This window comes from Convolutriloba macropyga, unplaced genomic scaffold (genome assembly GCF_964194025.1).
Source record: "Convolutriloba macropyga unplaced genomic scaffold, txConMacr16.3 SCAFFOLD_745, whole genome shotgun sequence".
Classification (NCBI taxonomy): Eukaryota; Metazoa; Xenacoelomorpha; order Acoela; family Convolutidae; genus Convolutriloba; species Convolutriloba macropyga.
In genome coordinates, this window is record NW_027449974.1 from 1 (window position 1) to 72,089 (window position 72,089).

A 72,089-nucleotide genomic window follows, 5' to 3' on the forward strand; every position below is an offset into this window, starting at 1 on the left:
CAAATTGTTTTCTTTCAATTGAGTCATAGTGGAAATCAAACGAGAAAAATTTTGTTTTGTCCAATATTATTGCACCCAATGTTGTCTGCTTGTTCCACAAAAATTTGTACCTCCGTATTATAACCACAAAAAATCGTTCTTGAACGCTTTTAAGCGTTTAGCGTTGGTTATTCTGTGTTCGCTCAAATTTTTTCCTCGGTGCAAATAAATGAAATCGACCGATGGTGTTTTGAGTTTTCACAACATTTAAAATTAGCAGAGTTGGACATGAACTTGAAAACCTGTAACCCAAAATTCTAGCTTCATGTTGGCGCATATTGTCACAGAGAAAATCTAAGGAGATAATCGTTTGTATTGGTTAAATTTGTGACACCGAAGAAGTTCTTCTTTTGTGGCATAGTGAGAAATATAGATTAAGTTTAATGTAATGAAACGTGTGGTTCTCATTGTTGTAAAAAGTCTCTAATGTGGGATGCACAGCCTTTTCCCGAACGTTTTCTGACGATACACTAATAAATTTTGAGCCGAGGTAGTATCTTTTTTGTAAAGAAATGCAGTCCGTGTTTTATTGTTTGTCTGGATTCTGTAAACTTGGTAATTATTGATTCGATTATGTAGATTGGCGTTCTGAGAACAAAATGGTTTCCCATAAAAAGTGATTCTTTCGTTTGTTCTGTGTTCGCTCAAATTTCTTCCTTGTTGCAAGCTAATGAAATCGAGTGATGTTTTTTTGAGTTTTCAGAACTTTTAAAATTAGCACATTTTGACATCACCTTTAACTTTAAACTAACCAAATTCTGGTCTATAATCAAACTTGGTCTACCTTGGTGTCATCATTAGCAGAATTGATTTTGATTGGTTTTTCATATTTTATATCAGTCAGGAGTGACATTAAGGTAACGCATGGGAGATCCTCGTAAACACAAAATTTGAATACAAAAGTTTCCAAAAAACCTATTTTATCCAATTTTTTTTTTCATTTTTTCCCGTGTCAACTTGTCTAATTTTACAGAAAAAGCAGGCAAAACAGTCTATGTTTGAAAACGTGCAGATGTTTCTCATCAACGAAAACAAAAGTTTTGGAAAACTTGGATATTATTTTTTTTTTCTAAGTTAAAAAAACAATATAGAAAAAATAGTACACCGTTAATGTTTTCAAATTATCTGGGCATCAAAAAGCTGTGCTGTTTTATTTATATCATGTTTGAACTTCAGAATGGTCAAAAAACAAAAAATTTTGATAGCTTTAAATGGAAATCAAGTAACCGATTACAAAAAATTATCAATTGTTAAACAAAAGAAATATATTTGATCGGATGTTTACTTCTGTCTCCTACGACTCTCTTGAACGACTCAGTTTGAACGATTTTTGGCTTGCGAAGAATCGTAAGAATTTAAGATGTTGGATTTCTTTAAGGTTAAGATATCCGGATCGCCTCGTCTGGGGTAATATGAATAATGTTAGTTGATAACGGGCAGAAATTTTAAAACAAGGCAAAATAGATACATTTTATGATGACAAGCTGACGTCTAATTCTGGTTGACTAAGGTCTTGATGGTTCTGATTTTTGCTGTTCTTTGTCTGATTGGGTTTGCCTAAAAACGCGCCAAAAACGAGAAACTTTTGAAAAAGAGCTAGATACGGATCATGGCTGATTTTGGCCCCGATGGGTGTGATCTTTAACGCGCACCATGTAGGTCTGATCCTCATCAACTAAGGCCCCAAAAAAATCTCTAATTTTTCATCCTCTTTGATTTGCACACTATATTATTTCCAGGCCAAATCATTAGCCCACTATCACATGTAAACATATCCAATTTGTTTCCGAATTGTCAAGTTGCAGCACGAGACGGCCGTGCATGTTACATTTTATTCTTCCAACCAATTTTTTTCGAAATCAATGCCTTATCAGTAGTAACATTTACAGACTGGAACATTGGAGGGGGTTGTCCTACCACGTAAGAGATAGGGTTGCACTGAGGACAACCCAAACTTTTACATTGGATAGGACAAACCAACCGTTTACATGGGATAGGACGACTCAAATTTTTGACGCAAGGACAGCTCCCTCCCAGTTTAAGCCAAGTTAATATCCAGATATTTCCCCCTCTATTTCCCGCTTTCTCCTTTTGAGGGATTTATTTATGTTTATGAAAGTGTGAAAATAAATAAAATATTTAGACTTATCTGAAAGACTGGATATAAATTGTGATCTTATTGTTAAACCAAACCACGCAATATGCTCAAATTCACTATTTAAAATACACCTTAACAACACAAACTTGGGTTGAGAAATTGAACCGTAATTTAACAAAAAATCTGTACAATCGGAAATTTACAACACACATTAAAAGCGTTGTTTCTGAAAACAGTATTGAACAAGTGTAGGTTAAACCTTTGAGAGAGCTTTTGAGTGATAACTGAGCCATTTTTAACAACATATTACAAAAAATACTAAGAAATGAAGAAGAAAAGTTCGAACATTCAATCTTTTCAGTTATTAGAGGGAGTATATAAACAAATGGGGATTTTTTGAGAGTGTGTTAAAAGCACTGAATAGTTTTAAATTGAAAAAAAAAATTAAAACTCAATTCTTAACAGCTCCAGACATAAAACTACGGCTGAAAATTCTAAATTTTTATTTGTCCCTTTTTACATGGTGGTATCATTTCTTCCTCCTCCGAATCGGTGATTTCACCTCTCTCGTCAGATTCGACAGCATCAAAATCTATGAATAGACAATTGGTTGGAGATTGATTGTCAATTATTGCATTCCAATTGACATTATCTTCACTATCCAAGTCCGGTTCGTTTAGTTTTCTTTCGATTCCGGGATCGGCTGGCTGCATTTTTTAGTTGAAGCAGGGAGTGTGCTGTCCGACTCGTTATCACGTTCCCATTTTTCCTCAACAGATCCTCAATTTGATCTTGAGTCAGTGCTGCCCACTCTGGATCAGTTTCAAGATCAGTGGATTCAATTGCGTCTGCATGACCGAACGGCAAAGTTTTTATTCTGCCCCAAGAATGAAACGGTTGTCATCTAAGGGACTAAGGAACAGCTTTTTGATTGAAACGGTCTGTAGAAAGTGACGGTCTGACAAAATTTTGTTCATTGCTGTTCGTAGTATGGATGACAGGAACAGATGGTCTCGGTATTACTGCTGGGTTAATTGTTCCCAAGCGGCCCCGGTACCACGTTTTACAGAGGTCGTTTTGGGAGTCTAAATACAAATAATTACGAGAAAGCGTAAAAATTTAAACAATTTTGCGTCAGAAATGTTTTCCAAGGAGATCGTTGCCGGTTCTTGCTTCTCTCAAAGTTTAGTGTGATAGTTGTGTGATAATGACCAACCAAAATCAAACCAAAGTTATAAAACAAAGTAAACCTGTTTGGCTTGTTGAAGATAAAGAATATAACTTTGGCTTCAGCGAACCAATTTCGCTGATGAATTTTCTAGCGATTTCTTACTTATATATATGAGAACCACGAGTTTGTTATTGTTGTTGAAAAACTAATGCTCCTTAGGGTAATTTAAAAAATCAGACAATGGAAAAATTTTTGGCTGTTGCAGCTAATTCCTTGTAGAAGTCGTCAGATCGAAATTTATATAACAGACTGTTTGTGTCAGAAAACAGCATGTGACAATCAAAATGCGGCTTTGTTATGGCATAGTGAAACCCATTCATTCGAAATTTATCTAAATCCGGAATTGTTGCGCCAACAATTGTTGAAATATCCCATTAGATTCTCTTTGGGTCGTAGGTGACTGCAGCCGAAATTTTGCCAAAAAATGGAAGGGTTCAAAGGTAAAACGTGATACGTTCTTGAGCACCTGATTTTCATTCTACGCTAAAGTGAATTTCATTCTCCGTCTTTTTTACACAGGTTTTACCATAGGCGCTGTTTGTCATAAGTTTGAACAATTTTTTTCCAAATTGGTTCCTCGAGGTCTGTTTCTTTTCTGCGTTTAGTTTGATTTATGACTCCATCCAGTTAGCTTTTGAAAAGTGGGGCACGCAAGGTTTTCTTTCAAATATCAGGCCAAGTTTCACATAAAGTTGAATATTCCGATAATGGTGGAGCTTGTAACGTTTTTTTTCCGAAATGGTTTGTAATAAATTGGGGACAGATGACCGCGTCATGTTTACATTGAACAATATTTCTCTTTGGTAAGTGATGAGCCACTCATCGGGTACCAATTTTTGTCATTTCTCCAGAAGCAAATCACGGTGGAGGTGTCGAATATTGTTTGGATACATTAAAATATCTTCAAGGTTGTAACATATTGGAGAATCGATTGGAGTTTTGAGTGCCTGCTCGAGTAAGACTTCCAGTTTGAAAATTGATACACGTAGACGATTTGGAGCTCCTGTGTTTCGTGAAATTCTCTGAGTCTAGAAAACACATCGCGGGGATTGTTAGTCTCAGCTTTCCTGTTTGTAGCTGGTTTAGTCAATTGTGTTCTAATGTCTCGGGAAGAGTCAGCTAAAATTGGTCCGTGCAGTTCTTGGTACCGTTTTGTGAAATAGTAGTTGAAACAATCTAATTAATCATGGTTGTGTATGTTGAGTAAGTAGCGTTGATTCCGAAGACAAAGAAGAAGCTCAATAAAAGATGAACCACGTATTGGCGGAAATTTAGCAAGTTTTAACTCAAGCCTTAAAATTATTGGAAGAATCCAACCCTTTTCATTAGATGCGAGCACGAACAAAACAGTCAGCATCTTTTCCTCCATGCTAAAAAGTGTTTCGTTAGACATTTGATGATGAACAAGTGTCAACTCAGAATTGGCGTAGACACCAATATCGGATGCTTCTCCGTCGTCACGCGCATCTTTATGAACTGTAGCTTCGAGCTGATTTAAAGTTTTGTGAACTTTTGTTCAATGTTTTCTATTCAAATATGTTTTTGGTTTCCTGTCTCTGAGCAGTCATCAAATCGAGAAGGCCCACGGTGTTGTTACTATCTACAATACGACACGACTGAAGACTCCTTCTAAAGGCCGACTCTATGAGGGCACTTCGTTGCTCGTGTTGTTGCATTTGTTGCTGTTGTTGTTGTTTTTGATCTCCCAGTTGATGCGCATTGTTGAACTTGACAGATACTTGAACTTCAAATGTATTACATGCTATTTTCTGATGTGTTCGTTGAACATGTTTTTATCGTTGAAAGCAAGAATATAATAATGACATTGCTTTGTTACTGCGGTATGAAAGTCATAGAGTTGACATTGAATTTCAGTTAATTTACTGCAAAAAACTGAACAAATTGAGCAACGTTATACGGTTATACTATTCTGGTAAGCATGAACACTGCATTCATGACGAGCACTGTTATTACTTTTGTTGCTGTAAAAAGTGTCGCAAAAGTTACACTTTTCTGACAAATTCAAGATAAAATTTGTCAAACGTTTTATATAAGCAGATTTTTTTTAATTTGGTGGGAATGAAACTTAATTTACCGTAGTGCTGCAAAGTTTGAAACTTTGCGCTCGCAGATTTGAATTTGAAAGTAGCTGATCAAATTGAAGTAAACTTGAAAGCGCGACAAAAGTCAAATTTCAACTAGAAAATGTTCATCACTCAATCTTAGGAGAGAAAGAATTTGAACCACCAAAAAACGGTTTAGAAAGCGGGCAGATTAGAGTGAATGTACCTTCAACTTCTATGATTTTAATTTACAATCAAAAATAAATTTAGGAAAAAGTTGAAATTTTTGAGCTTGACAGAGTTGTGGTCTAAGGTCTTTTGAAGCTTACAAGCTAGGGAGCTCATGAACACATTTACTCTACGGCTCTATATTGAGGTTTATAATACAAAAAAGGTCTCAAGTTGGTTAGGCATCAGTAAGACTATTTAATAAACATCAGTTTAAACTGCATCGAAAGCTGAGTTTTTTTTCGAAATGACTTTGACGTCTAAAGAAAGAGTTTTGCAAAGATATCAAGCGCTGACGAAAATGACTGAGATCCACAAGAGGCTTTCTATGATTCTATGACTTTATTATACAATCAAAAATAAATTTAGGAAAAAGTTGAAAATTTTGAACTAGACAGAGTTGTTGGTTCATGTCTCGGAAGCATGCATGCTAGGGAGCGCACGAACGCATTTTATCTACGGCTCTATATTGAGGTATGTAATACAAAAAAGGCTCAAATGGTTAGGCATCAACAAGACTATTAAAAAAACATCAGTTTAAACGGTTCGAAAGCTGAATTTTTTTTCAAATTACGGTGGCATCTAAAAAAAGCATTTTACATGGATTCCAAGTGTTGACGAACATGACTGAGATTCAAACGAGGCTCTCTTTGTTGATGGAATGTTCTTATATAAGAATTTTGTGTAAACAATTCAACGATAATTACTGTGTTTTTTCCATTTTTTAAGTTTTTTTTTGTTGAAAATGATTAAGGAGTTGAGACTTTTTCTTCAAGAACAAAATAATGACAAACCTAAGTCACTTCATCAGCTCTCTAACAGGTTCCCATTATAGGAAAGTTTCTGTTTAGTAAGGATAAAACTGCCTCCTCCATGTTACAAAATTGCGATTTTTAGTATTTGGGATTAAGAGGGTTAACTAAAACAACAAACAATAAATCGCAAAAAAACACTACGTTGCTGGAAATTTTTGGACCTCAGGACTCTGAAGTCTTTGATAGTGGCGAAATTTGTCCGTTGTATGAGCGTATCCCCGATCATTTTAGAAAATTGTTTCTTTCGGATCATTGCAGAAAGTTATTTTGTTATTTTTGCAAAAGTTATTGAAAAAAAAATTGTTTTCGATAGGAAATTTGCCCCTGTTACAGCGATCAAAAGCATGCTGCTCATTGATATCATCGCAAAATCACTTTCGTTTTCGCGGATCTTGAGTCTTGATTTCGCTGATTTGAATCCAAATGAAAATTTTTATTGATTTTAAGAAAAACGGGCAAGATATGAATGCAAAAATTACAAAGTTGATGTTTTCAGACTTGTGTTTAGTGAAAACAGTAAATGAGCAAACACTAGAACAATATCACCAGAGCATCAAGGCTGGTAAAACTTCATTGTTTAATGCAAAACACATCAGAAAGTCCATTTCAGTCGTTTACCATTTCTACTGGATTTTTGGTTTTCCTCTTATTTTTCGAAATTTCAACAGTTTCTTCAAATTAAGAGCTTTTTATTGCAAAATTAATCTCCCTGGGGCAAACGAATAAATGTATCTTTTGTTTTTTTGTTTATTTGTCGTTTTTTTCTTAATAAATAACATTTATCTGCAATCTATAAATTTTTTAAAAATTTTTTTTGTACAAAAAGCTGCAATATGAAATAGACAAGTCTGATAACTAAAAGCGGTGAAATTTGCTAGTTTGTTATATGAACTAGTCCACACAAGTACTTTTTCAACAAAGTGCGTTTATTGAAATTCATGTGGAACATGATTGAACTTGTTCAATTCCTTACGAAAGGCTTGAAGGTTTTCATTGTGCATTAATTGTCTATCAAATACACAAATTGGTTTGTCTACAAAGCCAATCATCACAATTGGACGAATGAAAAAAAATGTCAGGTACAGAATTGTTGAGCAATCTAAAGCACGCAGATGGGAATACAGTTTCAGTTCTTTTTTAAAATATCAAATATATATCCAACATGTTGTTTTCTGGTCTTCGTTTTTCGGGAGCCGCACAAACTTGCGGTGTCTCAGAGATTTCTGGCGTTTCAAAAAAGTCTGAAGTTGATTGCTGTGATATATGAATGTTTGTACCGGATAGAATGTTCATGTCGAAATCTTGGTTTGCGTTGCTCAGAATTTAAATAACAACAAAACGGTTGAAAAAGCAGGCAGTTTAGAGTGAATATATCTTCAACTTCTATGATTTCATTATACAATAAAAAAAAAACTTTAGGAAGAAGTTGAACAATTCGAACAGGACAAAGTTCTTGGTGCATTTCTCGGATGCATGCATGCTAAGGAGGCATGGACACATTTGCTCTACGGCTCTATATTGAGGTATGTGATACAAAGAAAAGCTCAAATTGATTAGGTATCAACAAGACTATTGAGAAAAACGTCAGTTGAAACTGCATCGGAAGTTGAGTTTTTTCGTATGACTTTGACATCTAGAGAAGGGATTTTACAAGGAGTCCAGTTGTTGACAAACCTTACTGAGATCCACATGAGGCTCTTTGTTGATGGCATGCCCTTTTATAGGACTTCCCATTACAGAAAGCTTTCTGTTCAGTAAGGGTAAAAATGCCTCCTTCAAGTTAAAAAAGCAATTTTTTAGTTTGTGGGGACTAAGAGCGATTAACTAAAATAACAACCATAAAAAGCAAAAAAATTACGCTGCAGGATAATTTTGAACCTTGGGCGTGTGAGATCTTTTATAGCGGAGAAAATTGTCTATCGTATGAGCGTATCCCCATTCATTTACGACAAATTTTTCTTTGCTTTCGGATCATCGCAAAAAAGTTGTTTTTGTTAAATTTGTTGAAAAAAAGCTCAATAGCATGCTACTCATTGCATTGACATCATCGCGGAATTATTCTTCTTTCCGCGAATCATGAATCTCAGCTGATTTGAATCAAAACGAAATTTTTGTTGTTTAAGAAAACCGGGCAAGACGTATATGTGAAAGATATAAAGTTGAAGGTTTTAAACTTGTGTTTAATGAAAGCAGTAAATGAGCAAACACTAGAACAATCTCATTAGAACATCAAGGCTTGCAAAAGCTCATTTCCAATAACACATCAGAAAGTCCATGTCAGTCGTTTACAATTTTTCCTCTTAATTTTTGGAACTTTAACAGTGTTTTCAAAATAATGCTGCTTTCAGAGGGCTCCGTTTTGCTGAGTAGAGCTGCAATAGCATTAATAAAGAACTTTGGAATTATACAATGCTGGTATACTGTCCAAACTTCGCCAACGTTTTTCTGTTGAATCAAAACAACAAAATTTTTGTACGAAAAATTTGTCTAATAAGGAAGCGTTTGTTCTAAAGAAATGGCTGATACAGAAAAAATTTTATCAGACATTTTAACAACAAAAATTGAACGAGCACAAACTGAAAAGTCTTAAGTAAAGATTGAAATTACGACTGTTAATCAAGAGAAACCGAACGAAATGAACACAATAATTTTAGTGCTAAAAAAACGTAACACACCTTACAGCTCATCTAGGATCCCAATTGTTTTTATTTTTTTTCTTCAGGTTTTGCGTTATAACGGGCCACCAACCAAGTTAAGCTATGATACACAATACGTTGGACTCTAGGTTATTGCTTATATAGGTTAACATCAGATTTGAGTTTTCTGTATAAAATTACTAACTATGATGCATGTTTCCAGTAAATTGGAATTCACTTGAACCTCAAGATGTGCTTTTCAGGACTTCAAAAAGCGTACCTAGCGACCCATCTGTTTCAAATTGTTGTATACAATCTTTAAAAACGGTCCGCACTTATGATTTCCTTCTATTAAAATTCTTTTTACACTTCCCCTCGGCTTTTTAATTACACTTGAGGTCACATCCGTTTTGTTTTATGTCACATTTAAGGAAAAGCGAAGAAAACCTTATCTAAGGTCACATCTGAAATTAATTATACAGTCCAATGCAACAGACAGAGTCAGCTGGATTTAACTGAACAAAATGACTACACTGATTTGAACCCTACTTGCCGCCGCCATTAGTTTGACTCCTTACACATAGCAAAACATTAGAATACTTGAAAGTGATAAAAAAATGCGCACTTTGCCTTTCACTTCCACTAAATATACATAAATTGTTGATTGCTCTTTTGATATTTCCAAAACCGATAAGCATTTGATTAAGGCAAAGCGGAATTATGTGATAGTACAGGAACATATGTATTTCTGAAACTGGTTAAAAAGGCAGCAGAAGATTAAGAGTGTGTTCACAGAATTTCGTTAACTGTGCAAGAATATGGGAGCTTGTTCAATTCGGCACAGAAGATACTTGAATCAGTAGTTCAACAAATGTCAGCAAAGGAGCGCTCAAGAAAATCACCACCAAATAAAAGGCCTCAACTCCAACACAAAAATGTCAGCAATAATGGTGGAAGCAAGGTACGAACGTTTGCAAAGGTATTTCAAACACTGTCAAACAATTTAAATTCAAAATTGTTGATCACAAGCCAATAGTCATAACGAGTTTGAATAATTATGCAGTTTGTCCTCATTTTGAGTTCAAGTTTTGCCAGCTAGCAACTAACAAACTTTTAGAAACAAATTTTAATTGATAGTTCAACTGAAATTGGGTCTACAAAGCAAAGCAAATCAATTGCCGTCCCCTCTCTTTCCCTAATTTCCAAACACCTTTTTTAAATTCTTACAAAATGGAAACGAGTGGAGATATATTTACAAAGCTCAATTTAGCCGTTGACTTCAATGACAAAACAGGAGAAGGAATGGACTCAGCAACGGTTCACAAGCGTCTTCCCATTTAATTTTCAGCCACAGCCAAGCCAAATGAGTTGACGACGATAAAACGACGGCGAAAAAACATCAACTACAGAAACTACACAGAAAACAATCCACAATGGTATCTCAACAGCAACTGGCGATCTCAACAGAAAACTCAAGCTAACCAATTTTGTACGGAAACTTAAAAACAAGATGAAACACTTTTAAGTGGTCTTCATTTTGGTGCCTTTTGTAAAGGTATGGGTATATTTGAAAGTGGTTGTGGGAAACTATTTATTGTGTGTTTGAAGAAAAAATTAATATTAAAAAAGGACATTTTACTCGCCACCTATTATAGTTAATCTTCATTTGAAGTGCAAAGTGAAGCAATTGAACTTCATTAATTTTTACAATTCGTCTTCCACTAAATATAACATGCTCAAAATAAATATCAGAAAATCCTGAGTTTTGACTCTGAATCGCTTGGTGTTCGAGAAATCAGCATCTTTGTGCATTATTGCTCTGAGAAAAGAGTCGGTTTTGTACGTCTCTATAAGCAACAATTGATTGTCCCAAGGGGTCGGCAAATACAATTTTTTGTTTCTAATTCAGTTTGAAAATCAATTCAGTTTTGCCACAATAAGATGGACCAGACACTGCCATGAAGAGTCCTTTGCTCGTTGAAATAGTTTTTTCACAAATATTGGTTTGGAAGGTCGTAGCAAAGTGCAAGAGAGGCGCAAGAACCAAAATATTGACCCCTCGTAATCCAATTAGGAAAGCACCATCTTGATAAGAGATACTGCAATAAGAAAAATTATAAGGAAAATTTGAGTAAAATAAACATCTTCTGATCGTGGAACTCTTGTTTTTCAAAATCTCAATGATTTCCTTTCTTGTTCGTTCTCATCAAAAACTATTTGGTTATGCCAACCCCCGAATCTAACTGATCCGCAGTTGACCTCATGGGATAACGGTTTCTCAAAAGTGAACTCGAACAAAATAATTATTTTTTGAAATCAAATAAAACATGAAAATTATTATTGATAGTCTATTAAAAAATCATAAGTTTTTATCCTATATTTGTGGGCAGATGTATGGCATGCTTTCATGCCCTACTCCATCCCGTAACACATAACTGAAAACACGCATCCTTGTTTTACAAGCTGCCTAAATCCATCAGGAAGATTTTTATCGTTCAGAGGCACTTGCACTGGAACTGATCTTTTGGGCATAGGTCACGGGGATAGATTCATGCTTTGCATTTTCTCTTTAATAGAAATGATACAGCTGAATATATTCTAATAGTGATCGATATTTTCGGAAGGGTTCTGTTTTGGTTGATATGCAAACAACTTGCTGTTTCCTCAATACTGTTTGTCCCCGACTGCAATTTTTTTTTCTCCTTGACTCGTGTAACAGTCAATTGACTCTCAGCTGTTAAGCAACAGTAAACGATCACATTTGAAGTCAACTTCAGTTGGGGTACAGACGGTGCTGTCTTTTCTAATCGACGGTTGTTCCTGGATCATTCAATAGTAGAAAAGTTGAGCCTTCTTCCTCGCACAATGTTTTTTTTCTGTTGCTCAGGGAAAGCTGTTGAAAGCAAGTCACAGATTGGGGTCTCCCGAAAGACAGTCAAAAAGTTCAATTTTGCGGCATAGCAACTTCTCAATGTTTGTAAATTTTTCTGAAGCAGTTTTTGCATCGCTTCAGTTTTCTCTGCCCATTTCGAATAAAAATCTGATTGAAGAAATGGAAGCACTACACTCTGTAGAATTGGTTGCAGATAGCTCTCTGGGTAATCTCCCAATCCAAACTATGAAAAGATTTTGAAACCCACTGATAAGATTTTTGTTCACTCAAAGTAAGAGAATTAAATGGGTGCGGAGGCGAGAATGAAATTATGCGGATGTAATTATTCGAAGTTATAGCTAGCTCTTTCACAGTAAAATCAGGTTTCTTTTTGCTTCCAAAGCCTTCAAAATAATCACTCTTACAGTCAATACTCTAATCGATTGAATAAATGATTTATGAAAGATTTTAAGTATATACAAAAAAGCAATGCCAGTCACATGACCCAGATATTCTTTTTTGACCGGACAGGGTAAAAATTATGAATAACTGGGTACATTCTCACACTAGTCATTAACGAAACCACAAGTGTCGTGAAGTATAGCTTGCAAACGCAAAATTCTAAAATTTTTGTGATAATTTTCTAACAAAGAATTGTCAATCACAATCAATCCACCATACGGCTTCAATTTCATTGCCATTTCCAAATCGAGGCCAGGATCCAAATACAAACAAGCTGCTAAAAGTTAAAAAAAATCTTCAGCCGTTTTGTGAATATTCTTTTTTTGTCATTGCTGTCATTGCGCACTACTCCAAAAATGGCAATTTCTACACAGTTACTCAATCCTCTTGATCCCTTTCAGTCAATTAAACAGTGCTAAGTTATAATTACCCCAAAAGAAGAAAACAGGAAATGGAGGGGAAAATGTCCGGATAATAATTTGGCTTAAACTGTGAGGGAGCTGTCCCTGCATGTAAAAGGTTGGGTTGTACTATCCAATCTCAGGAGAACCCTATCTCTTACGTGGGAGGACCCCACCCCCGATGTTCCAGTCTGTATATGTTACTACTCTTATTTTCTTGACTTTAATACACTTCCATTCCTGTGGATTGATAACCCACCCTCCCTTTCTTAGCGCGCTTTTAGTTTACTGCAGAAACAGAAATAATTTTTAGTCTTAGCACTGTATTAGTCTATGCGCATTTCGCATTGCTGTTTGTTGGAATTTTTTGCTGAATATTAACACACTAAACGCGGCAATGTGCCAAACAAGAATAATATCTGATCAGATAACTTTGTGCGCTCGAGCGATCAGATAACTTTGTGCGATCAGATCATTCACTAGATCCCAGCTCTGATCAGCTTCATGTGCGCTCGGCTCCGCCTCTTACCAGACCATCCTGCGAAGTCGCCAACAACCTGTAACTTTGCAGAACTCGAAGTTGTGCGCTCGAGCGATTCTAGTGATAAGTCCATTCGGTCCGGCGCCTCGACGTGGGTAACCAGGATTTAACTTTCGTCACAGCTGACACAAAATATTTGCAAAGTTCTCAATTAATGTGAATGTTTACGGTGAGATCTCAATTATACCAAAACGTCCGAATGTGTTGGTTTGTGAGGACGGACGAACAGAAATAGTGGTAGATACGGTTATTTAAGGTCAACGTATCCATAAGTTACTGTGACATTAAAAGTTTTAACTGGTTTGTACCTTCCCACGTCGAAGTTTAACTTTGTCATCGCCTGGTATATGAGGCAGACCCCTTTTTGAACAAACAGAGGCGGTATGATGCGTTCAAACATACACTTCTTCATAAGTCATTTTGAACGAGGACATCGACATGGGTTCCCAGCTTTGGGTTGCAATTATTTTCATCAATAAATTTTTGTAACATCCATCGAAATTTTAAATTCATTTGCATATTAGCGAATTTTAATAACTGATCAAAAACCAATCAAAAGATCCTTGTAAATACAAAAAACAAAACCCCGTCAATTTTTCGTGGTAATTTCATAACAGCCCAAGATTTAACCGATGAATCAATTATTGTAAAAACAATGTGATCAAATTAATAGACTGAAAAAAGAGCTCTACAAACACTACATTCATTGTGAAAGCTATGTTCCTACTATCCTGGTGCAGTATTGTTCTGACATTATAATTTGGATCGCCTGGTCAAGTTATAACAAACATCACAACATCTCTAACTCAATATAACTTCATTTTGAAATGCAATTCCCGCAATTGTAATTTTGTTATTTGTAAAATTTCCAGTGGATTTTTCAATTCATGTTAATTTAATTGTCACTTACAAATCAGTTTCTGTAAGTTTCTTTTGTCTTGGCTGAGATTTAATTGTAACTCACGCAGAGCAGAACAAAAGGGGTGATTTTTGTCAGCTTGACAAAAATTTGATCGAGATGTATTGACGGAATGCGTAGTTTGAACAAATGTACAATTTTTCATAACAAGTTATGATCAAAACGCGATCAAAGCTAGCGTAGAAGAAATTAAATAAGTCATAAATTTTGTGCTTTAAGCGAAAAGCTACAACATAATGCAATGAACGCTATGAGAAAAAAATGACTTTGTGAAAATATTCGCTGAGTTTACTATAAGCATTAGCTTCATTAGTTCAATAAAAATCATTTGGCACATAGATGAACTTATTCTTACAACTAACATTATATCTTTTTAAAGAAAAGCAAGATATTTATTTGAAGTGACAGAATTTTTTCACAGATTGAGTAATGTTTAACAACGCACCTGGACTTAGTGGATCGGAAAGATGGGTGACTAATTACAAAAATGACTACCCCTATAACGGTAAGAAGAACAGAGCAATTTTAACCCAAATTCTGATCACATTTTGAATTTCAAAATTTGAGAATAGTAAATTTCGAGGATAATGGTCCTAAAAATTTAAAAAGTATGGATGACCGTGTTGATGATAAAAATCAGGATGCCCAACATATATGTTTCTTGTCAAGGGCATCTAGGACGAGCCAGGCGTCGATGGAAAATTACAACCACAAAACTGAAAACACAAGTTTCAGTTAGCTGAAAAATATGTGAAAGAGTTTGCAATGGCACGTCTCCATGGACTTACGAATTGCTATTGATTTTTTTTCAAGGAAACTAATTCCCAAAGCTCCATTGGCAATGGAACTGAGTCGAAAATAACTTATTTCCACGGCCTGTTTTCCGCAGCAACAATCTTCATTAGCCTAAATATCCACTTATAGAAACTGTTTCTAATTACTTCAGACCTGATTTAGATACCACAGAATTTTGGAGCCATGATGTATTTGTTAAAAACTTATTTTACATATATTACTCCATGATTCCTCAATTAGTAGGTTTTAGTTCTGATATTTATTTCACTCTGGCCCTTAGTCCTGAAATCAATTTTATTTTGTTCACAAAAATAATTAACCCCTAATAGCCAAGATAGCTGATAGCAAAGGTTTAGATTTTTTTGCATAGTTGTACCAATGTTGCTAAGATGAACATCATGGATATGCCTACCAAGAAACCATAAAAACTCCGTAAATTTGAGTTTCAAGACTTCCTGCGCGTGTAAAACTTTTCATTAAATTCAGTGCATCCTATGCAGCCAGTCAAACAGTGTTGGTTGTTTTCAGATAGGTTTATTTTTTACAATCTATGGTCACCCATGGCACCATGGACGTCTATGTTCTTGGATATGGTTGCCAGGAAACCATAGATTTGATTTTTTCAAAAGGCATTTGAACACTTTTTGGTATATGCAACTGTCAAATTGGTAATTTAGTGCATTCTGAGCCCTGTTTCGAATATATGTAAGGTCAGGTGTATGGTTGCCAATCTTTGTAAGACGCCTTATATGGCCTGGATATGATTGCCAAGAATTATCTATGGTGTTCAACCCGGCAAGTGAAGTTCGCCGTTTTTCCACGTTATAAAGTTTGCGATGAGTGCTCTTTCTTTCTATATCTTTCAATTGCAAGTGACACAAACCTTGAATTCAGTTAAATCAATTCCCTAAAAAAGCTGCCTAAATTTTTCAATTTTTTGTATCTATTATCCTATATGGGCCTCAGAGATTTCAAAGTGAAGAAAGCGATTCAAATTCAAAGTAGTGGCAAAATATTCAAAACATTTGAATGAAAAACATAAGCCAAGAAACTGAAAAAGAACTATTTGCAAAGTTATTATGAAGTAACTTTCGTACGGTGCTCGTCTCCAACAACGGCCTGCAATGAAATGAATCATAGCAATGGAAGCTGGTATGATTCTTCTCATTGCAAACAATCTTCTCACATATTTATCTCATAGTAGATAATAATTCGCGTGTATTGATATATGTTTTTCATTTGCATTTTTCCCCAACAGATTGTAAAAAAACCAACCTTTTTAAATTAGTAAAACAAGAAAAAGAAAGAAAACGCACGATATGCGTTTTCAGAAATAACAAATGCTCAAGACGGAGAACATTGAAACGACGGTCTATTCTTCTTAGTATATTACATTTTAAATTATTCCGTCATAGCAGGTGTTGAAGTGCCCTTTATATTTTCTCAGCGTCCTTCTTTCCCACTTTGAAGACATTTCTCACAATATTTTTATAGTGTTGTTGCCTAACAAAGAGGGAAAACAAAAACAGAATGAACAGAAAGAACTGAGTATCTTCTATAAAAATCTGAAGATTTATTGACCAAGATATCAGCTTTCAAAATTTTGGACTATGAAATTATCAGAGGTAATTAGTAGTACCACTCAATTGCTTACTGATTGAGAAAAAACTTTTTAATTTTATACCAAGAGGGTCTAAGAATATAAATAATTTTGCTCTGAAATTGAAAACTAAAGACTATCAACAACAAAACTGACAAGGAAACAAGAATTTAAAGGGAATAAGTTTGCTTTGCGACATTTTTGTGTTGATAAATACTCAATTCAATTTGTCGACGAAAAAATTTCTTGCTTCCTTTTTTAATCAAACTTTTCTATATTTTTGAAACAAAGATTTCCATATTTTTGAAACTCAGCTATTGGATATGTTTATGTTTAGAGGCACAGCAATTCAGATGATATATATCGTCTTCCTCTGTAGCAGGAAACCTTCCATAAAAATTTCTTGTGTTTTTTTTACCTCAGTTATTTATGATCTCACTCGTCAATTGACTCTGAAAGAGCTATATCGTCAAATTACTTTCTAGTAAATTTAGACCTATTGCAAAAATGTCTTTCATTTGCCTAAAAGCGCACAAAACTTTTAGGAGAATATTAACGTAAAAACTTAAAGCATAGCCAAACTCTGTTATAATAAACCAAATAGCAGCGCTCAATGTTAGAGGATTAGAAAAAGTGGAAAAAAAATCTGCGCGAATAACAAATTTTAACAGAACAATCAAATTTGTATAAAAAATTTCAGCCTTCTCTATAAGATACACTATGCGTTTCAAAGCGGGGTATAAAAACACTACTTAAATTTAAGAAAAGAAATACTTATATAATTCTAAACTGATTGGCGAACGTAAAAATTCACACAAAGTAGATAAGAAAGGAATTTGCAAAAATGGTATATGTTGCAATAGAAATTTTCTACGTGGACAGCATTTGAAATAATACCGCGCAGTCAATATAATTTGTAATATAGGGTAACAGAGAAAAGTACTCTAATATCGCCAATTTTTTTATAATTTAACGAATTCACAAGTGCGCAGCGTTCAGCAGTAAAAAAGTGTTCAAAAAGTCAAGAAATTCCCGTTTTTAAAAAGCGTCATGAGTGTAAAGAAATTGGAGGTCAGTTTGCAGTTTGAAACAGGGCCTATTGCCCGAAAATGGTTAATATTTGTCGATGCACTAAGAAGTATCTGACACAAAGAAAAGAGCAAAAAATTAAAAACAATTTCACTTCGATTTTCAACCTATTTTTTTTCTGACAAATTTTATCGAGTAAGCAGAAGAAAAAGAGGACACTTCCATAGAATTTTGTTGGAGTAAATTTCTAGAGGCAAAGAGCCTCTAAGCGATCCAACATACATTAGTGTGGGATGGCATAAAATTTCAATAGGCCAGTTCGCTTATTATAAGCATTTCACTAATTATGAATTAAGACAACATTGACAGTGCACTAACAGAATAGAAAAAAGTGTTTTTAACTTTTCGTTACTCATTCCATTCATTGAAAACTTTTAAACAGTTCTTGCGAAGCGTTATAGTTTCAATTGACAGCTTTCGAAAATATGATTTTTTAATTAACCCTTGTTTTGTTATTCCGTTTTCTGCGAAGTTTTTTTTGATACTATAGGTATGTTAAATCCGCGTTGCGCTCATAAAAAAATCTGCTTACATACAATTTGAGAAATAATGTTGGGAGCTTTTTGCGTCGAAATGTTTTATCACACATATCACAGAAAAATTAACAAAATTTAAAAAATTTTGCAGGAATGTAACTAACTTTTGGTTTCATTATTGCTATCGGAAGAGGTAATCAGTGGCAGATTGTGTGAAAATTAGGATACTGAGTTGAAATAAATTGCCTCTCAGTAAAAAACAGCTTCTCATGGTAGAAGTGATAAGTATCTTTTAGGCCTTCAAAACCAATATATATAGTTCTCTTTTTTTCCTGAAAAAATTGAATAAAATTATGTAAAAATTTCTTAAAGTTACGAAAGTCAAAAAGGATTTAGAAACTAACTGGCTCCTTTTTACCTAAAAATAATGAGCATTGATTTTGTTACGGGCATTTATATTTAACGAAACGATTGCAAGATCCCGTTCTGCAATCTGTCAGCTAATTGTACGATAAAACATTTTGCAAGGACGAAATTAAGAAAAACCCACATTTTTGACTATTTGGCCGTCAGCATTTTTAGCCATATCTATTGTTCTCATTATGTCAATTTACTGTACTGCAGCTAATGAGTTCACCGAAATAGCAAAACGTGGGAAATCACAATGTAGCAGTTTTTGAAATATCTGGGATAGAATAGAAAAGAATAATAACATGTTCATTCCAGGGAAAAAGTGGAAAGTTTACGAGTCATTATCTCATCAATAGCTTTTCCGTTGAAATCATAACAAAAACTGATTATAGTGACAACTCTTTGGAACTATTCAACGCTTCAAAGGAGATAATTTATCAATCATTTTATGGAAGAAAAGAAGAGTTTCACTCCTTTTTCTGAATTTTATGTAATTAGTATGTCCGTTTTCTTTTTCAAAAATGTTGCATAAATTCTAGAGGCAAAGAGCTTCTAAACAACCCAACATATACTAGTTCGAGGTTCTGCAAGAAGTTAGAAATAGTCTGAAAAAATTCATCGGGGACAAATTTCTGATAATCCAATTCACAATTTATGAAATTGCATAAATTTCAGTGTTTTAATGTCAGTGCACAATCAAAGACGTTTGACTGTGCAAAAACAAAAAGAGAAAGATCCATGTTTTCAAATTTTCTTGACTTATTTCATTCATTCTTACAAACTTTCAAATATTTTTTCGAAGCGCTGTTTTTTCAATTGTCAGCTAGTAGAACAACATAGTAGAAGTGATCAGTATCTTTTAGGCCTTCAAAACTAAAATTTATGGTGCTGTTATTCATCCTGGAAACTTTGAATAATATGGATTGATTTCTTAAATTTAGGAAATTCGAAGACGATGTAGACAATTAGTGGGCTCTTTTTTTACTCAAAAAGTATCAGCATTGATGTTTTAAGTGCATTCAGATTTAGTCAATTGATTAGAAGATTCGGTTCTGCAATGTCAGTTAAATTTACTGTATAAACCCTTACTTTTCACATTTTTGTTTAAAATATCTGGAAAGGAATAGAGAAGAGAACTTCTGCGTTCATTTCAGAGAAAAATTGGAAATTGTACAAGTTTATATCTCAATAATAGTCTATTTCAGTTGAAATTATAACTAAAACTGATCGTAGTAACAACTCTTTTGTGCCATTCAGTGCCTCAAAAGAGATAAAATACCATGGATTTTGTAGAAAAATCACTGTATGTCCAACTAACCACTGTACTATTGCATTATGGTGTACTAATTTATGGTTGCGCAAACACAACAGAGCTTAATCATCCTAAAGGATCACAAAACCACATAATCAGGCCAATTTTTGGACTAAATAATTTTTATATTGTCTGCCAGATCAAAGAGAAATATACATTACTGACACCTATGGAATTGTATGTGTACAAATTGTTAAATTTGATGAGTAAGCGTTTGAGACCAAGTTTTGACTGGGGCTTCGGATAACAAACCTTCAGCGATGAAGAACTCCACGATATTCATTCTGATGATAAAATACAAAAAACCGTTAAGACCTTGAGGTTGACAACATGTCAACGAGAAATTCTCTCGTCTACCGAACAAGAAAATTTTTTAATAGTTTGCTTAATCTAGACAAAAACCTTTTAAGAGATTTTTTGTTGTAAGCGACTCTATTCTAGCAAATTATGAATTTTTGTAAATAGCATGTGAATTTTCTTTAAGTAAAAATAATGCATAACGGAAATCTTTTTTCTCCGAACACAAAATGTAATCATCTTGTGTAAGAAAATCGTCAATTCTAGCGCCTTACTTTCAATTTATCGATCTTAGGTTTCATTCTCAAAAATTGAAATAGTCCGAAAGTGATCATTCTTGCTCAAGTCTTTCCCCGAATGACTCGCAAATTTTAAAAGCGACATGGCAAGAGCATTGATACAGCTCTGATCCATACCTAAAATTAGACTCTATTAATTTAATCAGCGCTATATTCTGGCCAGTCCTTCCGGGCCATACTACATTTATGTCTACGTTTATGTCCCCAAAGCGTGCCATGTTTTGTTGCAGATGTGCGTTTTGTGTCGCCTCGGTATCAACATCGGCCGAAAGAGGGCCAAGTGACACCCTCTCCCAAACATACAGGCAGAAGACACTTTCCCAATAGTCAAGTCGCAAACACTTCTCTCAATTTCTCCACAGGTCTGTTCATATTTGGAAAACTTAACGACGTCAGTCTGTGACGTAAGCATTCAGTCTTTAACGTATATTAGCAAGTTTTTGCTGAATATGAGTTTTCGTATTCTGACAGACACTGGCAGACTTTTTTTCAGCGGAAATCTGACATAATTGTTCATCCAATTTGTGGAAAACAACTGACATTATGTAAGAATTGTGATCACAATCCAGCACATTAAGCGGGTATTTACTTAAAAACATATCCGCTGAGATAAATCTGTATGTTATCTAATTTTCAGATAAAGCCACGACATGGATTGAGGTTACACTTATCTTTTATTTGTTTTTGTTCGTTTTTTTGGAATCAACCGGCTTTTGATAAACTATTCTCAATTTAGAGGGAATGGTTGAATTAAATTCCCTAACAGTTACTCTGAACTTCATTTTTTTTCATAATAACAGGTGAGCAAATCCCAGCAGGTGTTAGTTTGAGTTCAGTACATCAAACTGATTCCCAAGTTGACAGCCAATCAGGATACGGCAGTGGAATCAATTCCCACTTCGCATCTCCTCTGACGTCACCACGGAAAATGTCCAGGCTAACAGCTCTAGTGCAGCCACCATGGGGAGTGCAGTTCAGAAATGTTAGATTTTTTTCATGTTTTCTCGAACGTTTAATCAAAAAGTTTTTCATGTTGTTTCTCATTTAGTGAACTTGCTTAATGTTGAACTAAACCCAAACTGCAGGGTTTACCCTCTCGTGGCTTTAGTACTAATTCGCAACTTTGTTTAATTTTAACTTCGCGAATTTTGTGTTCGCGAAATAAATTTTGCTTTTAAGAATAAATTTTGTTTTTTTTTCTGCAGAATAAAATGAAACCGCGTCCGGACAAAACAGTCCCAGACAAAACAGTTACAAATTGCAAAATATTGCCCGATGATACAGTCCTGGACAATATTTTGTTATTCGGGACTTTGTCCGGGACTGTTTTGTCTGGGACTGTTTTGTTTCTTGACGTAATCCAAAGTACCTAATGTCATAATATCCAATTTATTCCCTTTTATCATTTTGTTTAATCATGAGATTACAAAACAATTGTAGGTAATACAAGACTGATTTATCATACCTCAGCTGATAACTTGGTTGTGGTAGTTAGAGTGCAGCCTCACGGGCTGCTGAGCTATGGCCACGGTCCGGCAGGAACGGCAAAATGACCTAGTCTTACATTGAAATATTGGTATTTATATTTTATTACATTATGAATTACGTCAATTCAATAGGCAATATTTTGCTAAGTTGTTTTTTTATAAATTCACAAAAGGCTACGATATTGGAAACATTTTGGGTGTATAGGTACTGGGTATTTTTGTCTTGACACCGTATATACTTTAGTCACCTATACACATCTTTAAATTACTTGTAAACTCTTGTTTTAGTCATCAGTCAAAAAGTGTTCATCTAGATCTTAGCGAGCATTTTATTTATCAGTGCCAATTTTTGTTTTTCCCTTGCTCAAAATTAAAACTGCAATAACAATTGATTAAAACGGTTCTGATTTTGTGCCCCGGAAAAACAATGATGATATTTGTACTTTGGTTGTGGTATTTGGTTGTGGTAGTTATAAGGCAGCCTCATGGGTTGTTGAGCTAAGGCCGTGGTCCGCCATGAACAGCAAAATGACCTAGTCTTACATTGAAATATTGGTGATAATACTTTATTACATTATAAATTATGAAACTTCAATCGGCAATTTTTTGCTCAATTGTTTTCATATAAAATCACAAAAGGCTACGATATTGGAAACATTTTGGGTGTATAGGTAGTGGGTATTTTTGTCTTGACACCGTATAAATTTTACTCACTTATACATATCTAAAAGTTTTTGACAGTTATTTTGTATTAGTTATCCGTCAAAAAGTGTCCCTCTAGTTCCTAGCGAGCAATTTATCAACCAGTGCCAATTTTCGTATTTTTCCTCGCTCAACATTAAAATAGATTAGAATGATTCTATCTTTGTGCCCGGAAAATCAATTATGATATTTGTACTTTGGTTGTGGTAGTTATAGTGCAGCCTCACGGGTTGTTGAGCTAAGGCCATTGTCCACCATGAAAGGCAAAATGACCTAGAATTACATTGAAATATTGTTAATTATATTTTATTACATTATAAATTACGTCAATTCAATAGGCAATATTTTGCTAATATGATTTCTTATAAATTCACAAAAGGCTACCATTATGGAAACATTTTGGGTATATACGCTTTGGGTATTTTGTCTTGACACCCTATAAACTTTATTCATTTATGCCTATCTGTAAGTTACTTGACAGTTAGCTTGTTTAGTCATCAGTCAAAAAGTGTTCTTCTAGCTATTAGCGAGCATTTTGTTTAGCAGAGCCAATTTTTGTTTTTTTTTCCCTCGCTCAACATTAAAACTGAAATAACAATTGATTAAAACGGTTCTGATTTTGTGCCCTGGAAAAACAATTATGGTACTTGTACTTTGGTTGTGGTATTTGGTTGTGGTAGTTATAAGGCAGCCTCACGGGTTGTTGAGCTAAGGCCGTGGTCCGCCCTGAACAGCAAAGTGACCTACTCTTACATTGAAATATTGGTGATAATACTTTATTTCATTATAAATTATGACACTTCAATTGGCAATTTTTTGCTCAATTGTTTTCATATGAATTCACAAAAGGCTACAATATTGGAAGCATTTTGGTTATATAGGTAGTGGGTATTTTTGTCTTGACGCCGTATAAACTTTAGTCACCTATACACATCTTTAAATTTCTTGTAAATTCTTGTTTTAGTCATCAGTCAAAAAGTGTTCTTCTAGATCTTAGCGAGCATTTTATTTATCAGTGCCAATTTTTGTTTTTCCCTTGCTCAAAATTAAAACTGAAGTAACACTTGATTAGATTGGTTCTAATTTTGTGCCCCGAAAAAACAATTATGCTTAAAAAGATTTGGAAAGCCAATGAGAGATGACGCAGTAAAGCAAAGCCTTACTGAATTCCGAGTCAAGTCAACGAGTATACAACTGATATTAATCGTGCAGTGTAAATATTTACAAATTACATATTTTTGACACTCAACAAAAAAATTAAATAAATCGAAATTTTTTCGGAAATTTTAAAGAAGAACGCGTGAAGTTCATACGTTTTTATACGTCAAACCGACAACAGAAAGTCGATATCATTTCCCCAAATTCAATGTCAACCTATACATATTGTTAGTCCATTCCCATATGATGTCTGCTGAGTAGGTATAATGACTCAATACCGGGGCTTTTAAGACGCTCTCAATAGATTTTGTGGAATAGAATTTCTAATTGCATAAATTGTTTCTATTCTTTCGGCCATTTTTCGTAGGATATAAATTAACCTTTAAACCTTAAAAGCTGTCTATGTGAACCCATAAATATTTTTAAATAGTTATCTGTTCATTGAAGTCCTTTTTTGATCTTACCGAATTTAAAGCTATCCATTATATAAGAGCTAAACTACCCATAACATTCTGTTTGAATTATTAAAAAGTAAAAGTAAAACAAATCGATTATACAGGGTCACTCTATCGTGGGAAAAGGAAACAACAAATCCTCTTGTGTTTCTTTCGGTAGGTAGTTCCGATCACAATGTACCAGAGCAGTAGTCGCCCATCGTGTGCAGCAGTGGGCATGCTGGCAAGACTACTGGGACTGAGGATGAACTACGTAGAGGTCAACACCATCGCTGTAGGTCACACTTTAACCTCTGCTCAGGAAATTCTCGAACCACTTTAACTCTTAATCGGATCTAGCAGCTTAGTGGCTTCAAAATTTTCTCAACACACAGGCGCAAACAGGGAGTGTCTAATTGAAGCAAGGCCTAATTTCGTTCAATATGGCCTGGAAAATTGCCGTAATGAAGCGATTACAATGAGCCTGGTCAAATTTACAAATTTGGGTGGTCATGAAACCAGCTGTCGTGTGTTTTGCTGCGAAAATTTTTACGAATTTCTCTCTTTACATGACCAATTTTTCAGGGCGAGTAATTTTTGATAAAAATGAAGTTTTTTTTACCGAAATTAGTTCTTGTTCAAAATGAGATTTGTATCCCAAGGATGAAATTATGCCCGCGTTTTGAACTCTTTTTTGATCACCATTTCAACTCCAATTCGAGCGTTATGTTTCATTTACGAGAGACAGAACAGATAATAGTGAAACATTGCGCGGTGGATCTAGAAGAGGCTGCTGAAAATCTTGAATAGACTCTTTCCTCAATATTTCATCACTTCGCATTTTTTTCAGCGTTATATCAACAGTTTCTATCACTTTTTCTAGTACTAATGGATGCCTAAGTGTTCATTTAACTCGGTTACAGACCGTGCAACGTTTTTACGTAGCTCCAAAAAAAAATAATTGGTCCAATTGAATTAGTGTTCAAATTTTACCAAGAACGTTTTGTAATAGCGCTGAAGCAAATGCGAGGATTGTTTTTAATCAGTGCTGAAAAAATTGTTAGAAGAGTTGAAAAGTTCTGAATAACTTACGGTAAATGCACTGCTATTGCGATAAAAAAAATAACTGCGATAAAAAAAATGCTGAAAGTACTGAATAAGAATTGACAAAATTGGGAAAAGCAGAAAATAATTTAGGCTCTGAGTTTAAGGCATCTAAAAAGATGTTATAAAAACACCTTTGGCGCAAAAGAGGAAGAGACAGTCACGACACCACCATAGTGATGAGTGCATTTAAAACTTGCAAGAATCTTGCAAGCTGATTCAAAACTTTGCAATAGTCTTGCAAGAATCCTGCAAGATGTCAGTCCGGGCAGAAAATAAATCAGGGCACTATTGTTTTAGAAAGCACCTTTGAAGCAAATTTTTGTTCAATAAACAAATTACAAAGGTGAAACCCATGGAAAAATGTTTAGTCCTGATTCAAAATCTTGCAGAACTCTTGCAAGTTTTTCAATTCTGGAAAATTTTTCTGAGTATTTTTGGAAGCCAAAACTAACTGAAAACCAAACGAATTGCTTTTTACAAAAATTTGGAATATCATAACTGATTCTAATTGATTTTTTTCTGAAGTACTTCTCGAATGTGGAGTCTGTTTTAAAAGAATTCTAGTTTCCAACAAACAACTAGAAACATCTTAAACCACACCAAATTATCTGTTTTAAATGCAGTTGATCAAATAAACGACGAAAACAACCACTTTTAAATTTTTTCTTTGATTTTTTTAATCAAAAGAATTGTTTATAGAGAAATCATTAGTCGGAATTTTTTTATTTCTGATATTATCGGTATTTGAGGTTGCTTTTGCAGTCGTAAAATTTATTCTGATCAAGGTTTGGTCTAATTGTCTTCTTATTGAGTTGCCAGTGAACCAATTTGATGCCTTCATTTGATAGCTATTTGTGTTAATGGCCTTGAAGTTGTTTCAATCAAAAATTATTTTGCAAGTGAATAAAAAAAACTACCAGTACCAAGCAAAAATCTTGGTACTGGTATGCATTCACTGGCAAAATTGCATTGCAAGATTCCTGCACGTTTTTTGATTCCTCGATCACTAGGGTAGAGCCCGGTCGAAGATCTAAAAAGGTTACTGAAAAATTCTCGGGATTTGCTAAATTAGCGTTTACAAATTAGTGAGATTGTTAAACTGAGATCGAAAACTTTACCAGAAGAACTGAATTAATAAAAAAAACAGAAAATTAAGCGCAAAGTTTCAGGAAAAATCGCGTATAAAGTTAGTGATTAAGTGGAAAGATTTCGCTTTTCAACGCTACTTATGAGTTTTTCCACGCAAAAATTCAGAAAAACTTTCTGCCCCGGCAGAAAACCTTTTCAAAATAACACAAATTGAGGATGCCAGCTTTTTTGAATTTTCCTTTGAGTACACTGACGATCGGTGTTTTGTCGCTGAAAGTAATAGTAATCATATTTATACGAAAACAGTATAACAAAAAAATTAATTTTTTTGACAAAACAGAAAAAAAGACAATTGAGAAAACATATACTCAGAAAAAAGTTTTTCCATTTCTTTTCCTCAAAAATGATGATAAATTTCGTTTTATTTTTCTCTACCAAGATAACCGATTTATTAAGTTGAAAGCTGTCTATGAGGACGGAAAGTTTAAGTTTTTCAGTTTTATATGGAATAAATTACTTTCGAATAATGCAACAGTCTTCGACAGTAATTTCTTCGGAGCATTTAGGAAAGATACCATTGGAAGACAATCTGCCCTAATTGAAACCTGAGGTCAAGTTTGCAAAAACTTGCAATTTGTTTTACATACTCTGTGAAATAATGTATTATATTCGCAAATATTTGCAAACAAGTGTTGCAAATTTGACATTGGTTTTGCAAATTTTTGAAAACTGTCACACTACTTTACAAACAATTTTATAACGCTAACATTAATTTGCAACAAATTTGAGATTATCACATTAACTTACTTTTTTTTCAAATTTGACCTCGGATTTTTTAATCGAAAATTGCCTCAAAAAATCAGTTAAGTTAGGTTAAGTTGTCTTTTAAAGTAAAATTACCTTAACTTTATTTAGTATGTTCTGAAATATCACCGGGTGCTTCAGTGGGTTGTTTTGATGTTTTCTTTACGAATTTGAAACTATTTGCAATTTTTGCCTTGGTTTGCAAAATTTGCAAATTTGACCTTCAGCTGTGAAAGTTTACAAATTTTTGCAAATTTGACTTTGATCCGGAATAATTTGAACAAATTTGCAAATTTGACCTTACGTTTGGACTAGGGTGGGCATGCATTTCGAATTCTGGTGACATCAATAATTACACAGTGTCGCCCCATTTTTTGCTATAGAATTTTTTTGTGAACTTTATTTCCAATCAGAGAATTTTTTTTGTCTTTTGCCTTTATTGTTTTTTGATGCTTGATTTGGTTAATTTTGAAATTTTCGTGAAAAATTAGCACGGGTTGACTCAACGAGTTAGTTTTTTCCATGAACTGATATGAATAACAGAAAAAATTATTGCAAAAAAGGAGCATAAGAAAGCATTTTTCTCTCCATAATGACAGAAAAGTATAGAGTGAGGTTAATTACAATCAAGTTTCTCTGCAATAGTTGACAGTGCGGGAATCAGTTTGGCCAACTGCTAATTTCCATTCCGTTTTCCTGTTAATTAATGTTAGCTTCCGAGTTACCTCTAAATTTATTTTTATCGAATGGAGCAGAGAAGAAAAAACTTCATTTTATGTTCTTTAACTATTCAAACAATGCGTGAAAAATCGGTTTCTACCTGTTGTTAAGTAAAACAACCTATTTTTCGTCGACTACTAAAAATAATCACGTTAACGTTTCAAAAGCTATCGAAATGAAATTCTACAAAACCTAATGAAGTACAAATTAAATCAGTTTTACACAATTGCACAAAACATTGATTTATTCGATAGTTTATTATTCACTTAGCAATAATGATATATATACTTTTTTTAAACCAAAAGCGTTCAAATTTGGCATATAAAAGAGCTGGTGATATGACGTTTGCGGTTACGTACACAACAGAAGACCAACACGATAGTTGGCAAAAAATTCAAAATGAAATGTCCAGTTTGAAAATAAATATTGTTAAGACATAGAAAAATCGGAATAAATGTTTTTTTTCTGCAAAAATGGGGGAACATTGAGAAACGTGGAAATGGTAGACGATAAATTAAAATTTGTGCACTTTTTAGAATTAATTTAAAAAAAAGTCTCAAATACTTTTGAGAATAGTCCAAGCGTAACCCAATATCGCCTCAGAATAAGGCAACCAATTAGAAGTGACTCGATTCTGTGAGGTTTCGAAAAATATCGGCGAAGCGTTATCGCAACATTAATTTCCGGATCGATAACGCACTTCATAAAAATTTTCCTCGATAAGGATGAAAAAAATTTACCACAAATCCTACTTAAATACCTCCTTATCCAACAATTTTAGTTTTTAGGAGCTTTTTATTGTAAAACACAACATTTACATCAATCGGTAAAAGACAAGATCAGCCAAAATAGGCCGAAGAAAATTATTCGGACTGGATTTAAATTCATTACCCCCTTTTCATGGCTGGTTGGAGCAAAACTAAATACAAGAAATCCAGTTTTAGGCCGTTGAAGATGAGTTAAATACGCTTAAAAAATGAAGATGAGTTAAATACGCTTTGGAACGCATTGGGACTCTATATTATGGATTGCAGTTCGCTTAAAAAACCCGAGTAAATGCTCATTTCTGGGAGGACAAAATCAGCAGAGGATGATCCGAGGTGAGTTTGAGTTATAACCAATTTAACTTATTTAGGGTGAAGAAAAATCGGAAAAGTTTCGTCAGCAAGTTAATCCGGCTGGAACCATTCCTGTGATAAACGACGAAGGATTCAAACTGTTTGAATACAGAGCCATACTGAGATACTTAGTCTCCAAATATGGGTACAAAAATAACCCACTCTACCCTGACGATCTTACCACAAGGTTAGATTATGTGTCATCAAAGTGCATATTTTGAAAAGCATGAACTTGAATTTGCAATCAAGTTGCAAAAATTCGGTTAACATGAAACATATATTTTCCGAAAACACAATCTCGTAATCTTAGTTAAAACCTAAGGTCAAGATTGCAAAAGTTGGCAAAAGGATTTACAAATTTTGTAAAATAACGTATTATATTGTCAAATATTTGCAAACAAGTTTTCCAAATTTGACATTAATTGGAATTTTTTTTCAAATTCTCTCTTTAATTTTCAATCAACATTTTTTTCAAACTTTGACATTAATTTGCAACTAATTTAAAACTCTCAAATTATTTTACAATTTTTTTTACAAAATTGACCACGGGTTTTTTAATCAAAAACTCATTCAAAATCTCCTTCTAATGACCTCTTCACTTTAAAAAAACACAAAATTTTTTGGACATTTAGAAAATTTTGAAAAAATAGTATTTTTAATAAGCATTGCGAAAATACTAATCTGAGACGTCCAGAAAGCGGTCTTTCCATTTTTTTTCTATTTCCAATTTTTCGTGTGGTTTTTGGAATTTTTCATAAATTTTAAACTCTTTTCCTTGAAACTCTTTCTGAAGTCGTAACATTTGCCGAAAGTTGAATGCTTGCAGCTGACATCCAAAGGTGGTGTCCTTGTCTAGCAGGCATCTAGTCGAATTGGCTGTAACAATTAACAAAACTAAAAATCGGTTCAAAAAAGCACAAAAAACTGGGCACGGTGTGCTAAAAACAATTTGTCCTAAAAAAGGGTGTAACGGCTGCTCTCCTTGTGTTTCACAAAGAAAGTTTTACACCGCCCAGTTCGTTCTGAGTGGTTACAAAAATCTGTCCGGATACTTCGTTGATGCACTTTGCTTTTGTAGCTGTATATCCGCTCTGCTGTACTTACCGTTGCATTAACTAATTTGACTAACTTAGTTTTGGATTTTTTCTCAATTGAACTGGGTCCACAGATCACACAATACGGGATCTCTTTATGTTTACCAGTCCAATCGTTTTGATGAAACAAATCTAAGGCAAAAATATATGCCTAAGAAGTGTTATGAAAATTGGTTTCTAACATAATCCTAGGTGTGTGAGTGTGTGTGTGTTGCGATTTTCGCAGAGTACTCACGAGTTGAAGATGGGAAATCGGGACACAGAAAATTGAATTCACTGCTCGAGACGTTTTCGATACAAGACACAATATTTGATAGAATATTGCTCAAGGCCAATTTTTGTTATCAAGACACAGGATAAATTTAACAAATATACTGCTCAAGGGTTTCGTTTTAGCAAGACACAGTAACAAATATACTGCTCAAGACTATATTATTTCAACAATTTTAATGCTGAGTTTATTTGCTAGTTCGAGTTGCTAGGCTGACAAGATATTGAGTTTTTTAGTTCTTATTTTTGTTCAGCTTGTTAACAATTTTTGTGCTGACGTGGCATACGTGGCTGTTTCTGATTTGCTATACACAGTTTCCTCGCTAAGGGGATGGATAATCGGGATAAAAATAGAACACAGTAATAGTTTTCGTCCAACGCAATTTTGTCATTCCTTAAGCTCAACTCCAACATCGCCGGCCCTGTTTTCCTTCTTGAAAACATCATCGTCAGTTGGTAGTACTGGAGCGAGCTTCACTACGGGCCTCTTGTAGTATCCATCTTTTGTTCGGATTTTTGCTGATCGAATCACTCCGTCGAACCCTTCAAACGTTTCGGTTATTTGACCCAGATTGTAATATCCACGTTTGTCACTGTCTTCCATTTACCACACAAGATAACCCTGCTGAAGACTTCTGTCTGTTGTGGTCTGCCATTTCTTTCGACTATTCAACGTTGGCAAGTACTCTTTACGGAATCTGTCCCAGATGAGGTCTGCGTAAGCTTGTGTTTGTCGGAAGAGCTTTCTATGATCAACAAATTGCTCTGCACCTGATAGATACGGTAAACAAAGGTTCTTGTTGCCCAGTAGAAAATGGTTTAGAGTAATAGCTTCTAAATCGGTAGCATCAGAACTGACTTGTGTCAGCGGTCTAGCATTCAGCGTCTGTTCAACAAGACACATCGTGGTTGACAGATCATCCTCCGTGACTGATCGATTACACAGCACTGCATACATTGCCTTCTTGCAACTCCTAACCAGTCTTTCCCACACTCCTCCAAAGTGTGGTGCTGCAGGTGGGTTGAACTTCCATCTGATTCCTTGTTGAATCAGATGTTCTTCAATTCGCGCCTTGTTCCATGCTGCTATATACTCTGCCAATTCTTTCTCAGCTCCAACGAAGTTCGTCCCGTTATCACTAATGATTTTGACCGGTTTGCCTCTTCGAGCAATGAATCTCATAATTGCGTTCAGACATCTATCAGTGTCTAGTTTTGGTACAATCTCTATATGTACCGCACGTACAGTAAGGCATGTGAATAGACAGCACCAACGCTTTTCGTTTCTTCGACCAATCTTTACTGTGAATGGTCTGAAATAGTCTACGCCCACATTCGAAAATACTGTTGATGCGACTAATCGTTCTTCAGGTAGATCTGCCATTACTGGTGCCTTTGTTTGGGCTCTTCCCTTTCGACATCTAATGCATTTGTTTTTGACCGATCTCAAAGCATTTCGTATGCCTAGGATCCAGAATTTCTGCTGAACTAAGTTTCTGACATGTTCAGTACCTTCGTGATGATTATTCTTATGTTCTTTTTGCAAGAATAATTCAACTACATGGTTCTTCCAATGTAACAATATTGGATGCTTGGTTTCGAAGTTCAATTGACTTTTTACCTATTCTGCCCTGGGCACGAATAAGTCCTGGCTGGTCAATGAATGGTGAAAACTGGAGGATTTTGCTGTTTTTTGGAATTTCCTTTTCAGCCTTGAGAGATTTCATCTCTTCAGCAAACTGTTCTCGCTGCAGTAGTCTGAAGATGCTTGCTTGTGCATCCTCTCCTTCTTCAACACTTAGTTTTTTTGTTACCAGTTTGTGTTTTATAAATACGCGCTGTACGCATGCCATTGTATTTACTAGTCGATTGAAACTGCTATATCGGTCCCACTGAATCATCGGCTTCTTCTCTTCAACCTTTGCCGAGAAGACCATTTCGTCGTTTTGTTCGTCTGAAGCAAATGTTGAATTCAACTGTGAGGCCATTCGTTCTCTCGTTGCTTCAACCAGGCCGGCCCAGTGAGCCATTCGCTTCTCTTAAGTTCGTCAATATTGATCGCTCGTGTCCCGATGTCAGCTGGATTGTTAACACCACTCACATGATTCCACTGTGAAACATTAGTTTTATCCAAAATCTCAGCCACTCTGTTTGCAACAAACACCTGTTGCTTAGGGTGGGAGCTATGAATCCATTGCAGAACAGTAGTGGAGTCTGTCCAAAAATTACAACTGTGAATCTTCGATTCGTGTTCCTTCACTATCTGTTCTTTAAGTCACCACTGCTGCTTGTAGTTCCAAGCGTGGTATGGAAAGGTGTCGCATCGGTGCGACTCGGCATTTTCCGATTACAAATGCTAAGTCTGCTGAGTATTCTTTGGGCTTTGAACGTAGGTATGCCACAGCGCACATTGTGTCTTCAGATGCGTCGGCCAACACATGAAGTTCCCATTTGTCCTTGGCTGTGCTGAAGTATCTTCTATCAATGCTGGTTTCTGCTACTTCTGGAAGCTGCGCCTTCCACTTCAGAAACTCTTCTTCTGCGTTAGGTTCTACTGAGTTGTCCCAATGTTGTCCATTTTTGGTCCAGATAATCTTCAGGAGTCGTCTCATATGAACACTGAATGGTGCAAACAGTCCAAGAGGATCAAACACTGAAGAAACTAGAGATAAGATCTTCCTTTGGGTGATTGGGTTCTCAACTTTTTTGCTCGTACCTCTACAAACCTGTAGACTATCATCGGTAATCGTCCACTGAAGCCCAAGCACCGATGACCCTTCCTGGCTGGGTTCTACTTCAACATGCTTTGTTTTGCTGATTGATCTTAAGTCCTCTGGGATTGCGTTGGTTACCACATCGCTGTTGGTGATCCACGTCTTCAGTTCAAATCCATGTTTTGAGAGAAGAGGTTGCAGTTGTTTGAAAACCTTGATTGCTTCTTCAGGTGTTTCAACTGACTTGATGAAATCGTCCATGTAGAAGTTGTTTTGGACTGTTTTTGCTGCAATTGGGAACTCGTCCTCGTTATCGATCGCTACTCGCTTCAGAGCATAGTTGGCACATGTTGGTGAACTCTTGGCTCCGAAAACACGACGCTGATACTCGTAAATTTGCACAGGTTCGTTCATTGTTGGTCGCCACAGGAATCTCAAGCAGCTTTTATCCCGATCAGGAACTTGCACTTGAAGAAACATTGATTCAATATCTGCGGTTAAGGCAATTGGTCCTCCTCAAAATCTGAATATTGTTCCGATCAACCCGTGTAGCAGATCGGGTCCGGCTAGCAACTTGTCATTTAGGCATACATCCTTGTATTTTGCTGCAGCGTTGCAAACACGGCGAACTTTACCCGGTTTGTTGGGGTTTAGTACTGGATGGTGGGGCAAATATCATTCCTTTCCGAAAGTGCCTTTGACTTCTGATTTGCCAAGGATCTTCACAAATCCCTTTTCAACATCTGTATCAATTGACTGTTGATACAATTCTTTTAACTTTGGGTCTCGTTGGAATCTTCGTTCCAGTGAGTAGAGCTGACCAAGGGCTGAGCTGTAATTGTTCGGAAGATTGGGTTCTGGTTCATTCCAGAGCATGCCCACTTCGTACCGCCCCCTGTAAACTTCGTTGTGCTCTCTAGAAACTTCTGAGCTTGTTGCTCTTTCTTTGATTGACTTAGAACATTTATTTTGGAAGCATAAGTTTCTTTGTCCCACCATGATTGGATATTTTCTGCCACTTTCACATCTTCTGTGAAGGCGAAATGACAAACATTTTGACTTTTCTTGCCTTTCATGGGACAACTGACTACCCATCCTAATTCTGTTAAGACGGCGAAAAGCTCACTTCGTGTTCCAATCTTATAGTCCAATAGACGTTGAATTTCGTAGGCATCTTTTCCAAGTATGATGCCTACTTCCATCAGGTTGAATGTTCTGTTAGTGAGAACATTCAGGTGTCTGAAGCTGTTCTTCAGTTCCTTTTAGTCATATGTCGTGTTTCCCAACGAGATTGATGGGTGTGCAAACGCTTCGATCGAATGCACCTTTGAATGTTGTCCTTTATTGTGATAGGAACCTTCTCGGTCCTCAAATCTTGCGTCCCATGTATACCAGCTATGTTCAAGGTAACGTCCGTGCCATTGGCTTGTAGTTGATCCTTGACACTTTGATCGATGAATGATACTGTTGACCCACTATCGAGGAAAGCGTAGGTAGTCAACCTGTTACCACCTTTCTGAACCGATACCGGAACGATTTGAAGAAAACTAGTAACTTGGTTACTCTGGTTGATTGTTGCCGCGCTTACATTAACTACGTGACTACCCTCGTCCATTTGGTTTTCTGAGTGTAGCAGTCTGTTGTGTTTTTTGTTACATCCATTTATACTGCACGGGTGGACTTTACAATCTTTGATTGCATGCCCTTTCCCCAGACATCCATAACATAAGCGTTCTTTTCTCACTGCTGCATAGCGATCGGTGACATAATCTTGAATATTGGACAGTTCCATATTTTAAGAGTGCCATCCGCTAGTGGACAGTGGTTGTTTTGCGTCTGCTTGGTTTCTTGCAGGTTTGAACTTGCACTGAAGTTCGATGTCTTCGAGAATCGTTTTTCTCTATTTGTGTTGCGTCGGTCTTCTTCTTTGTGTTCCCCTTTAAACGATGAAAACCCTTCATGCACGAATGCCATTCGTGATAGCCATTTTTCAAATATGATTAGATCAGGCCAGTCCTCGTCTTTGTCATCGACGTAGAACCACCATTTTTCTTTAAGAACTTGAGGCAGCTTATCAACTGCCATGTACAATGTCGAACTTGATTGCAAATCACCAATATGTTTGTACTCTTTGAGCAAGTTCACGAAGTTAGATACAATAACAGAAAAATTAATCAGGCTGGTTGAATCACGAGTTTTCACTTGATTAGCTTTTCGTAGGCTCTCGAGCTGCGCATCTATAATTACATGCGGTCTTCCAAATTTTCTTTCTAAAATGTTCCAGGCAGCACTATAAAACTGTCCAGAATAGCCCATTCCCGAGATTGCAGATTTTGCTTTGCCTGATAGCAGAGTCTTCAAATGACTCATTTTATCTGAGTCGGGAATCATGCGTTTATCTACTGTTGCTATGAACATGCTAGACCACTCAGGCCACTCCAGCGGGTTTCCGTCAAAATTTTTCAACCTCAATTTTGGTAAACTACTGCTTGAATGTCCAGTGTTGTAGTGCCTTCCAGCTATCGGCGATATATCCCGCTCTTCAGCACTTACTGAGCGTTCACGAGAGTTTGGGTACCATGGGTAATGTCTATGCTTATTTCGTTCAGGGCTGACGTCGAATCGAGCTCTTGGTCGAATTGGTGTTTGCGTGTCGTTCATCGAATTCGCCCACTCCGAGACATCTCTCCCTTTTGGGGTTCAATTGAAAGGTGACTTTTCACGCGCCTTAGTCGATTGAGAACGTAAGTCATCTTTCTCCAATGCTGTTCTTTGCAATTGGCGCTCTAGGTCTCGCTCCTTTTGCCGAAGCTGATGTTGCATCTCTAGTTCTTTCATTTGAATTTCTAGCTCCAACCTCTTTCGATCAAATTGGGCTCGTTCGATTTGCAACTTTCTCTCAAGTTCAATTTCAAATTCCTTTATTCGTTCTGCAACCCGACGTTTCACTGAAGACGTTTCCGAAACGTTTTCTGTATCCTGGTTGATTGTCTGCGCGATTCGTGTAACCGTATTCGTCGATGCATAGCTTGTGCTATCATGGTTTTGGTTAAACTCTGGAATTCCAACATTTTGTTCTATCTGATGCACATTATTTGCAGGCGGTTGCTCTTCATTGGCATGAAGAGTTGACTGGCTTTGCTGGCTTGACATGTTTGTCTCTCCGTGGATATACGGTAACCACTCTGCGTTCAAATATTAATAGTATTTTTCTGTCTCAAGTTTGCGTTTTAAAGAAATATCTGGGCCTCGGAGAGTCTCAGCTTTCTTATTCACGAGTTTTTGAACGCTGTCGTCCAATTGCAGTATCTGCTGATAAAGAGTCTTGAGCTTGCTTGGTCGATCTCGATTCTTAGTGAGCTCAAAGCCTTCTTCCTGCTTCTCAATCCAGTTGTTTCGCAAGTCGTTGATCTGTCGATCCAAAACGCTCTGACTCTGTGTCGGAGTCACTTCTTGTGTACTTCGGGACTGCAGCTTGAATCTCTACAGCTCCTTTGTTTGTTTGCTTTAATTGAGTTATGCTTTTCAACGTTCCCATCTGCTTTGCCTAATTGGCTTTGCGTTGTTGAATTGCTCGTTGAGTTTTGTTCTCGTTAGTCGATGACTTCGTCACTTCGACTGTTGTGTTGGACAGCAGTTTATTCCACTGTCCAGGTCGGCGGACCAAATGTAACGTCTGCTCTCGAGTTGAAGACTGGAAATCAGGACACAAAAAATTGAATTCACTGCTCGAGACGTTTTCGATACAAGACACAATATTTGATAGAATATTGCTCAAGGCAAATTTTTGTTATCAAGACACAGTTAAAAATTTAACAAATATACTGCTCAAGGGTTTGGTTTTAGCAAGACACAGTAAGAAATATATTGCTCAAGACTATATTATTTCAACAATTTTATTGCTGAGTTTATTTGCTAGCTCGAGTTGCTAGGCTGACAAGATATTGAGTTTTTAGTTCTTATTTTTGTTCAGTTTTTTTTAACAATTTTTGTGGTGACGTGGCATACGTGGCTGTTTCTGATTTGCTATACATAGTTTCCTCGCTAAGGGGATGGATAATCGGGATAAAAATAGAACACAGTAATAGTTTTCGTCCTACGCAATTTTGTCATTCCTTAAGCTCAGCTCCAACAAAGAGACAAGCTGTGCCCAAAACAAAAAAAATTGAGTAATTGGCAAGGGGAACAATTTGTCGAAGGGGGCATTGTGTATCCAAAACAAAACAAAAAAAACAAAACGCGAATTTTCTGAAAAAAACACTTTATCTCAATATTTTCATTTCAACAGAAATTTTGCAAGAAGTCCAATTGATATAGTTGATACAACCTAGCGAACTACAAAAAAACAAGGAAAAATCAAAATTAAACCACTTCTACGAGACCTTGAAAATTAGAAGACTTTCGAAAAAAATTTTTTTTGATACACAAATTTCATTTCACAGGACACGAGTATGCCTATACTCTGGTTCTCTTTGCCGAAAGAGACGTCTACTGGTAAAAAACATCGGTTCTTGATCAACAGGGGCCAAAAAAACCAATTAAGGGAAATGTTTACAAAAATGCGGTACTTTTGAAGAAAAAGTAGGCTGAAATCTCCTGACTACGAAATAATGCAAAGGGATCGCACCACTTGGAAAAGTAATAAACGATTGTTTTAGTTATTCATGCTGACCAAAAAAGCGAATAAGTTGGTAAGCACGACCAAGGTTAAGAAAAGCCTCCAATGCCTTCCAGCTTTTGATATAAATTGTTTCATACATTTTTTCTAATTGAGTCCTTTAACTGACTTCAGTCACATTGAATTATAAAAAGGGCTCAAATACCATAGCAAATAATTTAAAAAGTGAATTCAATTGGACCATACACTTAAAAGACGCAGAAAAGTTTGAGCAACCAAAAGTGAGGTCTTTTCAGATTAAATGGGTAAAAGGCATCGATTTCCTTTTAAATAGTAGCTGTTTCTGAAATCTTTTGTGAAAGGCGCAGTGACTCTTCACATTTTTTGGTATAAAGTCATGTAGACAATTTTGCTAAGATTAACAAATTGTCCTTTTTTAAACAGTTTAAGCATGCTATGGCCTCCTGGAACATTTAGCGCAAGACTAAAGGTTGTTGAAATCAATTTTATGAACAGATTATATAAAATATGCTAGATGAAATATTTTAAAATGTCCTCCTACAACTCTCAAAGATAGCATATTCTAATTTCCACCTTGCGGTCTGTTCAAGGATGTAAATTATGTTATCATTACCAGCATTGGAGCCACATAGGTTTTGTTTTAATCCATTTTTTTAAAGGTGAAAATCGTAAATGGTCAATTTGTAGGCTTCTAATCCTTCAAAAAGTCTTCATACAGTTGAACGACACTTCTAATGAACAAAATACAAAGTTAAATTTCAGAAATTTGGGTCTAATTTTTTTTGCCTCAAACCAATTTTTGTCTCGAGCCTAAACAGAATTTGTTATGTCAATTTTAATAGTTGACGTGAGTTAAGTTGTTTTTTAAAGTACGATCATCTTAACTTTAATTTTTGCGTATCTTGAAGAAGTACTGGGTCCTGCAATGTGATGTATTAATGTTCATTACGAATGTGCAACTATTTGCATTATTAGCCTTGGTTTGCAAAAATTTGCAAATTTGACATAAATCGGGAAAAATTTGCAAATATTTGCAAATTTGACATAATGTTTGGACTAGGTAACATGATAATCTCGTAATTGAAACGGAGCATCAGAGAGGATAGACTAACAGGAATAAACAATTTCTGGATCTTTTCCGTTTGTGCCCCCCGCGCAGTTGGCGCATGTTATTTGCACCCCCCCCCCCCCCGACGCACGTGCCATATTTTTTACAATGATTTACTATGCAATGGCACGTGCTCTATAACGGGGGGGGGGGGGGGGCATAACGTACTGGGGGACACAAACGGAAAAGCTCCTAATTTCTTTAGTTGGAGTCCTTTTTCTTGTCCCCAAAATCTAAACGTGCTAACTTCTGCGGAGACACATATATTGATTATTTCCATGAAAAATCTAAGCCTCAAATAGTGAGCCAACTATATCTAGTTCAAATAGTGAACAAATCAATCGACTTGCTGTGCAAATCTTCAACGTGACCTTTCCGGAAAGGACTGGAAAATGAAGCAAGGATTGGGGTAAATTGTGAAGCAAATTGATAGTTTTCACCGTAAAGCATCGACACAATTTGAATGTGTTTCGGAGAGAATGAAAAGTTTTCAGAGGTTAAATTCTATTTTTGACCGCACTGCTCGTAAAACCTACGCAACATTTTTTAAACCTTCCGCGAATTACAATAACTGTTTGCTCTTACCAATGACCCGCAGATTGGTGCGATGTAGAATCGTAGAACTATACACCTAAAAATATACATCAGAATCTAGAATTTCCCGTACTATCCTCACAGAGGATTCGCATTCTGTTTTTTGGCCTGACCCTATCTACGAGCATGTCATACATTTTAAATATTATACATTAGGAGCTTTGCCACTTCTAATATTTGACGTTTTCTGTGACGTAATTGCTTGTTAATTGTTCTACAGAGCCCGAATTGATGCATGGCTCGATTACGACATCTGTACTCTAAGCCCTGCTGTAGATGAGTTTGTGGCACCATCTCTCATCAGAAATCATCAACAATCATTCAATTCCGATCAGCAACAGCACCCAAACGACGCAGCCGAGGAGCGACTGAAGAAATTAGAAGTAATTAATTTTTACTATGATAGTATTTGCCATATAGATTTAAGTTCAGAGTATCATACCACAAGTTGGTTTATAAAAAAAAGTTGCTCGACGGTGATAATTTTGCTTTTGTGGCCGGTGTAGGTACCAAATTGTGAATAAATTTACTCATTTTAAAAGCCCCAACTTTATTTTTTAAATCCGGATTCCAGTTAATCTTGCGGTTATATAATTTTTCTGTACGTAAAAACATTTCGGTACCAAAATTGACTTGTAATGCAATGGTTATTCGACTTTGCTCTAAAATATTTTTTGCAGCCTAACAAGAAAATGGAATGGCCATGGGCAGTTTATAATTTCAAATTATAAATTACTATGACTATTGTAATGTTCACACACTTATAATGGTAAATATAAGTTATATTTACCATTATAAGGGTGTAAAAATATGAATTATAGAGGAACCCAATATTTTTGGTCGATTTAGGCAGCCCTTGACACAGTCAACGCCCATGTTCAAGTTTCAACCTACCTTTGTGGCTCCCATCTCACTCTAGCTGACCTAAGTGTTGTAGCATCGCTGGCTATTCTCGACTCAACTAAGTTCAACTTCGGACCAAATCGTGCGTCGTTGACCAATTGGATGCTGAGGATGAAGGGCTTGCGACAGTTTCAAGACAGTTTTGGAGCATTCTATGCGATTATGGGAACTCTTAAATAAATTATATGTATTATAGTCCAAAACAAAAGAATTATAATTAAACAAAAATTATACCGCAACTTTTTTCCGTATCCGATAATATTTTTTCTACATTTATCCAGAGATCGGGATAAATAGGCATGAATAAGGACGCAGCCTATGATTGAACTCGATGAATCCTTTTGAAAAGATCAATACTAGCCAGGTTGAGGTCCAGACCCAAATTTTCGTCTGATCAGACTTTTCAGACCGAAATTAACTCTGATCAGACTTTCCAGACCCAAGTTATCTCTGATCAGACTTTCCAGGCACAAAGGGTCTCTGATCAGACCTTTCAGACCGAAAAAGTTCTGATCAGACCATCTTCAAACCATGGTCCAGACTCAAATTCAGACCATTGCCCAGACCTTAACCAGACTAAGATCAGACTTAAGTGCGCTCGAAATAGTTTCATCTGAGAAAGATTTTACTTATGAACAAATCTCTTAATTTTGCTATAAAATATTCATTTCATAAAAACTGATGTTTGCAGTATTTAATTCATCTAAGGAAAATTTAATTATAAAAGTATTGCCAAAGAAAACGAAACCCAATTGTTGAGAACAAATTTTAATTAATGTACCGTTTAGTGTATATTTCTAACTCAATGGATGACAACTTTTCATAAGAAACATCGCGGTCTCCAGTTGATCAAAATTTCCTCTGAAGGGGACCGGCCTTTGCTATCAGCTGGACTTCTTTTTCCAATCAGAGCTATTGAGCTTTAGATGGGTCTCTGATCAGAACGCTGCTTTGTTGTTGCCTCTTGGCAGAGCCAACATCTGCCAGGAAAAAAAATGAAAAAATAAGGCGCTCGAAATGGTCCCTAATCAGACCCAATTGCGTTCGAACACATTTCTGGTCAGACCCAAGTGCGCTCGAAAATGTTATGATCAGACCCAATTGCGCAGGAATCCGCCTGTGATCAGACTTGTCATACCAAATTGGGATCTGATGATCAGACCATCTCCAGGCCATCGTCCAGACTGTAGTGCGCTCGAGCTTCCGTCCAGACCCTGTTGTGCGCTCCACTGGGTGTGATCATAAACCAATTTGGTTCCGGAACTCAACCTGGGAGTACGGGGGGGGGAGGGGAGGGATAAATTGTCCAATTTAATTTTTGAGCATCCTATTAAGATCATACTAGATTGGTATTATAACCAGTCTCGGTCAAGCATGGTCTATTCATGTTCGGAACAGAAGCCATTTTTGACAGTTTTTATACCCAAAGGTGATTATTGTTGCGTTCAAAAAAACAGACGCACCCGTATTCGCAAATTCGCAGCCTTACAGAATCACAGAAATGCAATTCGTGAGAGAGCTAATTACGAGATTGCAAAAAGTTCAACCGTGTTGCCCAAAATAGGGAAGCAAAATAATAAGTTAATTCAGTATATTGCACATAAAAAAGCGCGAAAAAATAATTTAAAATCAAGTATGCACGGCTATAATACGTAAAACAAGCGCGTTTATTAGTTAGTTTAATTGCTGGATTCTGTAATATAAAATCACATAAACATATAGCCCTCAAAAAACATGTTTTTAAGAAATAACTAATTGATTAAATAAACATCAGTTAACCTCTCTGTTATTTTTTTCCACAGTTGTCATCCGCATAATCTTTTACATGGTCAATTTATTATCATTAGAAATGATTTAAATGAAACTCTAGGCAATTGTATTGCTAAGTAAAAGGAACTTCGGTGATTGTTGTTCTTAAAAAAATTGTTAACCAAGCCACAAGAAAGCACCTAGTTACATTTCTAGTCGCCCAGAAAACTGTCTCTGAAAAGGTGCACGGTGACGTGTGCCTAGTATTTTAATTAATTAATGTACTCAAAAAATTTGCCATTTCACCAATTAAATGTGAATTTAAAAACCCAACTTAATGTCAATTTGTCCATCCCAAAAAGTATACGAGTCACAGTTACATGACACTATAACCAATGCCAAATTACCAACGCGCGATTTTACCCAATGCCATTATACATAATTTATTCCCTTCGATCTTTTCTTTCAATAATCCTTATTGATTATTATGGTACTTAAGAACTTTTTATAGTACTTAACCGGACAATTTAATCTCAGATTTGGTTGTGCTGGTTTCATATGAAGTCCCACATGCGGCTGAGGCAATGCCATGTCTCATCAAGCATGACCAAGTGCACTAGCTAAATATTGTGCTATACAATCCTTCTGGTAATTTCAAATTCAAGATAAAATATATGGTATATTTCGGGTATTTTGTTACATTGGGTATATTGGCATTGGTTATTTTTTCCTGACGCTAATTAAATAATTGCGAATAAACAAGCCTGCACGGCTATAACACAATTAAAAAGTACGTAAAGTAACAGAAATAGTTTGCAACTATTGTGTAAATTCTTCTGCTCAAGAATCTATTTTTTGTCAACAATTATTCTGTCACCCAGAAGAAACAAATTTTACCTTATGGGAATTTTTTACCGTTCATTACTCCTCTTAACCCCTATACAAAAAGTTGGTTTGTGTTAAAAGCCCTTCAGCGAAAAAATAAGCCTGCATAGCTGTTTTGGTTAAAATTCTTTATCTATTTTCTATCGTTTGGTTTATAGCATCTATGCAATTTTTTGCAGTTCAAAATCCTTTATGATGTGGGCTGGTTTTATAATAAAAAATATTATGTGAAGAAAAAAGTAAGTTTTGCTCACAGAAAATATTTTCAAACACAAAGGGTAATTTTTTGGCTATATGTCTTTGGGAGTAGCGTAACGCCACTTTTGAACTAATACTGCCCTGTAAGTCTTCAGTTCTGGGAAAAAAAAACTTTGATATCAATGCAAAAATCGAAACATGCTTCTACGTAGCTATTATAGTTAAAAACTATTGGCAAACATAATTTTAGAAGTTCTGTCCTGAAATCACAAAGATTTGGGGTTTTTATTTTTGATATCATTTCTTGTCGATGCCATTTCCAGTTTTCGATTTTAGAATAATCAATCTTGTTATCTACGCGGGTTGGCAAAAAGTTTTAATCTTAGAGCTTTTTTATTATGGAGCATCAACTTCATACATTCAAAAAGTTGTAAGAAATTGGAAGACTACGACTTTGTCATAAATGAAAGTATTATGACTATAACTTTTCTATAATGAGAGCTCTATGGCTACAACTTTTTCATAAATGGAAATTCTAGGATCACAACTTTTCCACAAAAGGGAGTTCTATGGTTACTACTTTTGCATTACAACAAACTTGAGTCATTTAAAGAGTGTTGGTTTTTTTTCGTGAGTTCTCATGAGCTTCGTACGCTACAAGGGAAAACAGTTGCTCATATTAAATGTCGGTTCTTTCCCACTTTTAGTAATTTTTGCAAAAAAATAGATAGTTCTGAAAAAAGATCAACTACCCCTTTGATGATTCTTTTTATTGTTTTGGTTTCTATTCAATTTGTTCACAACTAGGAAAATCGGATTTGAGGTAGGATTTGATCAATTTCTTTTAGCATTATTTAATTTTATTACTTTTCTGAAAAATTCTACAATATTAATTCTTTAAATCTTATAGGAATTTTATTTTAAAGGTATTGAGATTTTTGATAGTTTTTGAGCGACGAGAAGAAGAAGGTATTGAAACTTTTCATTAACATTGTACGATAATACGAAGAAACAATATCTTTGCAAGAAGGGAAAACTAAAAAAGCAGCTGCAGTAAAGGAAACAGAATCAATTCATATTTGTGCTCGATAAAGTCTAGAACAAAGTGAACCTTGTCTTCATTTAAAGTCAATCTTGTTGTTTGTAGTGCAAAAAGGAAATCTTTGAGACTACAATTGAAACCGACAAATCGGCTAAAATTGTTTCTATAAAAACTATACGATAGGACAACATGAAAACATCAAACGTGAGAAAAGGTAAAATTTTAACAACCTGTTTTGGAAAACAACTAATGCTAAGGACCTTGTCACCATTAACTCTTGATAAAAACTCACTTTTTCTTATAATTGAACCGATAAGACTTGAGTTTCTTGATATGAAACAACAAGAAATTGTGATAGATACAGGTAATGGAAAAATAGATACCAGGTCTTGAAAATTCAAGACCTTGAATTTGTCAAAAAATTGAATTGTAGATACTCTAGGCGTTATTATTTCAACAGAGAATATGTTTGGACATGGGAACAGGTTTCTTAGTAGGAACCGAAAAGTTTGCATAGTTTATCTTAAATTTCTTTTTTGTAAGCAAGCCAAGCAAAAGTAAATGTCAAAAAGCATTAAGTAATATTAAGCATTAAACTGTCAAAAAGCATTAAAAACTGTCAAAAAAGCATTAAGTAAAGCTGTCAAAAAGCATTAAGTAAAAGTTATACTGTAAGCAAGCAAAAGTAAAACTGTCAAAAACTAGCAAAGGACTTTGAATGTTTATAAATAGCAAAGGACTTTGACTGTTGGAAAGGACTTTGAAACAAAACCTAAAATGAAAATTAAAGCAAAATGGCAGAAAAAAAGAAATCTGAAAACAATTTCAATTTTCTGTCTAAAAACTGACCCTTCAAACTTTTGTTTTTTCAAAAGTTTGGTTTTTCTTCTGTTTTTGGTTTTTCTTTTGTTTTTTAAAATAACCCTACAAAGTATTTCAAAAGACAGCTTCAAAATAGACAAAAACAGTTCAAAACTCTTTTAGTTCTAAGAAAATTCTTTGAACAGGGAAATTGAAGTTGCTGCAGCCAAGAATACCAACTGCAACAAACAATTCCATAAGCTTTTAACACCTGAAGAAGCTGTTGAATTTCTTCAAAAATATGCCAAACTTGAAATTGATTGTCAATAAAAGTATAAAAAACAACTTGAAAACTTTTAAGTTAAAAACGAAGAACTGGCGTGGAAGAGCGGCATGTAAACCAAAGTTTTTTTCACTTGGCAAGAAATTTTAGCAAAAATTGCGCACCACTCTTTTCGTTTTCTTTTATAATAATGCATAAGCAAAAACATATAATTTCAGTTTTAGATCACGTTTAGGTGTCTTTGAATAATGGAATATCACCCTAACTCCTCTGTGAGACGTAAAAAAGAATCTCAAAGGGGGTCGAAGTTGCTGATTTCACCCTAAATCCACCCCTAATTTGTGGGGATTAAGGTAATGCGTATTCCACTCTATTTTATCGGGGGAAAGAGTGTAATTTTTAAAGTATTTTTTACACTCTTTTCTCCACTCTTTTAATACTCTTTGAAGAGAGTGTAATTTAGTGTGGACTGAAAAAAAATAAATTCTTAAACAATTACCATTATAACCAAATTGAAACTTCGGATGCTAGTAGCAGTTGGCGCAATCGGTGAAGGCACAAAGTGAACGTAATATGTTCCACAGAGGATGCTGAGGGGATCAATTCTCACTACCTCCTTCCGCGTTATTTTTTTAAAGTTATACTCTAAAAAATACACTCTTCCACCCTTAATTAAGCGGAGTAATACAGTTGTATTTTCCTTTTTAATTTTTCTACTCTTTACACTCTTTTCCCCGTTATTTTTGGGGAATCATCGGCCTGGGGTGCTACGGGTGGATTGACGTGGTTGGTGAGGTAAGTGGACGATTGGAGTGGGGGCAGCATTTGGAGGAGTAGAAAGAGGGGAGTGAGGTGTAGTCTAAACTGCCCAAAAAACTTTCAAGATTACACCATGAATTTAAGTCTTCTCAGCAGTTTTGATGAACAGAGATGAGCAAATTAAATTGGCGACGACTACAATGACAGATCCGATCACTAACACAATGTCCCTCTATATAGCTTCAATTATAAATAAACTAAAACGCGACTTGAAATTATAACGCGAGAATTGCAAAATCATCACAGAGCATGCAAATGAGCATCATCACATCACAAAAATAAATCCCATCTAGCAAACACAAACGAAATAGACTCAAGGCACAGCATTATTCAAAGCACTGAACAAAACAACAAAAATTCAAACCGACCGTCCGAGGACAAATTGCTCCCGAAATACATGCAAGCCTTTGGCCTCAATCATAACTAGCTAAAACTCATAGCAGTCATGGCAGTAAATAATGGGGTAGAAAGTAGGATAGTGGGTGGGGAAGAAAGTTATGGGGGGGGGGTGAGAGGCGGAGGGGGACGAGGATAAATCTTGGGGGTTTGAGTAGAAAAAAGTTCAAATGGTCAAACAAAATTTTGAGAAATAATATGTTTACAATAATTGTTTTTTTTCGAGAGTTGTAAATAAAAACCATAAAACACGTTTTCAAATTCCCTGATTTACCTATCACTCAAGCATGAAAACCGCATCATATAAGGACCAGTTCAGTGTACAATCTAGGTACCCTTCATATTTCAGAACAAATATGATGACAAACAAGATTCAGTGACTCGGCAATCTAAACCGGACCGAATTCACTCCCAAATATAAGAAGAAGCAAATTCAATCAAACAAACTCAGGATTTTGCTTATGAAAACACAAGGGTGAAAATGAACAATTTCATTGTTAAAATCCGAGAAACGGAACGAATCCATAAAAATGAATTTTCATAAAAAGTGAAAACTTTTAATATGAACAAAGTTGGTGCAAACTTCGCCTGAGACTCCAGGAAGTGTTCCGTAACACTTTTCAAGTTTTTTCGGCTATTTTTGACGTTCTTTTAGCTATTTTTGACGTTTTTTTTGGCTATTTTTGACATTCTCCCGGCAACTTTCAACGCTTATTTTTGCTATTTTTGACAGTTTTTCTGCTAGTTTTCACGTTTTTTTTCGACAATTTTTGACGTTTATTTCGGCTATTTTTCACGTTATTGAGACGTGCCAAGTCTTGGCCAAGACTTGTATTTAGACTGATAAGTGTAAAAAGTGACATGATCATAGCTCTGAATCAGTACTGATATAAGACTTGCAATTAGACGTGCGCAGTACTGATATCGACTTGGCGTTCAGTCGGGGCCGGTATGTTAAATTTTGATTTAGTGGCGTGATTCGTTAGGCATCAATTCATTCATAAGAAATATTGAATTTTCTCTTGAACACGTTCTATAACAAACCCTGCACGATGATAATTGGGCGATCATGAACGATAACCTCAACTTTATCATCTCCATCATATTTTTTACTGTAATTAAAATATTCGTGCAAAGGTTTATCCGCTCAGGACATAGATTTGTGTCCACCAATTATACTATCATTTGATTGTTTTCAAGAGGTGGTTGATAATAATCGCTGTATGAAAAACAATCTCTGCCAAATTTTATTCTCAATCAATCGATTCTAAATTACTTTCATCTCTCTTAGTTCTGGCCTCTCTAGTTCAATATTTAGACGTTCATAACTACATCTAAGTTACTGTATAATCACAATTCAAGCAGTTTTCAAAAGAGATCAGCGGTTTCAGCTAAGCGGTTTCCGGTTCAATTCTGTTTGGGGTCACCAAGTGGTTTGAATAAGCACGGGTGGAGAGGAAATTCGCGATGACCAGAACGACAGATCCGACCACTGTCACAATGTCCAACTCGGGGTGGGGTCCCAACTCGCAATCTCCCTCTAATGTCTCCCCTTTAAATGAGAGAGTCAATTGAGCTGAAATTGAACAAAAATACCGTACAGAACTATGCAATAAAACGAAAATGGTTTCCTTCGTAAGAAGAAAAAATCATGACCGACTAGCGTCGAGCGAATTGCTCTCAAACGACCGGCAGAGGTTAGCTGAGGTAGTAGCCTGAGAGATGCTAGCATTAGGGGGCGTGAGTGGAGGGGGGTCAAGTGTTGAAGTGATAAACGGGGGTGGTGGGGTCAAGCGGGCGGGTGCACGGCGGGCGACTGAAGAAATTACCTGAACAGTTCAGGTATTTTTTTTCAGGTAAATTTGCCAGAACTTTTTTTATGTGTACTCAGATTATCAAAACATCTTACACTATTCCATTTCGATTCTATGCATAAAGAAGAAGCTAGAGATAATTGCAAATAAGGACACAATGAAGTTAAAGATTGATTGCGTGTATTTGGGTTTAAATAATACTACACCTTCAACATTCATCATAATAATATCAACAAGAAAGTAATGGTTAATGGTGAAAACATTTAACCTTCGTATACCTTATTTCATTGTCAAAAGTGAATAATTGAGTGATATGCGCAGTAACCAAGGAGACATTATATTATGATTAAATTTAAATCAAATATAAAAATTTCATCGTAAAATTTTAGTGTCATTTCAATATCGTTCTAGTTCTTTGTAAATTTAAGTTGACTGACTCTTGTTATTTATACGTTTGTCTTCAGGATAAGTTTATTCCATGAAAAGTCATTTATGAACAGTGTTTGAAACATCAACCAAATCTGAAAAAATAGGTTGTGGTAAACAAAAAAACTTAGCACGACAATTACTGAATTACAATCCAAAGAATTGAATGGAAACCGTGCCAACGCCTCAATTGACTAACAGAAGAATTGGACAGCACCAGCCAAATAAAAAATTATACACAAAAATTATAATTAAAACAGAATTTAAATGGTACATAATTTGATAGTTAAGATAACGAGAACCAAAAAAAGTTATACATTATACATAAAAAATTAGAATTGGCGTTCCGCGAACATCTTTCTGGACGCACAAACGACAAGCAGAAGCAAAAACCACAGGAAGTTTTTTTTTGTAAAATCAAATTTTTACTATAATCTGCTAATATTATTGTGTTATTCACTTCTTAAATTTTTGATTCTTAAAATTGATTCAAGAACACAGCAGCAAGGTAGGCTAATAACTGGCAGCTTTCACAAAAACGACGGACGTTTAAAACTTTTAGTTAAAGAACTAAAATAAAACATAAAATTTTACATTAAAATTTATAATTAATACTACTTTAGTTACATTCAAAGACACTAATTTCATCAAAATCCCTTTTTTTCTTACCAACAACTACAAAATGGCACATCTGAGGGCTGCAATCAGATTTCGGGTTATATACAAGCCAACGAGAGGATAGAAACCCATCAGAACACCGAAAAATATTACATAATTAAAGAAGTGCTAAAAAAACATTCAAAAATCTACTGCAATGCTGATATCTATTCTTTGTCAAAGTTTGAAGCTTTGACAAAATTCGTTGAGCCTTACGCTAAAAGAAAGTGTAAATGAACAAAAAAACTTCGAAAATAAAAAACTTGAAAAATAGCGCAATACAGTCAAAAGTTGCTGAAAATTGTGATGCTCAAAAACGTATCTGGGTCACTCAACAAACCCAAATATGAGCCTCAAAACCTTTCAAATAGTCAGTATTAGTAAATAAAATTAAAAAATTAAAATCGCAAAAAACGAGGTCAAAAAAATTTAAAATAATTAAAAATTAGTAATATTAGCAAAGATTAACTAAAAGTTAAGATTAATAATATCCAAATTGTCAATTTCAATTTTATTTTGTTAAAAAGTTATCAATAAATCCATTTTTACGCCTCAAGAAGCTTCTTTGCTCTATAAAATTGAAAACAACTGATAAACAAAGAAAGCAGATTAGCGAAAAAGCTTAGACTCTGGTGCTAATTTTGGCGTAAACAACAACAAAACCAGAACATTAGAATACAACGAAAATTTAAATATCAGTATAGGTATTCCAACATTGACCCACCTTGAAGAAACACAAACTCCAAAAATCAACTAACAAGTTAGAGAAAATTGCGACCAGTAAAGAAAAGTTGCTGCATTCAGTGCTCAAAAACAGCAAAAACTGACCTTTTCACCTTGAATTAACGCTTTACATCAGATTCAGTACTTTAAACACCCCAGAAAATAGTAAAACCAGCTGAGATTCTCTATGGCCCGCCGAGTTTTACCTGTTCATCCCGTTTCAAAAGCTCAAAGTCATGGAAAGTATCTTAAAAAAACATAGTAGGACATGTTCTGAATTACAAGCCAGAGAATTGAATCACCCCTTGACCTCACAATTAGAAAGTTTTCACATCAACATTACACTTAGACAGTCAACATACACTTCAAGAAAGTATTGACTCTAAGCATCCTTAGAATGAGTACATCATAAGACGACCTTATGGGTATCAAATACAGACAAAGCAAAAATGAGGCGCAACGAAAGAAAATTGCGACAATCAGAATATTTTTGAAAACCAATACTATCAAAGTATGACAACCACATAGGTTCAAATCAGAATCCTGAGCAAAGCGAACAATAAAACGTTTATAGTCATAAAAATCATTCAGCAAATCTTGGAACCAATAAAATCAAAATTCACAAATTCACTTAAAATGTCCTAAATCTAACGGCATCTCATTAAACAAAGTGAGTTTTAAAAAATCTACCGCCAAAAATTAATAGAAGGGCAACCAGAAATGTTTTTTTGCGACTAAGCGATAAGACCACAAAAATATCTTTTTTTTCAACACTTCAAAAATCTTTTGAAGTGTTGAAAAAAGCAGCTATGAAGTGGAGAAACAACTAAGGATAACCTATGCCTCATATGCAAGCAAAATTTTCAAGAATGAAACTAGGCTAAATGATGAGACCACAAAATTGCAGTTAAAAACCAGTTACGTTGAAAGACACTAATTTCAAAACCGGCAATTTCATGCCAAGAGCTGCATGGCAGAACTGCAGACTGCAATAAAAATTTGGGTTATATGCGATTCAAACGGAGGGCAAAAACTGATCCAATCCCAAAATATTAAAAAAAACAAATTTCTAAAAATTGTTTCAAAAAATTTCAAAATATCTTTCTTAAGGCTCACATCGATCCATTGCCATGTTTTTAAGCTTTGGAAAATTTTCGTTGACCACTTAAAGTAAAACAGCCTGAAAATGATAAAAATTTTCGAAAAATTGAAAAATTTGCTAAATTTGTGATGTTAACATCCTCAAAATTATTTCTGGGTCAACAAAGTTGCATCATCCATTATTGTAAAGTTAGGCCTGAAAATGGTTTCATTGGTCCTTAAAAGTAGATAAATCCTTCAAAGATGATTAAAAATCTCAAAAATTGAAAAAAAAAATTAGCAGTAATTAATTGAATGTTATGATATCCATATCATGAAAATTAATCCTGTAATGTTAAATTAAACCTCTTAACCCATTTTCAGAAATTAAAAACGTTGTTTAGGCCTATAAAGGTAAAAACGGCCGGAAAATGACAGAAATGGCCAAAAATTTGAATAAAATAGCAAAAAAGGCTTTGACTATAGTGTTAAAGTTGGCATAAACAACAAAAAGAAACCAACTATAGTACCATAAAGGACTATATCGTATATCATAATAGCCATATAAACTATGAACGACCTTGAAAAGCCAGTTTAGAAAACTACTCTTCCGTTGCAACTAAAAGTCTTCTATTGCAACTTAATGCCTGCCGAGCTCCACCTGTTTATCCCGTTTCAAAAGCTCAAAATAATTGAAAAAGATTTTAAAAAAATTTAACAGAGCTTAGCACGAAGATTCCAAAACCTACTCAATGCACATATTCGCTCATATCATAGTCAATTACTGATCAACCAAAACGTGCCTCTACTCATTTGTGGTATTTATAAAACAGAAATAAAATAAAAAACAGTGAGGGAAACATGAGAAAAACAAAATATGTATAAACATGATACAAAATCTGATTCGTCACAAGTTGCGACCCTAAAAAATATTGGCAAAAATTTTAACTAGCAAAGATAAAAAATCAAAGATTAGAAATCAAAAAATCGCAGAATACTTTCACGCTCACTTTATTCGCTCTCTTAGAAAATTGCACTAACAAAAAGCACTCTCTCTCCATTGCTCTGCTCTTCATTTTTGTTCAGCAGTTTGACCTAAGCAATTGTTTTTACGTGCGCTATTTGACTTTTCATCCTATGAAAAGAGAAGTCACCGATTAAAAATATAGATCACCTTAACTCCTCTTCGAGTAATAAAAAAAGACAGAGCACCAATACAATCGAAATTATTTCGAGTGTAAAAGCATTGGTAAGCGTTGAGTAGCAAGGAAAAAAGTTCTAATTTGACACGAAAAACTCATTGATTCTCATTGATGATTAACACAATGGGTTTGACATTATCTTCAGAATTATCTTGTGAGCACGGAATTATCTTGTGAGCACGGAGTCACAAATACATCAAGCAGGTCGCATTACGATAAAAAACTCATAACAAGCAATCCGAATCTTAAAATTATGTTGTTATTTTGTTTCTGTTTTCTTACCAATTTAGAATATATACCCTCAAGAAATCAGAACATTCTAAGTTAAACATGTTAAAATTGTTATAATATTTTCTATGACTAGCAGCTCATTATGAGTATTTTACCTTTTCAGCTAAGATAAAATTAGTCAGGTTTGTCTAATAAAAAATTAATTCAAAACGGAAAATCGTCGTCACAGCTTTCTAGAGATATTATTCACATTGCTATCCAAAAACTTTACCAAAGATTGAAAAATAGGGAAGCAAAGGGTCATGCACTTTTAGGTTTAAAATCTAAGTCAAGTATTTCGGAACAAAAATTGTGTTTATCAGTTGAGAAATTGTGAATACTCGATTATGCTTATTATCGTTAAACGAAGTATCTGTTATACTGAAATCTAAGCCGGGAGAATTGAATGTGCTCAGTGGCCGGAAATTGTAATTACTCGAGATTCACATACCATTCTCATTTGAAGATCAGGTCTGCATTATATCTCTAAACTCAGTAAATTACAAAAATTTTATAGACGTTAAAGTTAAACCAATTATTGGTCTAAAAATTGTACGATTTAAATTTAGTTAGAATGCTTCAAGTCACCGATTTAAACTATTCGCTCAGAACTTAAGTGTTGAATAATTACTTTCGTTACTCTTCTGGATAAATTCGCTTTTCAAAGTCACACATTACATTAAAAATTTTTGCAGCTTATATTTTAAATTCAATTACACCAAACTGAAAAGAGAACAAGATTTGAATAAGTATCAATTCTTAATTTGAAGTAGAGCTCAAAAAATGTTCAAGTAGATATTTTTCAACGTTTCAATACCGTTTGTATGTAATATATCTTTACACAAGCTGAATTGTAACTTTGATTAAAATCTACTTCAATACTATAGGCAAGAATAATTTGATGAAAATAACTTGGACTGCGAACAAAAGTTCATAAAAAGATTGTTAGACTTTCTGCTGCTAGATTTTCATATCAGGAATTAGTATTCGAACTTACTAAAAATCAACCAATATTATTCACATTATATTATATTATTCGATTAAATATTAATACTTAATAATGTTTAATTATTTCAATTAAATGTAAAAACATACCCGGCATATTGCCGGAAAAAAAGCCGACGTTGATTCCCATAACTCTATTGGGATTGAAAGAAAAGAAAATATCAACAAAAATTGATTTTTGTATAAAAAAACACTTTTAAGTGCGATTTATTTTGATGTCATTTCGTAATTGAAAATACTCCTGTCTTTCAGTGAGAGGCTACAGGGTCTAGTAAAAATACCAATGAGCATTATAGATAGTAACTAAAATTTATGAGAACAAAGTTCAAGTACCGGGCCTCTAAAAATGGGCTTCATGGGTTTATCCCGTTTCTATTTCTGAATTTGAGTTTTTTATACTAGCTCTCTTCATTTTGAATTGCTTTGCTGATCAGCTGCTGTTTAAAAGAACTTTGAGCAGAATGACAGAAGAGTGAAACTAGCCTAGAGAAGTCAAAAAGATTTCACGCAAATGTCGAAAAAGCGGCAAAATGGGTAAAGCGAAAAAAGTTCGACGAAGTAAAAAAACATAGCAGGACAAGTCCTGACGTACAATTCAAAGAATTTTCATTGACTTAACAAACAACTAGACCTAGAACGGACAATGGGTGAATTGGGAAAACCATTTCTAGAAAAATCAGATGAAAAAAACAAAAAAAAGAAATCAATGTCAAAATGCTGCTAGGGAGAACAAAAAACCACTAGTGAGATATGTAATTTTGATTCTAACAAAAAACTAGGTCCAGAATGAGCTGTGAATGGATTGGGAAAACCATTCAGAAAAAAAAACCGATCCAAAAAATCGAAAAAAACAGTAAAAATCAGAGTGAAATTGCCGCATGTGAACAAAAAACCACTACCGAGAAACCGAACTTTTGTTCAAACACTGTTTTCTCACTTTACTTTAAAATTAGATCAAAAAAAATTCACGCCGCAAAACCACTCGCCTTTTCGCTTCATTTCCTGTTTTGGCGTGACCAAAATCAACACTCCAATTTGACTTCAAAAATCATGAAAATGTGTGAACAGATCTTAAAAAAAAAAAAAAGACAGCGCCCCAATACAATTCAAATTCTTTGAATTGTAAAAATAGGAGCGCTATAATAGCCGGCTGAGAAGATGAAGGCGGCTAATAACTAGACCAAGAACAGACTATGAGTGAATTGGGAAAACCATTTCTAAAAAAGATTAGATGAAAAAAAAAACAAAAAAAAAACAGAAAATCGAGAAATTCGATGTCAAAATGCCGCATGTGAACAAAAAAAACCCACTGACGAGAAATGGAAATTTGGTTCAAACTAAAAACTAGGCAGAGAATGAACTATGAATGGATTGGGAAAACCACTTAGAAAAAATCCGATCCAAAAAATGGAAAAAAAACAGTAAAAATCAAAGTGAAATTGCCGCATGTGAACAAAAAACCACTAACCAGAAAGCGTATTTTTGTTCAAACACGGTTTTCTCACCCTACTTTTAACTTCACGCCACAAAACTACTCACTTTTTTGCTTCAATTCCTGTTTCGGTGTGACCAAAATCACTATTCCGATTGACTTCAGAAATCATGAAAATGCGAGAACAGATCTTTAAAAAAAGACAACGCCCCAATACAATTCAACTTCTTTGAATTGTAAAAAAATAGGAGCACTATAGTAGCCGGCTGAGAAGCTGAGGCGGTTATTAATAACAAAAAAGTATTATTACTATCAAATATTTTGATAATTATTGTTTAATTAGAATTAGTAATAATTATTAAAATTATTCAATTATTACTAAACATATAAAAAAAAGAAATCAAATTTCGTATTGATTGCGAAGAACTTTCTTTTGACTGATTTGTAATTTAAAGCGGAGGAGGGGTATCAGTATTGTGGGTTTTGTACAAAATTTTCAGGCCGTTAAAAGCAAGAATTCAGATATGATGGATTTAAAACTTAAGTTTTGAATTTCCTATATGAGCATCTCAAATACAGAATTCAGCCAAACCATCGTGTTTTTATTGCTCAACAAAGTTTTTCACGAAAACGAAAAGAGCAGTGAACCATTGTTAAATTTAAAAAGTTTCTTATCGTTAACAAACACCTGCTTTTCCAGGCTCTGAAGACTAGTAAAAAAGCATTACCAATAGATTGAAAGTATAATGCAGATTTAGTTTATAATCGTTTTTCAATAGTTTGTCCTCTGCTACTTTGAACATGTGAATTTCAGATGCGAATATATTTACATTGGCAGATTTGAAGCGATTGTGACGTCATATGGTCGTAACAAAAATCGCGACGACGAAATAAAAAATACCAAGAGAAGGCCAATAATAGCCCCAGCTATTGCTGTGCAGCTATTAAAAATATTATGTACAAAGTTTTCTTAAAATTTGAGAATGAATAAAGGAACATTGGTTTTTCTAAATGAAAGTACAATGAATCTTAATTTTACAGATTATTTTACGACCAAAAAAGCAACTGTCGATAAGCCCCATTACAATTGGCATTTTAAGAACAAATCAAACATTATCATAGAAAAAAATAATCAAAATTTAGATAAAGGAAGTTCAATAAACGATCATTTCTTAAAATAAATGTCAAAGAGATGTCTCGACTAAAGTGTTTTTTTTTTTCAAACTATTTTTCACACTGATAAAACTTTTTTCCAACAATGTTAGGATAAAAAATTACGCTTTTTTGCTTCATTAACTTAACAATAGTTTTTCTTTAGTCTTCTGGATTCATAGTTTCTGAATTCAATTTTGAAGTCACACATTTAAATATTATGATGTTGGCATTGTAAGTTCTGTCACATGAAGCGGGGAAAAACGTGAAAAAAACAATTGCTCCTTATTGTGACGCAGAGCTTGAAATTCGATTATGAAAGATTTTTGTCGATGACTTTATCTAAATTGAAGTAATTATTTTGTACACCAGAGTGGAAAACAGAAGTTAATCTTGTAAGATCTTGTAAGATTCTTGTATGATTCTTACAAGACGTTGTTAAATCTTACAAGATTCTTACCAGGTTCTTAAAAGACCTTACAAGATTAATTTTTTCTTACAAGATTCCTACAAGATTCTTACAAGATTAACTTTTTCTTACAAGATTAATTTTTTGCGAGATTTCAAATAGTAGACGCAAGTTTACAGTGAATACATTAAGTATAGTGACTAAAAACAATAATGTTAACTGCTAGATTTTTCATAAAAGGGGTATTAGTATTCTCACCTCACAGTTATTGTAGAGAGCACCGTGTTGACTGATTTAATTAACGTGGACGCAGAGCAGGTTCAGGAAAATACTTTTACAAATAATGCGCAATCTGTTCAATGCCAAAGATTTTTTATGTTTTAATGAATAAAATTTTTTTAATTTATAAGACTCAAGTTATAATGTTGAATACGGTCATTATTGCGTCTAAGGAGGAATTAACCACTAGCAAGATTCAATTTAATTGTCAAAAAAATGAATACTCTGAAACTTTTGAAAATTGTTTCAATTCAATTCAGCAGCTCATCATTTTTTGCTCTTCAACATAGATAAAATATATTATAAATAGATTTATTTTGGATCAAACATCTTGCATGATTCGTATCCTCCTCTGTAGGTAAATTTGATTGTTATCTAGAGATTCAAGCAAGACCGAATGTGTGAAATTGTGATTTTGTTCTTCGCATTAACTTCTAGTAACAGTGGTTTTTAGTTTAGTGTCCGAAAACACATAATATCAGTAGAGAAGTTAATGTAGAAATGTAGATCGCAGATTGCTAGAAAACATCTGAGAACATAGACATGAAGTCTCAAAATAATGATAGAATAAGAAGAACTTCGGCTTATTCAAAATATGTAAAATTTTGATTTTGAAGAATTTAGTATTTACTTAAGCCTTTTTAATTTTAGCTTCCCTCAAATCAGCTTGAATTAGACTGAGACATTTTCCGTTCACGTTTTTTCATTAATTTAAAAATAGCAAAAATGCGTGAATGAATGAACGAAAAATAGATTTGATGTGAGCGTGACGTCAAATGAGCGCAACAAAAACTTGACGACGATTTAAAAAACATAGTAGGAAAAGCCTGGAGCCGACTCCACGTAAAACTTGACTGAGGCAAAAACTTGGCAGCTTAAATTTTTGAGTTAAGTTCCAAAAGTTGTTTTTCAAGGCTCATTTAATATAAATTCAGATTGTTCAGTGTTTATCAACACAACAACAACTCTATAACAATAAAAAAATACCACAACAAAATAAACAAATATTTCAAAAAACAAGAACTTTTTTTTCATTAATTCGAGAGTCATAAGGCCAATCAAAGATCTAATAACCACACCACAGACCATTTAAAACATAGCAATTAAATAGGAAAAAAACATCCAAAATAAACGAAAATCAGGACGAATAGTCAGAAATAATTATAAATGGACAAAAACAGATTTGACTTGATTAAAAAAAACTTTTCTAATACATACACAATTTACTACTGTTACCAATCAATCGAAAGATAATTTTGGCGGGCGTTAAAACTAATTATATTTAATTAGTCCCCCTAGCGTGTGAAATCTTTAACCGTAACGTATACACCTCCTCCCAAACGTACAAATATTTCTCCCAAATGTATGAACATTTTTTAACATAAGAGCAAATAATTGGTTGGAATGTCAAAATTTATGTCAAAACTAAAAAATGCTTTAAAAGTCTTACGTGAAAAAAATTTTGGTCTGAGCAGCGTCCTAGAGAAAAAATGAAAAAAAAGATGTGAAAAAAAAGAGAAAAAAAGAGTAATTAAGAAGAATACAGAATTTGTGATTTTGTTTTGAAAAGATAAAATGCCTATAGCATGCTGCTAAGTAATTCATCTGAATTTCAACTGTAAGTTTTGAACTAACTGACATTAATTGCTTTTATTCTGTTTGTGGTTCTGTTTCCCAGGATTCTAGGATTTCTGTTTAAAGCAATTAAAATTTATTTTTTGGGGGCAGTCAAGTTTATGATCGATCTGACTGCAATAAGTAGTTATTACAACAAGAGCAGTAGCCTATTTCGAGACCAAATGTTTATCTTTCAAGATATTACAGGATTCTCGCAACAAAATGGTTATAATGGTTATCTTGCAAAACTATGGTTATCACGCAAGATCTTGCAAGACGATGACTATCTAACAAGATCTTACAAGATTAATGATTATCTTGCACGATTCTTACAAGCTCGTTTCGGTGAGGCCCTGACTCTCATTGGTTGTTTTAGTCGCATTATATTTCGTTTTAAGCGCACGATATAGATTAGGCGCCTGATATAGTTTCGTGTTTTACAAGATGTAATATGCAGTAAAATTACTTTAGATATACGTGTTCTATTAATGAACAACCTAAGTTCAGCCAGCTGAGCAAAAAATTAATAACTGTTTCGTTGAGCACTGCAAACACAAATTCAAAACTTGCCAAAAATTTGAACTATTCCTTTAACTTTCTGGGACCCCAGATTTTACATTTCTCAAAATAAAGTTTTGAAGTTTTACCGATATATTTCTTTCAAAACGCTTTTCTGCTTAAAATTATTATTTGTTGCTATAAATTGCTAACAAGTTTTCTAATTTCATTATTTATTTCAACATTTTCAACTCTCTATTGTAACATTTTTTTTCTCAGTTTTTTAAATTTTACTCTGAATTTGAAACTGATTCTGCATTGAAATACAACTTACGTTCTTCTAAATTACCGTCCCTGCAAACGTACTTAAACTTCTTTACGAAATCACTTTATCTTTACACCCTAATCTATATGCATTTAAAACAATAGATTGTCTTTGAGTATAGTTAAGAAATATAATGAATTGTTTGGTATAATTAAAAGTTATCCCCATAACAGTTCTTAACCAGAACATTGTAAGGTAAATAACTCTATAACTACTTTTTTGGATAATTTCTCTAGCGAAGATACACTGTTTCCCAAAGGCAGCACCCGACTAGGCTCAAAAAGGCTTCTTGGTGTCCTTTGAAGTGTGTATGTAAATTAGTTCTATCAAATAATTGTTTTATATACATACTTGAGAACAATATATTTTTTATTATTGATTTGTTTCGCAATTGTCTGACATGAGCTGAACAAAAAGGAGTTGTTTCGTAACTTTATTCTGTGCATGTTTGCATAATTTATTACTATATACGAATTTTGGGCTGTTAGTTTTACCAGCTGATCTTGGTAATATTTTAAATGCGTTTTTAATTCGACTATTACTAAAAAAACAACGAAAAAAGCAATTAGTTCAGCTTAATGAGCTCACGAAAGCACAAAGCTACAATGCAATTGTTCAAACATGATCTCATGCAAAGAATCAAAAATAAATTCAATTGTTTCTACGAGTTAGAAGAGTTCAAAATGAACAATTTCTATGCTTGCTATATGAAAACTCTACTCAGATAATCTACTTTGAGTATTTGCAACCATATTATTCAAAAGTATTACTAAAATTATTTATTATTATTATATTGATGAATTTTTAGCCAAAATTCACACAAGCAATGAATGGTCACAGATATATACATATTTGCAACGGTGAAATAATCGCGAAAATCGAGTTGCTGCGAAGACTTTCATAGTCCCCCCCAATAGCCGATCAACAGATCATTTTTTCTTTTTCTTGGGCAAAATTTCATCCATTGATCAACAATAATGGATCATACGGGCATTTCAAACTCTAAAGCATGTTTAAAGCATTATTCTAAAACTATTTTTCTGTGTGTCAAGATTTATCAAGATCTTAGCAAGTTTTGCCGAGAAAATTTCTTGCCATGTCTTGATAAGATCTTGTCAAGATCTTACCAAGATGATGCCAGAAATTTTTGCCTATCAAGATCTTGGCAAGATGTTTCAAGTTTTGCAAGAATTATCAAGATCTTGCATGACATGGCAAGGTGTATCAAGCTTCGTTTCACTGGGCGTTTTGTCTTTGATTAGCTTCAGACATATATTGCTAATTGAATAAGAGCTTACCAGCAGCGAAGCAGAGTTGTACGAATGAAATGAGGGTTGCGAATGAGGACATGACCATAGAGGTAGTCACTCGACACCAAGTTGGGTTAAACAGAGAGTGTTGCATGTGGAAGAGGGAGAAGCTGGCCTCAACCAGTGGGCACCAGATGATCAACCCTGTCGATCGGAATGCGTGGCAATACTGAAGTAATGGGAACAACAGTAATCAGAAATATTTATGAACTAATTATACTTTTCCATCGGGTCATCAGAGGATCCCGGGATCACATATAATTAACTTTTTACACACATTACGAGCCAGCGTCTCTATCTTAAGATTTTAATTCACACTTCCTCCACGCTATTTTTTGGAAATTTGAGACAAAGGTATTGTAAATTATAATACCGAAGAATAATAATAAGATTGTAATGTTTTATAGAATAATTTACTATAATATATGGATTAACAGTACAAACCAATAATCGTTCCTTCTGTTGCCATATCCCAAAAAGGTATGCACTTTTTCAAAATGTAATAGGATACGTTAATAAAACTGAAGAGAAAAAATGGACCAAATGGTCAACTTTATTTGGATGGCGACGCCGGCTCATAATGCACTTATGAAAATCGTTCTTAGTAATGGCTAGTCCAACCTCTGCCATAAGGACGTGTTGAAATACCCTCAACATTTCCCAACAAGTATTTAATATAACCGACTAACGTCGGCGAATTGCTCTCAAACAACTGGCGAGCAGTTGGCTCCGTCAGTTTTTAGTTGCGAGGGGAGGCTAGCTTTAGCTGAATTAAGGGGGAGGGGTTGGAAGTGGAGTGAGCAAGAGTGGGGAGGCAGGACGAGTGTTCGGGGTTGCGGATTGAATGAGATGGAGTGAAGAGTGGTGGAGAGAGGAGGGAGTGTGAGAGGAAGGTAAGTGTGTGTAGGTGTGTCTGTGTGAGTGGTTGTGGTGGGGGTTAAAGGGGGAGGGGTCAAGCGCTGAGAACCTATCATGAATTTATGTCGTGCAAACTGCTTCGTTTAATCGCATCGTTAGAGACTAGTGCGCCCTAAGGCTCCGAGAGAACTTAATGTCATCCGGGCTTTACCTGTTTATACCGATCTTGAGGATGACAAGTGAAAATGGTTAGAAGAAAAATCGGTCGAGCGAAAAATGGGATAAAAAACATAGCCGGTACTGTAACACATTCGAAGAGTCTAGAAATATCTTTAAAGTAACCCTACTCAAATCAGAAAACTCAAAGAAAGAAAGTAAACAAAAGTGACTAATAAAACTATACAAAACTGTTATTAGAAAATGTTGATAAAATTTTTAGATTAGAGGCGCGGGTGGAGGGGGGAGTAAGTAGATTGGGTCCAATTTCCGAAAACAAAAGTCAAAGTTCAGGTCATGAACAAACTTGCTTCAGCTAACTTGCTAAACCTGTAGAATACGGATAGATGCATGTCTTCTCGTCGTAAATAGACCACAATACGAATATATTTGGTATCAAGTTCGTTTGAGAGCAATTATTAAGAGTAGGGAGAAATCTGGTCAAAGGGAACTTCATCATGGCTGTCTCTAAAATTACCCAAGAGATACTAGAATTAAAAAGTCATCTGGATCGGAAATTAAATAATTGGGACCAGAAACGACTCTCAAAGGAAATAAATTAGTCTGTCCACATAGGTATGTGAAAGCAAAATTTTTGCCGCGTGACAGAAGAAACTTTCAATCAGATTATACAGTTATCTCATACGAAGAAGTTTTTTCTGGCATCGTCATTTTGGATTTGTTTTAGAACAGAATCGTAGTTTTCTTTAGCGGAATTGCCTTTTAAGCGAATCAATTAATCCGTAGTATATCCGGTAGTAAATAGAAAACTTTCATAACTTTTTTATATGCACGAATAAAGATTCTCGTTGCGCAAGCAAATTGGTTTTACGATCCCAAGACTGCAATTCCAAGTAAATCTGGATTACCCATTTTGCAATGCCAGAGAGGTGAGTTGATGGATTGCAGTAATGTCATGGAAATCACGGATGAATTAAAATATGTTCTTTTTCATCTAATGTTTATCATAGAAATTGGAGTTGTTTTCTATGAAATTGCGTCAAAAAGTTTGATGCATAAGCTATTTTTACGGTATCTGAAACGCGAATTAGAATGGATCCGAGAAATCATTTGACAAGTTTTGCATTTTGCAAGTGCCCCCTCATTAATTTTGCAACCTTTTAAGATCCAAACATCGTACTACTGGGGTAATTGAACAAAATGCTGAGATTTCATTAAACAGCTGCTCAATTTCCAAATTTATCTCAAATCAATTAAGTTTTCAGGCAACAGGAATCATTTGATTTTCTTGCAACAGGCAAAAGATTTTCTTGATTTGATCAGGCAACATGGATCATTTGATTTTCTTGTATAGTCGATAGAATTCTTTTTATACAACTTTCCTTTTAAAGCGAATTTATCATCAGCTATGGACCACAAACATTCGGAGCATTTTTACATTACTGACGAAGCTACACGTACAACTCTACCCTTATACACGATTCATAGCAACAATTCACGTTCAAAACTACTCTTTTTCTGCAGTTACATATTAAAACACTCACGTGCACATTTTGAAATGCCGAAAATCGGCAGTGCCAGAAGTTAAATTGACAGAAGTTCCTACTTAGCTAGGAGTTGAATTCCATTGATTTTCGTCATTTTAAAATGTGCGCGTTTCGTGTCCTAAGCATAGTTACGTTACTCTGTAGAAGTCACCTCGAAGGTCTGATTTAATATCTGGATCCGCTTCGTGGATCTCGATAAACGCCAGAAGTTCTCAGTGACTTCAAGAAGCGAAGTGTTACGTAATCATTACTTCTTCCTGACAGATTTCAATCTGAACTAGTTTTATAACCATTCTAGACGGCCTATCAGTAAAACCAGATTACTTTGTTTATTTTTTTCTCAATTTTGTTTAATTAAGGTTCTGATAAGGTCGAAAGAAGGTTCTGACAATAAAAAGAGACAATTCCTGGAATTAACTTTTTTCTCTTGCTAAATTGAATGTAAGAATTCCAATCATAACGTACAAGTTTAATTTGTAAATCGGCTATTTATAATAAAAATCCAATTAACTTCTAAATAATGGAGAAAAACAGATACTATTGATTTTGATCTATTCAGATTTTTTGCTGTTTGCATAATTTTCTCGCATTACTTACAAAATTTGTCTATTTATCCATAGCACTTATTTTAACCCCTGAAAATAGTTTTTATTGCTTATATAACATTACTAAAAACTTCATACATTCAGAAACGCGATCTCGAATTAATACTGCTTCCGCTTTAACTCTGAATCTCTGAGGTCTTTCAACTTCTTGTAGCTTTGAAAGGTTCTCAGCGCAATTTTTGTTTTACATTTCTTGACTTTAATTACAATCTTGTCAACAAATTTGGTTTTGCAGTTTTTGAATTTATTTAATAGCTTTCCAGTGAAGTTTTTTTGCATTTGTTGACTTTCTTTACTAGGTCGTACCTTGAAAGCGACGACAGCCACAGCCAGCAGAATGACACTGATATTGAACACAATCACATTCAGCATCTTCTCGCATGTCGTGATGGACGTGAAGTGTCCCTCGTGTGGGAAAAAACTGCCCGGTCTGAAGTGCAGGAAAGCGTGAGGAGTCGAGTCTGAGTTGGGTATAAATATTCGTTTGAAACAGCAAACACCTACAACATAAACTACAGAAATCTACAGATATATTTATGACTTTGAAAAGGATTCACAGAAGTCAGTTTAAATTACAGGATTCAATTTTTTTTTTGATTTTTTCGAAAGACCGCTGGAACATTGCTTAATCCGAAATATAAGTCGTTAATTTCTTTTTCATCCCATCAGCTATTAACAAAATAAAACATACCCGGCAGATTGCCGGAAAATAGCCGCCGTTGATTCCAATAAGCATGATTGGGATTGAACGAATAGAATATATTGAAAAAAAAAGATTTTTTCGAAAACATTTTTTAAGTCCGATTTATTCTGATGCCATTTCGTAGTTGAACATACTTCTGTTTCTTAGAGAGAGGCTACTACCAATACCAATGAGCATTAGAGGTGGTAACTAAGACTTATAGGAACGGGCATCTAAAATAGGGCTTTATGGGTTTATCCCGTTTCTATTTCTGACTTCAATTTTTTATACCGACTCTGTTCATTTTGAATTGCTTTGCTTAGCAACTGATGTTCAAATTCACTTTTAGCAGAATGAGAGAAGAGAGAAACTAGCCTAGAGAAGTCAAAAAGATTTCACGCAAAATGTCGAAAAAGCGGCAAAATGGTAAAGCGAAAAAAAGTTTGACGAAGTAAAAAAAAACATAGCCGGAAGAATTCCGGAAACGACTCGAAGGAGAAAATTGCCCATACTTATGACTAAACAACTAGAACAACTATTGTGAACCCTGAACATCCACAAACGCCATAAAAAACTTGAGGAAGAATAGAAAGGTCATTCAAAAACATTGAACAAAAAAAAACTAGAAAAACTTAATGAGTTTTTTTAATAGTACAAGGAAGCATAAAACCGAGTAAAGTTCCTTTGCACTTAGAGCAATGAAAAGTTCGCAAAACAATGGGCAAGTCATAATAGGCTAGGAAACTTCTCAGATTTAAAAAAAGAGAAACTCCAGAAAATAAGAAGAATTGTTTAAAATTTCTCAATTTTCCTACAAAATTTCCCAAAAAAAAATTGATACCAAGAGAAGTTTAGTCACTTGGTAACCGAAAATATCTAGTAACAAGCTTCTATTCGATTCCCACTTAAAGCATTAAAACAAAAAAACAGGCAAAAAAAAACAATTAAATTTTGTCTAAAAATCAGCAAAACTGATCAAAATCCTCCAAATCAGCAGTAAACTCAAATTAACTACTTGAACACTTCAATTCCTATCAAAACAAGCTTAAAACTAATACAATATCATAAACAAACTTCATAACCATCAAAAGTAGGAAAAAACTGCATTCAAAAGCCGCACGAATCAGAAGATTTCAAAAAATAAAAAAAAAATCACAAAAATTCGCGGATATCTTCATAAAAATTACTCAATTATCTTTAATAAAATGACTCAAAACTGAAATCAAAATCGTCAACACGCAACAAAAACAACTCAATTAGACAATAGGCATCCCCAAATGCTATAAAAACTTGAAGAACACAAAGAGCATATAAAAACAACTTGAAAGAAATCTTAAAAAAAAATAAGCTTTTTGATTTCACAAAAGCACATAGAGCCAAAAAACGTTATATGGAGCAAAATGAAAACTGAAAAACTTCCAAAACCATAGGAAAACCGAATAGGCTCAGAAACTTCTCTAAGTTCCGAATAAAAGCGAAAAACGGCAAAAAAAATAAGAAGAATAATTAAAAATGTTTGTTTATTGTCATTTTTCTTGACAAAAAAATCGTTTAAAACCTAAGAAAATGTAATCACTTGGTATCCAAAGACTCAGTAACTAACATGCGTCTATTAAAAGCCCATACAAAGCAATATAACAGGACAAAACACAAAAAATTGCTAAAATTCGCCTAAAATTCAGCAAAATAGCTGAAAAACCAGCAAAATGGTATAAACTTCATATTAATGACCAAAAACCTACCAACCACTATTAAAGCAACCTTAAAAATCACACAATATCATAATAAGACTTCTAAACCAAAAAAATAACAAAAAAACGGTTTTAAAAAACCGCACGTGAACACAAAATTTCGCTCGCTTACAGAAATTTTTTTCACACCTCAATTTCTCACTCTCTCGAAAACAGCGGAATGAACAAAAAACCACTCTCTTTTCGCTCCCCTGTTCTTTTTTGTTCAGCACCCAAACCACTCTAAAATTTTTCACGCGTTTCATTTCCTGCTTCAAAATTCACTCCAACTAAAGTGATTAAAAAAAAAAGGACTTCTCCAATACTCCTCTTCGAGTCGTAATACGAGCGCAATAATAGCCGGCTGAGAAGATGAGGGCGGCTATTAAAAATAACCAAATTAAGCAATGCTAAACTAAGAAAAGAATAACATAGTATTTCGAAAAAATTGAAAATCTCTAAAAAGTTATATGGATGAAAAAAACTCATGGAGAAAAGGATTACCGAAAATGAAAGAAATGCTTATTCCAAAAACAGTGATACAAAAACATGAAGAAGAAATTATATGAATTCTGCAACAGTTTATTCCACTACAGTAAATAAGAGTATCAAAACGTGTCTGTAAACCAAATATCTGCCATAAAAACAAAAGAGGACAACAAAAACCAGCAGAAACTCTTTGCTGGATATGCTATTCCTGGTTTTTATTTTTACAGCACTGAAATTAGCCCATTGCATTCAGCGCTAAAATCCACAGTTCCTATAAGATTTCGCAACAATTCTTACCTTTTTAGCTATTTTTATCGTTGGCAACTTGACTGAAGTGGTAGGATATCGCAGATGAGGTGTCTGCTTTTGATACATCAAAAGCATTCCGAAACCTTTCGCGCCCAAGTTTGAATTGTTATAGCTTTCGATTGATGAGTTAATGTGCTTCACGGAATATTTATTTTTGGAAAAAATGAAGTTAACCAGAGTTGAACATAATTTTTTGATTAACAGACCTGGATTGGCGCCCAGCGTAACCATACTGATAATGATCATGACAATTAGAATGAGATCGGCTAAAACGAAGGCAGTAATCAGCATAGCGTCCACTATCACAATTGGTTCTGGATCTGTTTCTTCACACCTGTCAATTTTCTCATTTTCCAGAGTGAAATGTAGCTGAAACGAGAATGAAAACCACTTGAATCACTTTTGATAAATCGAGATATTTTTTTGAAAAAAAATCCTTGTAATCATTAGAAAATAACGGCAAGAGTACAGCAAATCAATAAAAGTTTTCCTTAAATGTCGATTTTTTCTGAAAGTTATCGGCTCTTAGGTTTACAGTGAAATAGGGAAAAAAATGCGTTGCTCTTTTGACCAACTTCTCATCATGGCCCGTTAGCTTCTCAAGATTTCAGAAGGTCTTTGTAAAATCGTAGAATCTTATTGGTTGATAACCGTGTTTTGCTCGTCATACAACTTTCCAGGTAACCATACTATACAAACGGAACCAAAAAATTTTTATGCATGGTTTTATTTGAACTTCGTGTCGTAATCATTTTGGGATCATACAAAAATTTGAAAGACGTGGAAACTCTTGAATTGCTTAAATATTCCTGAGTAATCTAATCCAGAACTGGAAACTATTATGTTTTCATTACTATATCTGAACAAATATAGGCACATTTTTCCACTGATAATGTTTCCCCAAACTGCTGAATTTGATATATAAAAAATTAATTGTGCTAGTTCAGAACTGAACTACTTATGGTACTGAGGATTATAACTATCTAACTTGGAAGGAGGCGAGGAATATGGACATCGTGTTGAATATGATCCCGAACCCACTGAGCACAATCTGCACAATCACAACTGTGCTCGACTGTTTGCCAAGAGACAGGAACGTTAGACACACCACTATGGCCACGTGAATACCTAAACCCAACAACCACATAAGTTTATAAGCTGTCAAGGACAAGTTGACTTTTGATCGATTTCGAGGAAAAAGCCGGCAAAACAAAAACACAATTATTTTCAAAACTTGACAGGAGTAGTCGGCTTCTCGAAAACCTTTATCACAGCAGCAACAAAACAAGCGAAACAAAAGGAATCAATTTTAATTTTACTTTAATAGTACAGAATCATAATTGTCCTAAGCACATTCCCCATCCCAACATAATTTATTAATATAAGCTTTTTAAAAAAACAATTGCAGAAACGAAGAAAACATTTCCCGGTCGAGTAACCGTCCGAAAATAATTTTAAAATGCATAGAATTGTGATGATATTTTTATCTCATAGTGTACGCATCTTTCACCAGTTAATATGACAATTTATTACAGATAACTGCGGTGAAAACTCCTTTTATGGTTTCTTTAATCAATCGCCACCAAATTTTATTTTGAATTTTAAGGCTTTGACTGGTCTCGCAGGCCAATGCTCCCAAATAATTAGGCATTGATGTGATATTTAATTTTAGAGAAAAATTTGTCATCAAATGTCTGCTGAAATAAAGTTAACTCCTTGTGTAAGAGGAGGGAGCATTCCTTTAAATTACTGTGGTTCAAAAGCTCTCAAAATCAAATTCTATTTCACACTACCCACATAAAAACTTCGTTTTAAACTCATTATAAAAACTCAGCTTTTCATGTTAGTATTAGTTAAAATTTTTTTCGGATAACAAATGTTCAACCAAAACTTTTGTTACAAAATTCAAACCATAGTTTTGACATATTTAAAGGAAACTTGTTTGACCTGTAAAGCTTTAGAAATCCTCAATCAATCGAAATTAACAGAGACCTCAAAAACTGGACAAACATAACCGACTAGCGTCGAGCGAAGTGCTCTCAAACGATTGGCGAGCCCGCTGGGTTACGGGTGCATCGATGTGCAAGGGCCGAGATAGGGGTGAAGTGTGGGGGGGGGGGGGTCAAGCCACCCTTCACATAAGGAATTTATATCTCCCGAAGAGTTTCGGTGAATCGCATTAAGAGCCTACTAAGCCGAAAGTGAGTCTGCTAAGGGAACTTAATTCCTTTACCTGTTTATCTAGTTTTTGCGGCCAAAATGTCAAATTGGTCAGACGAAAAATTGGCATAAAAAGAACACAGGACTAATATAACTACATTAGTCATGTGGTCATTTTCCAGTCACTTACGGATGAATGCAATTTTGCACTATAAATTAAGGGTCCAGCGACTCCTAATGAATTATTACAGACTTCGACTGAGAAAATTAAGATGATGAAAAAGAAAAGGCCTAACACTTTGGAAAAGTTTCCCTATGTGAATAGGATTTCCCAGCTGAACCAATGCACAGTGTCTGAGCGAAAAAAAGATTTTATATACTGTTCCATGACTTCCAGTAAAGATCCCAGTTTAAGAAACCGGCTACTTGAGCAAATTGATAAAATCAACATGAGGTTAACTCTTCCATTATTACATCATCGAGACTACAGGAAACTTTAACCACGATTTCTTTTCATATATTCGACACATTTTTTTCTTAAATAAAATTGACCGATGTCGATTCACTTTGTTTTCATACCCAGATGTGGTCGACACATAGTTTTCCCAAGTTCCCCCCCCCCCCGTTTTCCCCAGTCAACACGGCTGAACCACGATTTTTTCATTGGTTTTTTTTACAGCCAACTAATTGATGCAAGCTTGATAATTATCTGTCAACCACTCATACCCATGTTCTACCCTAATTATCGGCCGTTTCATGGTGGACCCAGGCTATTTTTTGACGACGCATGGTCGAACCTGACAACTAAAAATGACCCCAAATCATTACATACACAATATCTACGAACCAAAAACACAGCTGGCAGATTGCCAGAAAATAGCCGCAATAGCTTCGTAGATCTGCAGTCTAAAAAACAGTAAAAAAGACAGACCAAAAAAATTCGTCTTTTTATTGAAGGCTGATAGGTTATACTTTGCTTAAAAATCTGTATCAGTTTATGTTGCCTCTATTAGCTGCTCTCAAATAACCTTCACTTAGAGTGACACACACCCATTTGACCTTATATCTTTGATTTAAATTAAATAAATGTCAATTTCAAAGTGAGGAAGTCATTTTGGAGAGTGATGTAAGTCAAGTGTGACCAAAGATTTGATCACGCGAATGAACAAAAAACTCGCTCCACTAAGAGCGAAAAATGGCGTCACACACGCACTAGAGTTGAAATTGTCTGAACAAATGAACAAACAGCAGATTTAAAGTGGTTGTGACGTCATATGGTCGTAACAAAAATCGCGACGATGAAATAAAAAAAAACATAACCGGTAGAATATTAGAAACGACTCGAATCGTCGTGCATTATAATCGCCAACCTAACCTTACTGAAATCAGAAAATCAAAATAGACAAGAGAAAAAAAAGTAGTCCAACAAACCACATTAAAGTGTTTTGAAAAATCGGACAATTTTTTATTGCGGGGGGGAGGAGCTAGGTGGGTAGATAGGTTGGAAAGGTGGGTAGAGCTGGGCTAGTTGGGGGGGGGGGTTAGGTAGGAGTTTGTGGTGGCTAGATAGGTGGTGGGGGGTTTGTGCGGTTAAGTTTAGATAAATAGTGGTGCCTAATGGGAACAAAAAGTCTCAAAATTACCTCTCCACCTTGAACATTACCAGCAGCTCCTTTTTACTATGCATTACAAACGAAGCTACTGTTAAAGTCCAATGTTCGAAAACAGAAGTCAACAATCAAAGACGGAGATAAATGCTCAAACAAAGAAGTCAAAATTCATGTCATTAACAAACTTGCCTTCTGCTAAAAAACATAGCCGGTAGAATACCGGAAACGACTCGAATCGTCGTGCAAAATAATCTCTGATCTAACTTGAACAAAATCAGAATATCGAAAAAAACACTAGAAATAACAAAAATAGTAGACCAATATAATATAAAAAGCGTTAAAATTTTTTTTCAGTTCAGGTGTGTGGGTAGGTGCTGGTGGCGGGGGGAGGGGGTTTGGTAGGTGGTGGCAGGTAGGTGGTGGTGGGTGTGTAGGTAGTTGGAGTGGGGGTAGGTACGTTGCGGGGGGGTAGGTACGTGGGAGGCCGGGCTAGGTAGGTACGATGGGGGGGTAGGTACGTTGGATGGGGGTTATGTAAGTGGGGGGGGGGGGTAGATTCTTGGGGGGCGGGTACGTAGTTGAATGGGATCCAAATTTTCTCAAGTTGACCTCTTCAAGTTCAAATACAGACTGATACCAATTGCTATACATTACAAACTAAGCCATTGTTAAAGTCCAATGTTCGACAACAGAAGTCAACAATCAAAAACGTAGGTAAAAGCTCGAACGGAAAGAAGTCAAAATTCAAGTCATGAACAAACTTGCTTTCTGCTAAAAAAAACTCTAGAATCAAGAGAAAAAACAAACGTAGCCCAACAAACCACATTGAAGTGTCTTAAAAATGGCGACAATTTTTTAGGTGCGGGGGAGCTAGGTGGGGTGGGTGGGTAGATAGGTTGGGGAGGTGGGTAGTGCTGGGGTAATTGGGGGGGGGGGGTAGGTGGGGATAGCTAGGTGAAGGGAGGGGGTAGTTTGGGGGGTAGGGGTAGGTTGGGGGGGGGGGTTAAATTGGGGCGTGGGGGGTG

The 72,089-nt window shown here is 34.9% G+C and overlaps 2 protein-coding genes across 2 annotated transcripts in view; one reads left to right on the top strand and one right to left on the bottom strand.

The window, feature by feature from the left end:
* Positions 1-14,615: 14,615 nt before the first annotated feature.
* LOC142355518 (glutathione S-transferase 1-1-like) lies at positions 14,616-40,764 on the top strand. The gene is made up of 7 exons (XM_075407650.1): positions 14,616-14,810; positions 20,815-20,946; positions 21,385-21,566; positions 24,547-24,660; positions 29,221-29,390; positions 39,843-40,005; positions 40,472-40,764. Exons 1-7 carry the CDS (start codon positions 14,735-14,737, stop codon positions 40,703-40,705), a joined length of 1,071 nt encoding a protein of 356 aa, XP_075263765.1. The 5' UTR covers positions 14,616-14,734; the 3' UTR covers positions 40,706-40,764.
* Positions 40,765-47,932: 7,168 nt separating this feature from the next.
* LOC142355519 (uncharacterized) overlaps positions 47,933-72,089 on the bottom strand; it is a 30,867-nt gene continuing 6,710 nt past the window's right edge. Inside the window, exons 3-7 of the mRNA XM_075407651.1 lie at positions 68,283-68,422; positions 67,501-67,663; positions 64,391-64,584; positions 60,886-61,066; positions 47,933-48,274 (exon numbers count right to left, since the gene is read on the bottom strand). Coding sequence (XP_075263766.1) covers positions 48,090-48,274; positions 60,886-61,066; positions 64,391-64,584; positions 67,501-67,663; positions 68,283-68,422 — 863 coding nt within the window. The 3' untranslated portion in view covers positions 47,933-48,089. The remainder of the gene's footprint in view (positions 48,275-60,885; positions 61,067-64,390; positions 64,585-67,500; positions 67,664-68,282; positions 68,423-72,089) is intronic.

Coding starts and splice junctions, on each gene's coding strand:
- LOC142355518 (XM_075407650.1), top strand. CDS start 14,735: ATGTTTAACAACGCACCTGGACTTAGTGGATCGGAAAGATGGGTGACT. Junction 14,811..20,814: donor AAATGACTACCCCTATAACG/GTAAGAAGAACA, acceptor GTTTTGTTGCAG/ATGTGCGTTTTGTGTCGCCT. Junction 24,661..29,220: donor TAGAGGTCAACACCATCGCT/GTAGGTCACACT, acceptor TAACTTATTTAG/GGTGAAGAAAAATCGGAAAA.